Raw genomic sequence first — 59,896 nt, forward strand, 5'->3', positions numbered from 1 at the left:
AGAATGAGACCCATCATTGTTACTGGTATTTGGCATATTTGGTACGCCACGGGGAGTTTGCCAGACTCTGCCCTGTGGGCAGGCTACATTCAACAGCCTGCAAGTTTGTCCAAAGTAGGAATGAGATAATAAGATGTCGCGCGGCCGCAAATGCGGCCGCGCGGTTCCGGGATCTGGATTTTATAGTCTCTGAGTCTTGGCCGCTGATGGGATTACATGGCGCCAGTTGTTAAAAGTTGTTGACTTTTAACAACTGGAAAAACTCCTGCTCTTCCGTTATTCTTAGAGTTCAAAATGTAATTTCAATAATATCAAGTAAAATCTTTTGGATAGGTACAAAGGGATCCTACCCAGAGAATGGAGAGCTTTCAGCCTCACTGATTCTGTTCAGTTTACACCGAGTCTGGTCTACGATGAATCACAGAGATGAGAAGTGGCAACTCTAACACAGAAGCCAAATAGTTAGAGACCCTCAGAAAAAGGAAAAGCAGAGGAAAGAGTTCTAGTCCGAGTTTTGTGAAAACAAATTTTACGATCCCAAGAAAGACAGGTAATTTCACTGCTTCTCCTGACTCTACGCTCAGGGATCACTCCTGGAGGTGCTCAGGGGACCACGCGTGGTGCCAGGGAAAACACCTGGGGTTGTACACATGCAAGGCCTTAACTACTGTCCTCTCAGGCCCACCACTCCAACTTCTCTCTGCTCCTAACAAAATACACTTGTTCGTTTTGAATCAATGATCACCATATCATCTCTAAACTTTCTCTTATGGTCCATGCTGAGACCACTCTCCACACGCATGAAGGTACCGGCAGAGGAACAAAGGCATGCGGGTCTGGGGGCTGAGATCTCCAAGCCTGCTCGGATCGGAGCTGAGCATCCTCCACCCAGATCCTCCAAATTCCAGTAGGCGGGCGTCACACCCACCAACTGGCCCCCTGGCGCCGTGTAATCCCATCAACGGCCAAGACCCAGAGACTATAAAACCCAGCTCCTGGAAGCCCGCGTCCACATTCATGGCCGCGTGACATCTTAATATCTCATTCTTGCTTTGGACAACCTGGCAGGCTACCGAATGTAACCTGTCCACACGGCAGAGTCTGGCAAACTCCCCGTGGCGTACCCAATATGCCAAATACCAGCAACAGTGATGGGTCTCATTCTCCTAACCCTGAAAGAGCCTTGAATATGGCACTTTTAAAAAATCTCAGGGCTAGGACGAAGGAGACGTTACTGGGGCCTGCTCGAGGCAATCGACGAACAACAGGATGGTCGTGATCGTGATACAGAAATTGTGAACGGGGGTACACAAAAGTGGAGTTGCACATTACCATAACAATAAACAGATGGAAAGCCCCTCCTTCAGGGGACGTTCTTCTAGGAGATGAACTCAAGGACAAAATCTCATCTGGGGGGTCAGCACTCGAGATCACTAGGAGATCCGCTCAAGGACGGGATCCCATCTAGAGGCAAGGAATGTGTTGCTTTCTCCTTTCCTCCGCGAGTAATCCATTGAAACAATCTATTGAATTATTTCTAGTCATTTTGTATGGACACAGTAAGAGATAAATTAAGCTTAAAGGCTGGCTCTTCCTGGGGACGTCTCGCCATAGATCCCAGACCACAGTCCTCAGGCCAGGTCAGTCTTTCCTAACCCCAACAGGGTCCTTATTCAGTTACTTCTTTTTGGGTCATGACAAGAGTTTGTTCCATAACTGTGCTCTTAACACTATTCTTAGTTTGTCCCTTTTCGATGCCAGGGTAGCTTACAGCTAGCGTGGGTCCATCCTCGCTGGGACCCTCTTTTGGGGGGTGTTAGGAAATAAGTACAACTGAGGCTTAAGTCAGGTAAATACGATGGACGCCCAGGAATAAATATTATTTGGAGTCAATTAACCCCCATGTTACAAAGCACGGTATCAGCTGTCTTCCTGTGTCTCTACAAAAAGGACACTGCTAAACCATGCGAAGGACATACTGTCACTGTCACTATCCTCCCGTTGTTCATCGATTTGCTCGAGCGGGCACCAGTAACGCCTCCATTGTGAGACTTGTTACTGTTTTTTGGCATATCGAATACGTCACGGGGAGCTTGCCAGGCTTTGCCGTGACCAAGGACAATAATAATAATAATAATAGCACTGTAGCACTGTCCTCCCGTTGTTCATCAATTTGCTCAAGTGGGCACCAGTAAAGGACATACAGGAAAGAGAAAAGCAATATGGGGTTGTTAGTGCCTGATGGAACTGCCCAGAGACCAGCCAGGAGTGACCCTTGAGTGCAGAGCCAGGAGTAATCCCTGAGCACCACAGGTCACGGTCACGGTCCTCCCATTATTCATCGATTTGCTCGAGCAGGCCCAGTAACATCTCCATCGTGAGACTTGTTGTTACTGTGTTTGGCATATCGAATACACCATGGGGAGCTTGCCAGGCTCTCCGAGAGGGGCGGAGGAATCGAACTCGGGTCGGCCATGTTGGCCGCTTGCAAGGCAAACGCCTTACCCACTGTGCTATCGCTCCAGCAGCACCACAGGTATGGCCCCAAACAAAATGAAACAAAAATCCTGGTTCTGGGCACCCACGTGGCCAAGCATATGAGGTGCCCGAACACATGTGTCGCCCGCATCTCCCCTCTTGAGATGTGTACCTTCAGGCTTTTGCATCTAATGCTGGAATGTGTGTAGAGGCTCTCTCTGCCCTTGGAGAAGCCTGTGTTCTCTCTTGAGTGTGTTACTCTCTCTCAATCTCTCCTCCTCCATACCTTAAAAATCCTCCAAACAGAGTAATGTGGAGATCATCTGCCCCACAGGTAGGGGGAGGGTGTGGGATGGGGGTGTACTGGGGTTTTTGGTGGTGGAGAATGGGCACTGGTGAAGGGACGGGTGTTTCATTGTATGACCGAGACTTAGACCCGAAAGCTTCGTAACTGCTCTCATGGTGATTCAATAAATAAAATTATAAAAAATAAAAAGAAGGTGGAGTTCATGCACAATTCAATCAGCTAATCAGTGGCTGAATAAGTAGCAGTACTCCTACATAAAGGTAAAGGTAAAAGGTAAGGCCCTCCCGTTGTTCGTCGATTTGCTCGAGCGGGCCCAGTAACGTCTCCATTGGAGACTTTGTTGTTACTGTGTCTGGCATATCGAATACTCTCGGTAGCTTGCCGGGCTCTCCGAGAGGGGCGGAGGAATCGAACTCGGGTGGGCCATGTTGGCTGCGTGCAAGGCAAACGCCCTACCGCTGTGCTATCGCTCCAGCCCAGTACTCCTACATAAAAAAAAAATCCTCCAAATAAAATCTGTTAAAAAAAAAAATCCTGGTTCTGTCCTCAGGGGTCACTCCTTGTGGGGTGGGTACCCATGAAGGTGGTACCCACCTTCTGATCAAACTCAGATCAACACACGCCAGGCAAGTGCCCTACCCACTGTGCCATCACTCGGGCCCTCTGATTAACTTTTTTTTTCCGGGGTGGGGGGGCCATCGCAGTGCTCAGGGATCAGGATAGAGGATAAAGCTGACCACGTGCCAGGCAAACCTCTAGCAGCTGCAACGTCCTCCAGCCCCTCGAGTGACTCTTTTCTCATTTTGTTTTTGGGCCCCACCTGGCCATGCTCAGGGGTTACGCCTGGCTCTGCACGCAGGACTCTCTTCTGGCAGTGCTCAGGGGACCATGTGGGATGCTGGGGATTGAACCAGGGTCTGATACTTTAGCTCTGGCCACGATTCACTTAAAAATTGTGTGTGTGGGGGCAGGGGAGGGGCTGGAGAGATGAAACAGCACAGCAGGCAGGGTGCCTGCCTTGCATGTGGCCGACCTGGGTTCGATCCCCGGCATCCCATAGGGTCCCCTGAGCACTGCCAGCAGTGATCCCTGAGTGCAGAGCCAGGGTGTTATGCAGTTACTTATTTTTTCACTCGCTTGGGCTACGCCTGGCAATGCTTCAGAGCTACTCCCAATTCTGTGCTCATTCTTCTCCACGTCAGGGACCACATCGTTTCAGGAACCGAACCTCGGCCTTCTGCCTGCAACACACATCCGCAGGGTCAGAGAGAGTTCCAGAAGCTGGGGGTATGTTTTGCATATGGGAGGCCTGGGTTCCACTGGGTTCAACCCCACCCCACCCCCGCTGGGTGTGGCCCCCAAACAAATTAAAACCAAATACAGGAAAGCCTGTGTTCAGCCACTGAGCTCTCTCCTGTGCCCTCATTCATGCTTCCAGGTAGAAGCACAGCATATACGGGACACACACAAACACACACTTTTTTTTCCTTGATTGCAAACAAAGCCGGGATTTTTGTTTTGTTTGGGTTTTCTTTTTTTTCTTCTTTTTTTTTTTTTTTTTTTGCTTTTTGGGTCACACCCGGCAATGCACAGGGGGTTCCTCCTGGCTCTGCGATCAGGAATTACCCCTGGCAGTGCTCAGGGGACCATATGGGATGCTGGGAATCGAACCCGGGTCGGCCGCGTGCAAGGCAAACGCTCTACCCGCTGTGCTATTGCTCCAGCCCCTTGTTTGGGTTTTCGGGGCAGTACCCAGCTATGCTCAGGGGTTACTCCTGACTCTGCATTCAGGAATCACACCTGGTGGTACTTGGGGAACTTGGGATGCTGGGGATGGAACCTATGTGGACCCGGTGCCCTCCCTCCCAGGACTCTAGCTCCAGCCCCTTGTAAACAAAACTGGAGTCAGGAAAACGAGCTGCTCCTCTAGTTTTGTCTGTAGGTTTGTTTTGGGCCTCACCTGGCTCACTCCTGGCTCTGTGCTCTGGGCTGACTCCTGGCTCTGTGCTCAGGGCTGACTCCTAGCTCTGTGCTCAGGGCTCACTCTTGGCAGTGCTCAGGGCTGACTCCTAGCTCTGTGCTCAGGGCTCACTCCTGGCTCTGTGCTCTGGGCTGACTCCTGGCTCTGTGCTCAGGGCTGACTCCTAGCTCTGTGCTCAGGGCTGACTCCTAGCTCTGTGCTCAGGGATCACTCTTGGCAGTGCTCAGGGCTCACTCCTGTCTCCGTACTCAGGGCTCATTCCTGGCTCCGTGCTCAGGACTTACTCTTGCCTCTGTGCTCAGGGCTCACTCTTGCTTCTGTGCTCAGGGCTCACTCACTCCCGGCTCTGTGCTTAGGGCTCACTCTTGGCAGTGCTCAGGGCTCACTCCTGTCTCCGTACTCAGGGCTCACCTCTGGCTCTGTGCTCAGGGCTCACTCCTGGCAGCGCTGTCGGTCCCTGTGTGGTGCTGGAGAGCCCAAGCGCCTTCCCTGCGGTCCTGTCCCTGCTCGCAGCATCTCGGGATCTCCAGGTCAGTGCTCAGAGCGCAGCACACCCGGGCGGTCAAGACCAGGAGCTGCTTTAGGACAGTGAGAAGAGGTCAGGGAGGGGAAGGAAATAATTAAAGAGCAGGCAAGCAAGAGGCAGGCTGGAGGCGCTGGCCGGGCTTGGCCCAGGAGGAGTATTTAAGAACCTGCAAGGACGGGAAAGGCTGGTACTACTGAAGGGCGAAGGGCGGCTGGCCCGGGTGCTTCCCTCCTGGAAACAGATCCAGGCTGTAGGGGGACACATTAGGTTAGCATAGGGAAGCTTGAAAGTGCCCAGCGGTGGGCAGCGAAGGCTCCAGGGGCTAGGGCGCTGGCACTCTGCAGGGGAGCAGGAGCAGGAGGGCGTGAGACCAGGCAGCTCTGCAAAGTGCCGGATGTTGCCTCCAAACCAAACAAGGGCTGGGTACTTGTTACTTCAAGCACTTGCATGTTGCAAATGGGATGATGATTTGCTTCATCCCTCCCCCCCAGGACCCTCCTTGTTGGCCATACCTCCCCCGCGCCCCCCCTACCTTTGTTGACCATAACCCCCCAGGCCTCCCCCCACCCACCCACCTTTGTTGGTCATACCCAGTGGCGCTCAGGGATCACTCCAGGTGGCGTTCAGGGGACCCTCTGCAGTGCCAGGGACTGAACTCAGGCTTGCGGTGTGCAAGGCAAGTGTCCTGGTCAGCCTGTATTCTCTCTCTGCATGCGAGGGAGGACCCCTATACTAACTTTTCACACTCGTTGGATTGTTTTTTCTCACACCTACAGAAGGAAACATTGCAGGCGGGGTGAGTACTTCCTAAAGGAGTCTCCCAATCAAAAGCCCTGGGCAATCAGTTATCAGTACAATGTTGCAGTATTGAACTGCAAGGCTCAGGAGTCTCAACAACACCCCCTCTCGGTGTGGCCCCTGTGTGCGGTGCTGGGACCCGAACACCAGAAGCAGGAAACTACCTCCAGTCATGCTGGGCTGCAAAGCTGTTTTCTCGGCTTGGTTCTCAGCCACACCCAGCAATGCTCAGGACTCCTGCATCATTTCTGGCAGGCTGGGGGGGCCTTTTGGGGTACTGAGGATGCAACTCAGGCTGGCCTCTCCAGTCCCCCCCTTTTTTGGGGGAGGGGAAAGCTCTGATGAGGGGGGGCAGGCTTGCTGGTGATCAGGGCTTTCTTCTGGCTCAGCTCAGGGATCACTCAAGCTGTGCTCCGGGATCCTACCTAGTATTGGTCGGACCACCTCAACCAAGTACAAATTTAAGCTCCTTACCCGAAGTACTATGGTCCCCAGCACCTCACCAATGCTTCTCAGGTGTGCCCCCCTTCCCTGGCACCTCCTCTCCCCCCAAGAAAATCCAAAAACCAGATTCTATTCGGTTCACATTGTTTGTTTTGGGGTTACATCCTGTTATGCTCAAGGGTTACCCCTGGACCACACTCTGGAATTAAGTCTGGCGGTGGTGCTTGGGTGCCCTAAGGATGGAGCCTCCCGCAAGGCAAGGCAAGATCTTCCCTGTGTGGTACAATCGCCCCAGCCCCCCCCACCCTGGTTCACATTCTTATTGAAATCATCAGTGTGTTTTGGAGTTAAAAAACAAAAAAACGAGTGGATAAAAAAAAAGAAAGAAACGAGAGGGGCTGGAGCACAGTGGGTAGGGCGTTTGCCTTGCATGTGTCCGACCCGGGTTCGATTCCCAGCATCCCATAGGGTCCCCTGAGCACTGCCAGGAGTAAGTCCTGAGTGCATGAGCCAGGAGTAACCCTTGAGCATTGCCGGGTGTGACCCAAAAAGAATTTTAAAAAAGGGGGGCTGGAGCAATAGCACAGTGGGGAGGGTGTTTGCCTTGCACACAGCTAACCTGAGTTCAATCCCCAGCATCCCATATGGTCCCCCGAGCACTGCCAGGAGCAATTCCTGAGTGCAGAGCCAGGAGTAACCCCTGAGCATCGCAGGGTGTGACCCCCCCAAAAAAAAGCAAAAAAAAAAACCCCAAGAGAATCCCCCTCTCCCCTTCCCAGGTTCCTCCTGGCCCCGCCCGCACACCATTCACCCTCACTACCGCAGAAGCATCTCTAGGTAGCAGCCAGGGCGATGAAACATCTTGGCCTCCGGGTGGGCCTCGATCACTGAGACCCCCACCACCCTCTCCCCGCATTTCGCAGGCATTTGATGTTAACAGCCGCCAGCGGCGGGCAGGGAAACGGTCCTTTAGCTGCTCAGCCCAGCTCGACAGGCCACCTGCAGCGGCCCCGCGGCTCGGGCATCCGAGACGGGCCAAGCCCGAGCGCGGGGGACAAAGGGGCCGCCAAAAGAGGGAGGCGTTTGCCTTGCACGCGGCCGACCCGGGTTCGACTCCCAGCATCCCATAGGGTCCCCTGAGCACCGCCAAGGGTAATTCCTGTGCGTCGCCGGGTGTGACCCCCCACCCCAAAAAAAAGCAAAAAAAAAAAAACCCCAAAAAACCAAAAATAGTGAGCGCGGGCGCGGCCAAGTCTAGCTCCGCAGGGCCAGTCCACAAACGCGCACCGAGTTCTGCGCGCCCAGCCCCCGGGGATGCAATTCAAGAACAAATCGGGACAAAATCGCCCCAGCCCGACCAATTTAAATTTCAAAGATGAGAAATCCGGCCCCGCGGCTCCCCGGGACAGGAAGGCGGCGCGTCCGGGGCCCGGGGCTGGGGGGCGCGCGGCGCGGCCAGCGCCCAGGGGCCCGGCCAGCTGGGCGCGGTGCGGTGCGGTGCGGTGCGGGCGGCGGGGACCCTCGGGGGGCACCCCCCAGCCCCCCAGGCGCTCCTCGCACCGAGGGCCCGAAAGACCGGGCGGGCCCAGGCCCCCGGGGCCGCGATCGCCGCCTTCCTGGCGACAGTCGCCGCCTCCCGCGCCGGGCGGAGCCGCGCACCTGGGCCGGGCGCACGGGGCGCCCCGCGGGGCGGAGGCTCGGGGGAACCGGCCGGGCCGGGCCGCGCCCACTGCAATGCAACCTGGGTGGTTTTTCCAGCTCCTTCCCGGCCTCCGCGCCCGCCCGCCCGCCCGCCCGCCCGCAGATCCGGGGCGCAGGGCGGGGCCACCCTCCGCGCCGTGGGGTGGGGGTGTCCCCTGCACCCCAGCTGGTGGCCTCCGGGGCGCTGCCGGGGACACAGCTCGGCTCGCCCTCGTGGGGGTGGGGGGCGCCGGCTACGGCCTGCGGTGCGCCCCCAACGCCTCTCCCTCCGTCCCTCTACACTCATGCGCCCCGCTGCTGCGGACGCGCATCCCCAAACGCGGCTTGGTACCCCCTCCCCCGTCGTGGGGGACCCGGGCGCGGCCGGAACCGGTCGCCCTGCCGGCGGGACCCCCGAACACTCGCGGCAATTTCACCGCCAGCGCGGCTCGACGCGGACCCCGCGCGCCGCATCCTCCCCGCCTCGTCCCCTCCGGTCCCCGAAAGGCCGAGCGCGCGCCCCTCGCCCGGTGCCCGCCTGGCACAGCGGCACCCGGAGACAAGTGGGGGGCGCGGGCGCGCACGTCTGCTGGGGCCCCGCCGGGCCGGCAGCGACCGCGCAGGTCCCCACCCGAGGACAAAGGTGGGGGGTGTCCGGCGGGAACCCCGGAATCCAGGCTGCCTTGGGCTCCCCAGAGGCACGCGGGGCGGATGTCTCCGGTTCGGGGTTCGGGGGGGAACATGCGCCTGGCGGTGCCGGGGTCGCGCTAGCAGACCCAGCAACTGCTTGGAGACAAGGGAGGCCCACTGGGTCCCCGCGTCTTCGCGGGATGTTGGGGGACCCCCCTCCCGCCCTGTCGCTTCGCCCGTGGCCCCCCGCGTCTCCGCGTCCGGGGCTGGGGCGGGGGGCGGGCGCCTGGCTCCGCGCTGCAGGTCGGCGGGCCGGGAGCGGGTTTTGGGGCGCTGGGTCCCTCCTGTTTGCTCTGCGGGGTGTGGGGGACCCGGGAGCCACCTTTCCGGGGCCGAGGGGAGGCGTCCCGCCACCTCCCGGCTGCCGTTGGCCGGTCCCTCCCTGCGCCGCGCCCCTGGCCTCCCCTCTGGCCTCTGCACGCCCAGCAGTTATAAAAAACTTTTATTTCGGAGCCCGGAGGACCCCAGAGTTGCCCCCCAAAGTTGCCTTCCCCCAAGCACTAAACGGGGACCCCTCCCCCCGCCGCGCCCTGCCCGGCCCCGCGGCCCGAGCGCCCCCCACCTCCCCCACCCCGCCCACCAGCCGCGCGCCCCCGGGCCGGCCTCGGCTGCCCCCGGGGCGGCGGCCGCCCCTCCCCGCCCCCGTCCATTCATCCAGCCTTTGTCTCCCGCCCCCTCCTCCCGCCTCCCTCCCCCGCCGCTGCCACGTCGCGGTTCGAAGGAGCCAATGGGCCGGCGGCGCCAGGTGCCTCTTACCTGCGCCGCGTGGGGGAGGGGCAGGGGCGGGCGGGTCGGCGCCACCTCCCCAAACAGCGACGCGTTCGGCCATTGCGCGCGCCTCCCGGGGCTGCAGCGCGGCGCCCGGCTCCCGGCCCCGACGCCCCGGCGCCCCCCGACCCCCGGCCCGCGGCCCCCGAGCGCGCCCGGCCGCGTGCGCCCGCGCGAGCGCGCGCGGACCCGGGTCCCCGGCGCCCCCCGCCCACCTGCCGGCGGCATGACGGCGTCCCCGGACTACCTGGTGGTCCTCTTCGGCGTCACGGCGGGGGCCGGCGGCGCCAAGCTGGGCTCGGACGAGAAGGAGCTGGTCCTGCTGCTCTGGAAGGTGGTGGACCTGGCCAGCCAGAAGGTGAGCCCGCGCCCCCCGACGCGCGCGCGCGCGCCTGCGCCCGTCCCCGCCCCGGGGGGCGCGGGGGAGGCCCGGCCCGGCCGCCTGGACGCTCGGCCCGACCCGACCCGACCCGACCCACCCCTGGGGTCCCGAGCCCGGCCCCCAGCGCCCCCACTCCCGCCCCCGCGCCCCCGGAAACCGGGCCCAGGTGCGCCGCGCCCCGGCCGCGCGGGAGGGGGGCGGCCCGGGCGCCCCGTCGGGGTGGGGGTGGCGCGCGCGACCCCCCGGGACCGACCCGCCGCCTTTGCCCCGAGGTGGGGCCGCTGCACGAGGTGCTGGTTCGGCCCGACCAGCTGGAGCTGAGCGACGAGTGCAAGGCGGGCAGCCAGGTGGACGCGGAAGGCCTGGCCACGGCGCCGCAGCTGGACCAGGCGCTCCGACAGGTGAGCGCGGGGGCAAGGGGGGCCCGGGGGGTCGTTCGGTGCCCGAGGACGGCCGGGGCGCGGGCGTTGGTGGCATCCCCTCTTTGCGGGACCCCGAGTGACCTAGAAACCCGGGTGTGCGGAGGCTGGGCGGGGTCAGGGCGGGGGCCCTCCCGCGCCCTCCTCGCACCCGCGCCCGCCGCGGGGCTGGGGTGAAAGTGGCCCCTCCCGGGCGGCCTTCCAGAAAGCGCCTTCCCGAGATCGATAACGCCCATCGCCCACGGTTGTTTATCAGGATCGGGCATCTTTCCTGCAACCCGGGGTTGGCCAAATAGTTAAATAAAAAAAAAAATTACAGGAGGGGGGATGATGTAACACAAAGGCAACGGCTGACGAAACGGGGCCCCGGGCCGAACTGCAGGGTGGATGGATGCATGGATGGATGGATGCATGGATGGGTGGATGCATGCATGGGTGGATGCATGGATGGGTGGGTGGGTGGGCGGGCAGGAGCACAGGGGGCCCTAGGGGTGCGGGTCAGTTGTCCTCTGGGGACGCCCGGGCTAGATAGAGCCCAGCGCGGGCCCTGGCTGCGCCCAGATCTCCCATCAGTTGTTGCCCGTGTGTGTGTGTCTTGGCCTTTTTCAGTTTAACCAGTCCGTGAGCAATGAGCTGAACATTGCGGTGGGCACTTCCTTCTGTCTGTGCACCGACGGGCAGCTCCACATACGCCAAATCTTGCATCCGGAGGCGTCTAAGAAGGTAAGCGAGATGGTCTGGGGGGCGGGGAAGTGGGGAAAAAAAAAAGCCAAAAGGGACTTTTCCACGTGTCTGGGCTTTTATTTATTTTTTTCAAACAAGGTGCGTTTGGAGAGTTACTGGTGGTGATTGGTGCAGGCCAGCATGGATGTCCTGGGTACCAGGATACTGTATACTTAAAATCCTCCGTGTCTTGTTTGCTAGCAGAGTCAAAACTTGTGCTTTTTTTTTTTTTTAAATAAGTGATAGTTGTTGGTTGTTGCAGTTAACTTGTGAATTTTGGGGGGTCTTGGTGGGGAGGGGTTCTTAATACAGTGCTTTGTGTTCTGCCTCTAAGGCATAGCCTCTCAACTTTGGACATTTAAAGGAACTTCAAAGAGCCCCATTCCTGTGGAAATGGCTTTATCCTAGAAAGGAAGGAACAAAGAAAAATGCAACTGAACCTTAAGTGTGATTCTGGTTCATCAAAGAGCTTTGAACTGCAAAGAGTCTAGGCCAACGAGCGAGAGCGCGCGGCTGGGATTTGCTTGACTTAAACGTTCAAAGCTAAAGTTTGCATCAAAACCAGAGCATTGGTACCTGGTTTTTTTTCCTGACCTAACGAGTTTGGGGCAAGCCAATCACGTCTCCATCTGGCTTGCCCCCTGATTTTGTGGCTGAGAGCAAGGCAGGTGGTCCATGGTGAAGGTGTGGCCAATCGGCCCTAATACAGTTGCTCTCATAAACTTAATTAGTCTGAGCTCTCACTTTTTATTGCAGTGGGTAGGGACCAAACTGGAAAAGATGGGCGTAAGCATTTTGTGTGTGGGGGTGGTTGGTGGCACACCCAGAGGTGCCCAGAGCTTATTCCTGACTCTCTGTGCTCAGGGGCACTCCTGGCCAGGCTCCGGGGACCGTGTGTGGCCCCGGGATGGAACCTGGCCTGCATCACAGGCGGCCTCCCTGTACGGGGGAATAAGCTTTTTTTTTTTTAATTTTGCTTTTTGGGTCATACCTGGCGATGCACAGGGGTTACTCCTGGTGATGCACTGAGGAATTACTCCTGGGGGTGCTCGGGGACCATATGGGATGCTGGGAATTGAACCGGGGTCATCCCCGTCCAAGGCGAACACCTACCTTGCTGTGCTACCACTCTAGCTCCCGGAGATAAGCTGTTTTTGGTTTTTTTTTTTCTTTTTGGGTCACACCTGGCGATGCACAGGGGTTACTCCTGGCTCTGCACTCAGGAGTTACTCCTGGCGGTGCTCAGGGGACCATATGAGATGCTGGGAGTCGAACCCGGGTTGGCCGCGTGCAAGGCAAACGCCCTACCCGCTGTGCTGTCGCTCCAGCCCCCGGAATAAGCTATTTTTAAGGAAACTGAGCACATCTTGCAGAGAAGAGTTGGACAGATGATGGATGTGGCCGATCAGTGGGTGATAAGCAGATACTCTGTTTTGGTGCTCGAATGGACAAGCCGTGGACTGGCCTCCTAAGTGTAACAGCAGTTTTTGAAAAGTTCAGAGGTGAAATCTTGTTCCGTGCGGGTTGAGAAAACCACTCCTTTCGCCGTTAACTTGGATCGTCTGCTTCCAAGGGGAGGCAGCAGTGGTTCGCCAAGTGATCAGCTGAAGGCTGTGTCCTTGATTGGGAACTTGATGAGGATTCTGGAATCCTCAGCGGGATGTCTGAGCACCGTCCCTGTTACTTTGGAGGGAAGCGGCTAGTTCCGTTCCTTTCGCAGGTGTGAACACCTCCAGCGAGTTTTTGAGTATGCCTCCCTGAGCCACTTCTCTTCGCATTTTTTTTTTTTTAATCTTTTTGGGTCACATTATTTTAGTCTTGGGTCTGCACTCAGGAATTACTCCTGGCGGTGCTTGGGGGTACCATATGGGATGCCGGGAATCGAGCCCACGTTGCCCGTGGGTAAGGCGAACGCCCTACCCGCTGCACTATCTTCTGACCCTTCTCGGCACCTTGATAAAAATCCCAGAAGTATAAGGGTTTAGTGTCCTAAGGAAAGTAGCCCTATTCAGGAGGGAAAATTCAGGGAAATGGGAGAGCATGGGGAAGAAGCCTTTGACTCAAAAATACACTGGTGATAGTGCCTTGTGTCAAATACAGTGAAGGTCGCTGCGCACGGAACATGGTGTTTTGGAACACGCTTGGATTGACATTTCAGTGTCCTAGTGTGGTGGCCGGGGCCATAGTACAGTTGGGTCTTAACCTGTGTTGCCATCTTAGGTTCAATCCCCGGCATCCTACAGGGTCGGTCAGGAGTAATTCCTGGGTGCTGAGCCAGGAGTAATCCCTAAGTACCAGTGGGTGTCACCCCCACCCCCAAAAAAAATGTTGTGTTTTCTATTAGGACAGGCATAGTCAGCAGTGCTTGGGGGCCACTGGGAAGGACCTCGGGGTCCCTGCATATGCTCCCCAGCCCTTTGACCCAGTTCCCAAGAGTCTTTGTAACATTTTTTTTTTTGCATGACATATTTACATTATGCAAAACTTCTAGCCTACTTTATAATTTCTAATGGCTTCAGTGTGTTTTGTTTGGGGGAGGCGGTGGTCACACCCTCCCGCACTCCGGACTCTGTGTTGAGGGTGACCCTGGCAGTGTTTGGGGTACTTGGTGCCAGGGATTGGCACTCGGCTTGCGATCACAGGTACATGCAAGGCAAGTACCTTCCCTCCTGTACGTCTCTCTGGCCCAGCACTTGTGTTTTTCACTTTTGCTTTGGCTGGGGGAGACGTACCTGGTGGTGCTCCTACGTGTGCTCAGGGCTCAGTCCCTGCTCTTTCAAGGGTCAGACCAGTCTCGGGCGCTGCCTGAGGGTCAGTGTGTTCCTGCTCCAGCCCTCAGGGTCTCGTCTGCTTCTTTGGGGTCTGCACTTGACTGCTCAGGGGTCAGTCCTGGTGATGCTCAGGGAAGCCCATGTGGCACTATGGAGTCGCCGCCCCCTGCCCGTGGTCAGCCACATGCTGGGCAAACCCCTGACTAGCTGTACTGTCTGGCTTTTCTGCTTTTTGGTGTTTTGGTTTGGGGCCACATCCAGGGGGCCACTCCTGGCTCCGTACTCAATCTTGAACCAGGCAGGCTCTGGGGACCATATGGGGATACTGGGGATCGAACAGTTTGATTTTGGCTTTTTGGGTCACACCCACCCAGCGATGCTCAGGGGTTACTCCCGGCTCTGCACTCAGGAATCACTCCTGGCAGTGCTAGGGGACCACACGGGGTGCTGGGGATCGAACCTGGGTCGGCCGCGTGCAAGGCCAACGCTGTAACCTCTGTCCTGTGGCTCCAGCCCACCGTTGTTTAAATGTCTGAAATCGCGGCTCTCAGCTCCTGGGTTGTGAGTGGGCCCGCAGTGACCGCTTCTCTCTCCCTCCCTCCTGCAGAATGTTCTGCTGCCCGAATGCTTCTACTCCTTTTTCGACCTTCGGAAAGAGTTCAAGAAGTGTTGTCCCGGCTCCCCGGATCTGGACAAGCTGGACGTGGCCACCATGACAGGCTGTATCCTTCCCACAGTCCCCCGGGCGCCCCAGCAAAGGGACTGCAGTTCCCGAGACCCGGAACCTCCCAGAGGCTGTTGGAACCAGGCAGGGGTGTCTGCTGTGCTCAGGGAGGGTGTGGGCTGGACTGAGGTGGGGGGGGGGGGGGTCTATTCAGGCGGACTTCGGGGAGTTGAACACACAGCTGGCTTTTGAGGCGAGGGTGTCGCTTGGGAGTTGGACGCGATGGTCACTTGGTGGCCAGGTCCACAATGGTGGCTTCTAGATTTTAGGTTTAGGGCTCATTGTGGATGCTTCCGATGGATAAGAATTCTTTCTTTCCCCATCAGGATGCTTTTGTGTTTGGGGGGCAGCTTCTACCTGCCTGGCAGTGCTCAGGGCTGGCTCCTAGCTCTGTGCTCAGTGGTCCATGACAGTGTGGTGCCGGGGCTCAAACCCAGGTCGGTTGTGTGCGAGGCAAGAGCCTTCGTCCTTTTCCTGTCTCTGGAGTCCCTGGCTAAATGGTTGTGTTTGCAGTGGTGGGGGGAGGGGTTCCCTGCAGATGCCCAGGGGTTATTCCTGGCTCTGCACTGTGCAGTTAACTTTTGCAGGCGCTTGGGAGACCATATGGGATTCCGGGATTGACAGTCGCAGATGCTTTACCCACTGTACCGCCTCTCCAGGCCATCCCCCCACCCCCCACATATATGCTTTTTGCAAATTTCTGTTCCATTGGTACCCCTTTTCATCGTCTCAGAACTACATAGGACGATCGCCTTGACGCGAAGCCGTTTTTGAGGTGATGAAGGGAGATGGCTTTGCCCTGAACTCTTTCATTACCCGGGTAGTACATTTATACGTGATGCATTGTGTATTATAAGATTCATAATCATATCTTGTAGCCATGAGTGAGCCATTATCTGCCATCCGGTAAGTCTTTAAAGTGCTAATGAGTAGTCATGTGTCGACCTGCAGGCTCCGGAGCCCAGTAATTGGGGGTTGGGTGACCAGGGTCACTGGCTCCACCGGAAGTGAGTGAACACTCCAACAGGAGTGATGCTTTCTTCAGGACCTGGTGGTACATCTGGAGACTCCTGGGGGCTCTCAGGCCTGAGGTGTTTTATTTAACAGTTTCTTTCTCAAACTCAGGGAAGGTGTTTGGCTCAGTGTTCCCAGCCACTGAAAGCAGGTCCGACTTAACTTTTTTTTTTTTTTTTTGCTTTTTGGGTTACACCCGGCGATGCACAGGGGTTACTCCTGCTTCAGGCAATCAGGTATTACTCCTGGCGGTGCTCGGGGGACCAAATGGGATGCTGGGAATCGAACCCGGGTCGGCTACGTGCAAGGCAAACACCCTACCCACTGTGCTATCACTCCAGCCCCCCCAACTTAACTGTTTTGTCTTCTTTGTGTCCTGGATTTCTGGGTTTCGTTGCAGCTGCTTTTTTTTGGTTTTGTTTTAAATTTTTGGGCCACACCTGGCGATGCCCAGGGTTTACTCAGGAATCCCACGGGTGAGGCTAGGAGACCAAGGGATGCTGGGAACCAACCCAGTGGGTGTGGTGCAAGGCACAGCCCATACCCCCTGGACTGTCACTCCCGGCCCCTCCCATTGCTCCCTTGCTGGTTAGTTCCAGGTCCCAGTCCGTTCCCCCCACCCAGAAGCAGATGCTGTCAGTCCATTTGGGGGTATGAATGCCCCGATATCATCTGCTGCGCAGCAGTTTTCTCTGGGCTGTGACAGATAAAGTGCCGTCGGTTCGAGCAGATGGTACCGCATAGACTTCATTCTTAGCCTCGGCCTGTTGGGTCAGCAGCTTGCAGGGCCGGCTTATTTGTGTTTCCTTATTTACGTGCATCCTAAATACTCCGATTCCATGGTCACTGGTGGGAGTTAGATTTCTTTTTTTTTCTCTCTCTCTCTCTCTCTTTGGGTCACTTCCGGCGATGCACAGGGGTTACTCCTGGCTTTACACTCAGGAATTACTCCTGGCGGTGCTCGGGGGACCATATGGGATGCTGGGAATCGAACCCGGGTTGGCCGCGTGCAAGGCAAACGCCCTACCCACTGTGCTATCACTCCAGCCCCCAACTGGTGGGAGTTAGAAATGAGAATTTGGGCGGGGCACCAGAGTGCCAGTACAGCGGGATGGGTATGGCCTTGCACGTGGCTGAGCAGGGGACTGGGTGTGACCCAAATGCAAAAAAAAAAAAATGAATTTGGGAGGGTCAGTTGGGTGATTCTCTTTTATGCCTAGGTGCAGAATAAACCAGAAAAATCTGGAAAGTGTAAGGAAAGTAATTTACTTTTTAGAGGAAGATGGCCTTGTTGAGAATGATTTAGTTGATTGAGAATTGTTCATCGGGGATCTGCTCCGTGGACTGCGAGCATGTTTCCTTGTGATGCCTGGGCAGGGTCCGGGTGCCCCCAGCTCTTTGTTGCGGTTGGGGGGTGTGATTTGGCACTAAAGCACTTCCAGTTGCACGTGTGAGGCCCAAGGTCATGGTGGTGCGTCGGAGCAGCGGCCACTGCCTGTGCGTGACCGGGATCCTGGTTGCTGCTTCTGTCTGGGGCCGCACACATGGGTGTTCAGAGCTGATGGACTCCTGGCTTTGTGCTCAGGGTCACTCCTGTCTGTGTTGGGGGGACCATATGCAGTGCCAGGAGTAGAATCGGACTGGGATGCGTGCAAGGCGAGTGCTCTCACCCAGGTGTTCGGCCCATCATTTTTTTCAATAATTGGTAGTTGAGGAAGTTTTTTGAGTTCCCTGAAGTGAAAGCCAGGAGGAGCGGGAGAGCCGGGCCCTGAGCTGGGGTCTTGGCTAAATAGGCTGAAGTCTCTCGGGAGGTCGAGGAGTCCCTCATCTGTCTGTCTTGCTGGACGAGTCATCTGATGATCTCTTCAACTCTCGGGGCTCAGAGGAAGCATCTTAGATTTTTTTTTTTCTTTGTGGGTAACACCTGGCGATGCTCAGGGGTTACTCCTGGCTCTGCTGCACTCAGGAATTACCCCTGGCGGTGCTCAGGAGACCATATGGGATGCTGGGAATCAAACCCAGGACGGCCGCGTGCAAGGCAAATGCCCTACCCGCTGTGCTATCGCTCCAGCCCCAGCATCTTAGATTTTTTTAAAAAGACTATAAGACGAACACCGGAAGTGCTTTTTAATTAGTATCGTTACTTGCATGTTCCTGTCATATTTATCAGGTAAGACAAAGGAACGCTCCTGGTGGGATTTTGTTTTTGTATGCCCCCATTGCTGCTGACACAAGTGATTTCTCTGACCCAGAGATGTTCGGTCTCAAACCCAGTATTGGTACCAAGTGCCACTGACAAGCCCGCCCATCTGCACAGAATCTTTCTCCCGAGTGTGGACTCCCAGCTCTGATCTTTCACACTGCTCAGCGTTTCAGTTTCCTTTGGGTGGTGGGTGCTATGCTCGACAGCATTTGGGGACACACAGATGGAGCCAGAGATCAAACCTAGGGCTCTGGGGCTGGAGCGGTAGCACAGCGGGGAGGGCGTTTGCCTTGCACGCAGCCAACAAGGCCAACCCAGGTTCGATTCCCAGCATCCCATATGTTCCCCCGAGCACCGCCAGGAGCGATTCCTGAGTACATGAGCCAGGAGTAACCCCTGAGCATCTCCGGGTGTGACTCAAAAAAAAAAAAAAAAAAAAACCCTAGGGCTCTTCCCTACACAGTGTCAGGCCCTTTGCCACCTCACCTCCTGCCCCTTCCAAAAGGTTGAGTTCGAAAATGCCCCTTTCAGAGGCTGATCGTGGGGACTGGAGCCATAGTACAGCGGGGAGGACGCTTGTCTTACACACAGCTGACCTGGGTTTGATCCCCGGCATCTCATCGGGTCCCCTGAGCGCCACCAGGAGTGATCCTTAAGTGCAGAGTCCGGAGTAAACCCTGAGCATCACCAAGTATGGCCCAAAAAAAAACAGCAAAAATAAAATGGTCATCATTTTCTCTAGTTCCATCTTGCCAATGATTGAGTCAGTTGCTTTGTTTTCTTGGCCTTTTTTTTTTTGGTTGCTTTGTATTTTTTTTTGTTTGGTGCTCACCCCTGGCAGTGCTCTAAGGCTCCCCCGAGACCCTCTCTGTCTTGACCCCTGAGAAAAGTTCTATCAGGGATTGACCTGGTGCCAAGTGAGCACCACTGGGCCAAAAGAAAGGGAGCAGACCCCTGCCCGTGCTCGGCAACTTCTCTTCTCTGTTGGTGCCCGAAGCCCGTCCCAGCTGGTGTCCTGGGCCTGGACCCCAGGGCCCCCTCCCCCTCCCCTGGCAGAGGGGCACGCTGCCCATAGAGTGCCCTCTGGCACCCGCCCGCCTGGGGGTTTGCCGTTTTGCTTATTCAGGGGCTTTTCTGCTTCTGTTTACATCCACCGAGACCACAATTATTATCGAACACTTCATTAAGCTTTTAGTAGTTGCTTCTTTTCAATACGACCAGACCTCGGGCTGGAGCGACAGTACAGCACGTCAGGCAGGTGGCTGACCCGGGTTCGATCCCCAGCATCCCATATAGTCCCCCGAGCACCTCCAGGAGTGAGCCCTGAGCATCCCCCGCTGTGGCCACCTCAGTGCAGAGCCCCTGGGCCTCAGGAGGGCAGGTGAGGAGAGGTGTGTCCGTCCTTACTGTCCCTCTGGGGCTCTCCAGAAGCCACCCAGCATGGCTGGACCAGCCCGACTCAGCTGGGACGGCTGCAGGCCACCTCGAGTCCTTCCTGTGAATGGCTCAGGCATTTAAGTCTGATGCAAGAGCCCTGGTGAAGCGGAGAGAGGGGGGCGGGTCTGCATTCCATCCGAGGTTGATGAAGAGAACCGTCTGCTGGCTCTTGGTCCCCCCTTGCTCCGTTCCCCACAGGAAAGGCCCTCGGTTGGCCCCTTTCTTGCCACTTAACAGGGTATTGGCCCAGACCTTCTTAGCAAACGCCATTTCCTAAGTGTGCAGGAGTGACCAAGTGCCCCTGCCAGCCTGTCCGTGCGGAGTAAGGCTTCGGGTTCTGTCACTGCTGTCGTCATGTGGCAAGGTTCAGGTTCAGCCTGTTCTTGGCTCTGCCCGGTGGTGCTGGGGGTCACGTATGAGCTCAGAGATCAAATCTAGGTCAGCTAGCTGCACGCAAGGTGACCATCTTAGCTCCCAGACACTCTCTGGCCCCCTCACCCTGTTTTGTTGTGGGGCTGGGAGGAGCCATACCTGGCGGTGCACAGAGCTTACTCCTGACTCTGTGCTCAGGGATCGCGCCTGGTGGGGCTTGGGGGTCCTTACGAGGTGCTGGAGGTAAAGCCTGGGTTGGTCTCATGCCAGGCAGTTGTGCCCCTCCAACCCCCGACTGTCCTATCACTGGGCACCATCCCTCGGGCCTTTCTGAAATGGGTTCTCTCCTCTACGTTTCTCTCGTCATTGCCAAGCTGTGGTGACTTGGCTGCTCACACACACAGTGCTCAGCTGCTCATACACAGTGCTCGGCGCAACTGTAGCTTGAGGCATGCAGGTTCTGGTGTGTTGGCCCGGGTGCCTCCCAGGTCTGTGTCTATGGGGGAGGCCACACCTTTTGTGCAGCTCACTGAGCTGGAGGTTGCTGGGGATCGATCCTACCTATACTGTCACTTGGTGTATACTATCACTTGGCCAAGTCTGCTGCGTGCAGGGCATGCTCACTACCTGTCACACCATCACCCAGGCCTCTGGACCGTACATGGGGGGTCAGAATGCTAGTCCAGCGGGCAGGTGCCTGCCTTGCATGTGGTCCACCGACTTCCACCCCCAGCACCCTGCATGGTCCCCTGAGCATGGCTGGATGTGGCCTAGAAACTTGGGCAGAGTGATGGTACAGCAGGTGGTGTGTTGCTTTGCACACGACTTACCTGGGTTCGATCCCCAGCATCCCATAGGGTCCCCTGAGCACCACCGTATGTGACCCCAAAAGAAGAAAAAGTGTATGTAATGCCAGAGAGAGTACAGTGGGGTAGGGGATCCCCCCGTGGTCTCCCACCCTGCCGGGAATGGGCCTTGAGCACAACCAGTGTGGCCAGGGGCCTGTCCCCATGGGTCTGCTTAGGATGCAGAAGCCTCAGGGTTGGTCCTGGCCAGTGTGTGCTTCTCCCCATGCATTCGAGAGGAGTGGGCGCCAGTCTGCAGCTCCGGCCACGCGCGTCGGCCCGAGTTGGCCCATAGTGATGGTGATGTAGCGGTGAGAACACGCCTGTGTGCGTGTGTGTGTGTGTGGGGGGGAGTTATTGGGCGAGAACTCTCCTCCAGGCCTCAGTTTCCCCGTGTCCCCCAAGCTTGGTGAACATTTGTGCAGCCTTGTGGTGGGTGTTGTGGGCCTGGTAGGCCGAACCCCTTCAGGTTCCCTGGCTCCTCCCCCCGGACCCCACCGCCAGGGACTCCCGCTCCCTCTCCTTCAGCGCCTTGATGAGAATGTTGCCGCTGGCACTGCATTTGCACCGAGGGCCATGCCCACGTGAGTCACTGGCGCACACAGCACCTCGATGATAAGCTGTTGTCCTCCGCTTTTGTATTCTTTTGTAAGAGCGAATTCTCTGTCGTCCCCCCCGCCCCCCACCCACCATGGGGGAACAGCGTGGTGACCCTGTGTCCGGTGCATCTGGCGTGCTCAGGGACTGCTCTTGCTCTGCTCCGTTGAATCAGGCAGCCAGGTGTGGCCCACCTGCTCCAAACCCCCTCCTAATCCCACATGATGCTGGGATTTGGCAGGGAGGGCCAGGGGCACCTGGTGATGCTCAGGGGTCACTCTTGGCGGTGCCCAGGCATTGGCTATATGGGATGCCAGGAATTGAATTCACGTCGCCCACATTCAAGTGCAGCGTTCTGCACTGTCCTGCCAGCCGTGCTGTGGCTCCGTCCCCTCCTCCCAGTAAGTCTCCCCTACCCCCCGGGTGACACTAGGAGTTCCCCTGCTGTTACACACTGGAGATCGGACCCCAGCAAAGCACTGCAGCAGACAGGGAATGACCCGAGTGCCCCTGGGTGTGCAGTGACCTTGCTGGCTGGAAGGAGGAAGGAATTATCTTTGGCATCATGTTGGTGCCCTGTGAGCCGAGTCGGCAGAGACTCGGGTTTGTGGCCTGATGTGTCGGCCTTCTGGCTGGCCTGGGCTGGCCGTTCCCCTCCTGGTCTCCTCCCGGTGGGCTTCGAGCAGGTGACCCCTGCCTTTTAGGAGGTGAGCTTTTGGGAATCGCAGGCTGATTGAGAGCAAGCCTGTGTTGGCGTCCTTCTGAATTGGCTTCTGTCCAAGGCCCCTGGAACTATTGTGGTTCCGTGTGCGGGCTGAGCCGTGCTGGGATCCCAGCGGGGGCCTGTGCCCTCCAGGCCCAGTTGCATCTCTGGCCCGGCATAAACTAGTTTTCAAAAGCGATCCGGCCCCGTCAGGGAAGCTTGTCGTTTTTCTGCTGTTTCCATGCGGCTGCAGCAGTTGACGTGAAACTGAGCTGACTTTCCGTGCCTTAGTTTCCCCTTGTGTCCCCCGTAGATCGGTCTCCACTGAGGTCTGCTGGCACAGAGGGGTGGCAGGCGGCACAGGGCTGATGGCTCGGCGAGAACGTTGACCCGCCCATCAGGAAGGAGAGTCGTGCCTCGGTGCCTGCCGTCTGGGCGGAAGGGTGACTCAGGTGTGAAGGAAGGGTTTGGCGTGCAGGGCGGGTGCCGTATGGCGGGTGAGTGCTTGCCTCACACGCGGACGGGCTGGACTCCACATTGGGCACCACATACGGTCTCTGGAATGCCACCAGGTGTGACTCCAGAGCCCAGTGCCAGGAGAAAGTCCTGAGCACTGTCTGGGAGACGCCCTGGGCCCAAACCCCAGCGAGGCCTCCTGCAAGGTGAGCGCCCAACTCGCTGTCCTCTCTCCAGCCCACAAAGAAAACTTTTTTTTAAAAATTGGAGCTGAAGCTCGCATATGGAAATCGAGTGGGTCCGATGTCACAGAGCTGGGGGCATTTGCACTTACCAAGGGGTCTCTTTTTATTTTTGTGTTCTGGGGCCATAGTTGGCGTGCTTGGGCCCAAGGGATCACTCCCAGTGGGTTTCCCAAGGGATCACTCCCAATGGGCTCCCCTCCGGGGGCCAAACCCCCATCAGCCTGGACAGACCAAGGGCCCCGCCTGCTGCACTATGTCCCTGGTTCCAGATTGCGTCGTTGTGATGAATTTTTGTAAAATGTGGGCCTGAGTCCCCCCCCATCCCCTCGACTCAATGCGTCTCACTGAGATGAGCCTCGGGGAGACGCCCCTGTACCCCGATGTGGCACCGCCAAGTCTGGGGCTCCGGGCCCTGGAGAAAGCAGCCTGAAATGCTGGTTCTGCTCGGCCCGGCCCTTCCTCACTTCCGCCTGGCGCCGTGCTCAGGAGAGCTGGTCGGGCCTGTTTGCGCGCAGGGAGCCGCCTCCGTGGTGGGGTGAGGGAGCCCCGGAGCAGCCGTGAGTCGGGGCACCGGGAAGGTTCCCTCAAGATGAGACAGGCCCGAGCAGCCCGGGCTGGAGGACGGTGGGAGCGTGGCGGGCGCACCTGCACGCACAGGTGGAGCCTGGGTGACATCAGGGCTGGAGAACCAGCCCCAGACATGTGTGTGCATGCGTGCGGTGGCCCTGCACACGTGTCGGGGTGTGTGCGTGCACATGTATCTCTGTGCCCCACTCACGTGTCGGGGGTGCGTGTGTTGGGGGTGGGGACGGGAAGTCTGGGCACGCCAGGCTCGGGGTGACTTGACAAAGTTCTTAGAAGCTTTGGAGCCGCTGGTCTTAGGGTGTGATGGCTGCGGGTGAGGCATGTCGGGGCACGTTGCATGGAGGTTCATCATTGGCCCGGCGTGCGGCAACACACCCCACCAGAAAATTCCAGTTCACTGCAATAACTGCGGAAGTGCCAGGATCCGTGGCTGAAGGGCCGAGGGTCCCCCCACACCTGCACACAGGTCCTTCTCCCGCCGACATTTCCTGTTCTTTCCTAGCTCTTCCCCTCGGCTGTCCAACGTTGAAAGGTTTTTATAAAGGAGTCGAGTCTCATCGAGGGTTGCTTTAAGCCCAACGCAGGGAGCGGGGCGGCAGGTGCTGGAGCCTTTGTGCTTGTTTGGGGCGCGTAGGGCTGCTGGGTGCCTGGCCCTTGCCTGGTCCTGGTTGCCTGTCTGTCTGGTGGGTTTTGGTTCTTTTGGTCCACACTGAGCAGGGTTCAGGGTTGACTCCTGGTGGGGTTTGGGGAGCCATCTGGGGTGCCGGGGATCCAATCCAGTCAGCCACATTCAAGGCCAGTGCCCTGCCCATTATGCTCTCTTGCCAGCGACTCCTTTTCTTCCGTCTGCTTGGTTTTGCCGGATCTGCCTTGCAGGACGTTGCAGCAATGAGAGGAAGAGGCTGGTCATCAGTAAGCACTCAAGTTCAGGTTCTTAAGTGTTGGGAGGGAGGCTGGAGTGATCGGACAGCGGGGAGGGCAGCTGCCTTGCACATGGCCAAGGGATTCCATCCCTGGCATCCCATATGGTCCTCGGGGCACCGCCAGGAGTGATGGATGACCCTTGAGTGCAGAACCAGGAGTAACCTCTGAGCATCGCTGGCCATGGCCCAAGTGTTGAGTGCTTATAGCAGGGATTAAGGCCTTTCGCTTACCCAAGGCTGACCCGGGTTTGATTTCCGTGATTGCACAGGGTCCCCCAAGCGCTGCCGGGGTGATTGCGGAGCACAGAGCCAGGAGTCATCCCCAAGTGTGGCCTAGACCTGCCTGCCCTCTTCACCCTTCCTGGCAAGGGAATACGGGACAGAGATCAGTCGCCGAGAAGGGCAGGTCTGTGTTCCGCTTCCACGTGATGGCAGAACCTTAAACAGACTGTTTGGGTGCCCAGAGTGCGCGTTGGGAAAAAGCACCCTGCTCTGGGGGTTGCTGTGCGGAGGCGCGGCCCCACCCCCCTCCGCTCTGCCCTTTCTGTAGAGAAGTACGGTTCCCGAACGCACTCACTTCCGCCAGCCCTGGGCTCTGCCTCAGGGGGACGTGTGCAGCTGTCCAGCCGCAGCTTTGGTGGGGCGGGCCTGGGCCCAGCCCGAGACATCGCTGAAAAAGACGATTCTGTGGCCAGAGAGACAGCTGGGCCTTTAGGCCTTGCCTGTGTCCAACCCCATCTGGTCCTCGGCTACATCTCAGGTCCCCCGGGGGCCCAGAGACCGCATGGCATGCCGGGGGCCCGAGGCATGGCCACAGCTTGGGATGTGGTGCCTTTGCTGCGTCCTGTTCTCTCTCTGGGCCGTTCCAGGCTCGAACCCTCGTGCCAGGAATTTGCCTCACCCCTGGGCCCGCTCTCCCGGCCTGCTGGAGGGCTGTTGACCCGGCATCAGGCTGACCTGTGGGCAGGTGAGCTCGTTCAGAGTCTGCGATGATGGTTTCTTCCTTCATGGTAATTTCTCGAGGGCTTGGTCATCCACCAGTTGAGACTCCAGGAAACAGTGGGCATTGGGTTGTTCACCAGTTGAGACTGGGGTGCATGGTGGACACTGGGGCGTCCAGTTCAGACTCAGACACAGTGGGCAGCAGGGGGTTGTCCAATTGGCACTCGAGCCCCCTGGGAACTGTGACTTCGTCCTACCTTGGCTCCGCACACCTGCAGCCGGGCACAGCCCAGAAACCAGCTGAACTGTGGGCAGTGCCTGTGGGCCTCCACACGCAGAACAGCTCCTCCCCACGATGCCCCTGACCACGGTGCCAAGGAGGCCGAAGTGGGTGGACTGGCCCGGGCCGTGGGATGGGCCCCCGTCTCTTGGGTCCTTTCTGTTGATGCTATCCTAGATCTCCTTTTTCTTCTTTTTTTAGTCTTTGACCACACTTGGCAATGCTTCAGGGCATACTCCTGGCTCTGTGCTCGAGTCCGGAGATCCTGCGAGGTGCCAGGAATGGAACCTGGGTCAGTCTTGTGCCTGGCCAGCGCCCAGCCTCTTGAAGGCTCTGAACTTGGGGCCGGCCCTCATCCTAAACTGACTTCACCCGACGATGCTTCAGGGTGTGCAGCTGGCTCTGTGCTCGAGCCCAGAGACCCTGTGAGGTGCCGGGGATGGAACCTGGGTCAGCCGTGTGCCTGGCCCACGCCCTGCCTCTTGAAGGCTCTGAACTTGAGGCCAGCCCTCATCCTAAACTGACTTCACCCTTTGCCCTTCTCTTTCTGTCTTATCAAGGGCTTTGAACGTGCCACCGACTCCGTCACTGCCCTGGGCAGTGGGTGGATGGTCATTTGCAGCGCCGAGGAGCCCTGGGCCCCTGTGCTAATCTTGCCGGGCAGTTCCCAAGCTCGAGCTCGTGGGAAGCAGGTGGCGTCCCAGAGGAAGTGCCGAGAGCTCCTGCCCGGTGCCTGATGGCTATCTCAGGCGCCCTCGGAGGGCCACCTGGGCGTGGCGTGTTGAGTCTCGGGGTGTCTCTTCGGGTCTGATTAAGGGTTATGAAAGTTGCCTCCCCGCCCCCCAAGTGTTTCAGAAGCGGGGGAGGACATCCTGGGCTAAATGCCTGCTTTGTGCTCCAGGCTCATTTAATCTTCACCAAAAACCCAGGGAGGTCAAGATTAGCGCAGCTTTGGCCGTGCAGATAAGGCAGAGTTCAGTGGGGTTAAGTGGCTGCTTGTACGCATGGAGGGGTGCTGGCGAGCTGGCGAGCCTGGTCAGACCATGCGAGGGCTGGAGGGCAGCGCGGGGCTTATCATAAGGCGCTTCTGACCCACCTGGGCTTACCAGCACCAGGTACCCGCTGGGTTTTGCAGGCAATACGCCCCCCCACCACACACACACACAAGCACAGAGTCCCAAATTATCCTCCCTACTGTGCAAAGGCCCCTGCACCCCATGGGGGGAAAATCACAAAAGGCCAGTCCTGGTGAGGAAGCGGGAAGGAGGATGCTGGGAATGGAGACGGGAAAGGACTTGACTGAGTATTCCCGGGGGCAGGGCCACTAGGGAGTCGACTTGGCTTCGACCCTTTCTTTGTTGGCAGTGATGGAATATACAGAGACTTCTTTTATTTATTTATTTATTTTTTAAGAATCACTGTGGGGCTGGAGCAATAGCACAGCGGGTAGGGCGTTTGCCTTGCACACAGCCAACATGGCCAACACAGGTTCGATTCCCAGCATCCCATATGGTCCCCCGAGCACTGCCAGGAGTGATTCCTGAGTGCATGAGCCAGGAGTAACCCCTGAGCATTGCCAGGTGTGAACCAAAAAGAAAAAAAAATCACTGTGAGATACAGCTACAGACTTACAAACTTTCGTGATTCCATTTCCGTCAACGTTTCGTTACCCATCCCTCCACCAGTGCCCGTTCTCCACCGCCAATGATGTCCCCAGTATCCTCCCCACCTCCCCCATCCCCCCCCTCCCCCACGTCCATGGCAGGCACCTTCTCTCTTCCTGTCCTTTTGGGTGTTATGGTTTGCAGTACAGGCACTAGATGACCGTCGTGTTTGGTCATAGTTACTTTCAGTGTGCATCTCCCACCCTGAGACGTTGGTCTTTTCTCTGGATGCGTCTTTGCGGTTGACCCTTTGAATAAGGGTGCATCTTGTAATTAGGAAATCGGGTAAAGACAGTCTGATGTGGCCTTGGGGCGCTGGGGGCCGCCAGGCAGGATCAGACTCAGGCCTCATGCACACGTGGTTGCTCCAGCCTCCGTGGTGTCTCCCGAGCCTGTGTGTAGTGTGGGTGTGCCACACGCTGGGGGGGTGGGGGTCTCAGAGCAGAGTTGGCAGGACAGTGCTTGGGCCATGTGGTCCCAGGAAACTAAAGTCCTTGCCTGGCTTTCAGGTGACCCCGGGGGATTGCCCAGAGGAGCCAGTGTCAGTCTCCACTGTGTGTGGGACCAGAGTGGACGGACGGACAGACGGGCGGGAGGGAGATTGCTCCACGGGGCTTTGACACGCCTCGTTGAGCCTGACTGTCGTGTCCGTGTCGTTCCCTTGGGGGTTCTGCATCGTGCACTGCAAGGTCTGTGCAGACTGGCACGGAATGATGCAGAGTGTAATTCTATCACTGGGGGCCTTAGCGATAGCACAGCGGGGTGGGCATTTGCCTTGCATGCAGCCGACCCGGGTTGGATCCTTTGCATCCCATACGGTCCCCCAAGCACCACCCGGAGTAATTCCTGAGTACAGAGCCAGGAGTAACCCCTGTGCATCGCCAGGTATGACCCAAAAAGCTAAATGAAAAATAAAGCAGATGCATTAAAAAAAAAAAAATTCTCCTTTAAAAAAAAAAAAGAAAAGTTCTAACATTGGAATTGAAAAAGAAGCGAAGGGCTCTATATTAAAGAAATGAAGAGGGGGCTGGAGAGACAGCACAGCGGGGAGGGCGTTTGCCTTGCACGCGGCCGACCCGGGTTCGATTCCCAGCATCCCATATGGTCCCCTGACCACCGCCAGGAGTAATCCCTGTGCATCGCCAGGTGTGACCCAAAAAGCAAAAAAAAAATGAAGGGATCTTTCTGTTTTTTGTTTTCTTCTTGGGGGCACTTCTGGCTCGGTTCTCAAGGGTCAATCCTGGCAGTGCTTAGGGGCCAATACGGGATGCCAGGGGTTGAACCCGGGTCCACTGCATGCAGGGCATGTGCCCTCCCCACTGTGCTATCGCCGGCTCTCAAGCTTCATGACTTGATAGCCTTGTTCCGTCCTGCCCCGCCTGGCAGAGGTTTTCTTCAGGCTGGTTCAGTGTGCGTCGGTTAGGGCCCCCCGATGCTCTGACACGTGCTTGGACGCGCTTCTTCGAGGACTGGCATTGGCTGCCGTCAAAGATGGTGCCGTTGGCGGGAAGGACAGCGGGGAGGGCGCTAGCCTGGTATGTGGCTGGTGCGGTTCAATCCCCAGAACCCAATAGGAAACTGAGCCCCCTAGGAGTGATTCCCGAGTGCAGAGCCAGGAGCTAGCCCTGAGTAGTAACCAAAAAAGGGAAAAAATGCTTCCAGACTTCATTTTGGGGTCACACAGAGTGGACGGGGCATTTGCTTTGCACGTAGCAGGTTTGATTCCCGGCATCTTTATTTATTTTTTGATTTTTGGGTCACACCCGGCAATGCACAGGGGTTCCTCCTGGCTCTGCGCTCAGGAATTGCCCCTGGCGGTGCTCAGGGGACCATATGGGATGCTGGGAATCGAACCTGGGTCGGCCTAGTGCAAGGCAAACGCCCTACCCGCTGTGCTATTGCTCCAGCCCCCTCGGCATCCTTATATGGTTCCCTGAACACTGCCAGGAGTGATTCCTGAGTGCAGAGCCAGGAGTAAGCCCTGAGCATCACTGGGTGTGACCAATCCCCACCCCCCAGGAGAAAAAAGATGGGGCTGCTGGAATTCTTCGGGTGTCCCGAGTCCCGCATGAAAATGGTACCCTGAACCTATGTTCTCAGTGGTAGAGTGAAACAGTCTCTGGGGGTCGGAGATCACATGCCTGTGTGCCAGGGGCCTGGACTTGGCAACCAGCCCCTCCCCCACCCGTCCTCCGCTTCCTTGTTCGGTGGGAGAGTGTCATCACTCAGTTGTTCATTGTTTGCTTGTGGTCCGGAGGTGGCGGGTCTGAATGCCTTGTCCTGCGTGATGGGAAGCTGGACACATACTCAGCCTTCACGCAGAACCGCGGGCAGGAGAGGTTTGGCCTTCCCGTCCACTGGCACTGGGTGAACTGGGCAGCACGGGGCTCCATGTACTGGCCACTTCTCTGGCTTCCCGCCCTGCAGCCTCCTCTCTCCTCGAGACCCTCGCCCTTAACCGGCCCACCCAGGTCTGAACTTGGAGAAGAACCCTTCCGTCTCCCGCTATGGCGCGGCCCAGGTAGAAGACATGGGCAGCATCATCCTGGCCATGATCTCGGAGCCTTACAGTGAGTGTCATGGGGTCGGGCCCTCCCTCCGCACGTGTGCACATGCGTGCCTGTGATTCCGCATCTTCTCTGCGCTCAGCTTCCCGGCGGCTGACACGGTGACATGTGTGTTCTTGTTTGCAGATCACAGGTTCTCAGATCCCGAGAGAGTAAATTACAAATTTGAAAGTGGCACTTGGTAAGCCTTCGGAAATCTCTGCCTCTCATTGTTTTGGGGACTTCCCTGGCAGGGGCGTGTGGGGGAGGGTTTGTGTTGGGGTCTGAGTTTAACAAGTAGGGGTACTCAGGTCTCACTCCTGGCTCTGTGCTTGGGTCCACGCCTGCTGGGGGCAGGGGACTTGGGGGGAGGGATACCAGCATTCGGACTGGGCTTGGCTGCGTGCAAGGCCAGTGCTTTTAACCCTGTATTATTCCCCTGGCCCCTCTCCACTGCATTTCATTCATATTTAATTTCTCACTTAATGAGTGCGTTAAACCTTTTGGACCCACATGTCCCAATATCGGTTGCTTGTAAGAGACAGTGGTTGTCGTAAAGGTTTCCTGCTGGTTAAAATCTAAGGTGCCTGCACTCACACCCCTCCCCCACCCTGTGAACCATGGGGACTTTATCTGTCTGTGGTCCATTCACCTCTAAATCGGGTATGCTTTCCCTGGAAAACTTCCAAACGAAAAATCCCAGGCTTGGACAGATGATCGCGGAGATAATCTGAAGGATATCCTATCAGCTTCACTTGAAAGCAGAGGAAATGACCGGGGTGGAGTGTTTCATCACTATCTCTGTTGACGATCGCATAAACCTGTGTTTAGTTTGTAAATCTCAATAGTAAGTTACAGAGATTTACCAGATGCCTGAAGTAAGCAGCCCCCTCCCATCTGTGCCCACGCGGAGACTCTCGGCCCAGTCAGTTGGGGAAGGGCTGTGAGTCAGGGACAGTCCTAAGGGACAAGTTCCACAAAGAGAAAACTAGACGTGGGGGTGGAAGGGCTCACTGGGGGCTGCCCAATCCTAACAGTTGGGGGCTGCAGATGACTCCCCGGGTGTGAGTCTGGGTTGTGCCCTGAACGTGGGGGCTGTCCCCTCCTGCCCAGCCCACGTTGGGCACATGCCCACTTCCCTGTAGATCTTGGCTTAAGCTGCCAAACTGGATTGAGCCCCCCACCGCAGACACTTGTGAGACCTCACACAGGTCCCCTGGGAATCTTGGTCCCTGTGAACTGATGCCGTGTCCTTTGGGTTCTGGCATGCCAGGCCAGGGGGGAGGGTTGCGGGGTTGCCTGTCTAGCTGGCCTGCAGAGAACCTCTCTTCCTCCTTCCTGGCTTTGCATTCATCAGTGCTGTGGGCTGTCCTGGCCCTACGCTTCAGGTCCCTGCCCACAGTCCCATAAACCTGTGTTTAGTTTGTAAATCTCAATAATAAGTAAGATGAGATTTATCAGATGATTAACAACAGGGTGCTGGGGGGCAGCTGGGCCTCCTAGGGCCCCGGAGAAAGGACAGCAGATAGTCCAGCTGGCCCGGGTTTGATCCCCGGCACGCCATATGGTATCCCTGGCCCTACCAGGAGTGATTTCTGAACAGAGTCAAGAATTACCCCTGAGGGGCTGGAGCAATAGCACAGCGGGGAGGGCGTGTGCCTTGCATGCAGCCAACCCCTGTGCATCACCAGGTGTGACCCAAAAAAAAAAAAACAGCTTCGGGAGCTAGAGTGGTAGCACAGCAAGGTAGGGTGTTCGCCTTGGACGCGGATGACCCCGGTTCAATTCCCAGCATCCCATATGGTCCCCTGAGCACCGCCAGGGGTAATTCCTGAGCGCAGAGCCAGGAGTAACCCCTGTGCATCACCAGGTGTGACCCAAAAAAAACAAGAAAAAAAAAGGAATTACCCCTGAGGGACTGGAACTATAGCACAGCGGGGAGGGTGTTTGCCTTGCATTCAGCCAACCCGGGTTCAATTCCCAGCATCCCATATGGTCCCCCAAGCACTGCTGGAGTAATTCCTGAGTACAGAGCCAGGAGTAACCCCTATGCATTGCCACATGTGACCCAAAAAGAAAAAAAAGAAAAAGAAAAAAAAAAGAATTACCCCCTGAGTACAGCGAATTTGCCCAAAAAGCAAAACAACAACAGAAAAAAAATTTTATATTTAAAAACTAGTCCTCGGGGCCGGAGCGATAGCACAGCGGGTAGGGCGTTTGCTTTGCACGCGGCCGACCCGGGGTTCAATCCCCGGCATCCCATTTGGTCCCCCAAGCACCGCCAGGAGTGATTCCTGAGTGCAGAGCCGGGAATGACCCCTGAGCATCGCTGGGTGTGACCCAAAAAGCAATAAATAAATAAAGCCAGTCCTCCTGCATGCAAAGCCTGCACTGCCTGGCCCACAGAGCTGCTTCTCTGCCATTCCCCTGAGGTTCACTGCATTATTTACTTCCTTTGGGTTTGGGGTCAGCACTCAGGAATTCTTCCTGGCAGTGCTCAGGGGACCATAGGGGATGCCGGGGGTCAAACCCAGATCGGCGGTACCCAAGGAGCTGATTGGTCCCGCCCACTGTACTCTCTTCAGCTCCACATATAAAGATCTACTTTCAGCTGCCCGGCTTGGGTTCTTTGTTTCTTATTTGATTGTTGTTGTTTTGAGGTGGGCCCCTTCCAGCCTTGCCCAGAGGGCTTACTCCTGACCATGTGGGGTGCCGGGGATCAAACCCAGGTCAGCCGTGCACAGGCCTGGGCCCTACCCACGGGATTGTCACTCTGACCCCAGGGTTTTGGAGGGTTTCGTAATGGTTATTTTTGGTGGTTTGGAGTTCACATTTGGCAGTGCTCAGGGGGAATGTTGAGTGGCCAGCGTCGGCCAGGTCACTGCAGACAGCAGCAGGCGCTTTTCCTGTACCAGCTAACACCCACTGCCACCCCTACAGTCACCTGGGTGGGGGCGGGGGCTGCCTCCAGGTGCACGTCCACCTCCAGCCAACCCCAGTTTCCCTCACAGCAGCAAGATGGAGCTCATCGATGACAACACGGTGGTCAGGGCCCGCGGGCTGCCCTGGCAGTCTTCCGACCAGGACATCGCACGGTTCTTCAAAGGACTCAACATTGCCAAGTGGGTTCCCCTTTCTGCCCTTCCCAAATCATCCCCCCAACGTTGGGGGGCAGGGCCGGAGCCATAGACCAGCAGGGAGGGCATTTGCCTTGCACACGGCTGACCTGGGTTTGATTCCCAGCATCCCATCTGGTCCCTCGAGCACCGCCAGGAGTAACTTCTGAGTGCAGAGCCAGGAGTAACCCCTGAGCATCTCCGGGTGTGACCCAAAAGAAAAAACACCAAATCTGTGGGGTTCTGGCTGGGATCCCCTGTCCTCCAGCTCACACTCTGTCCTGGGCCTCCCAGGGGCGGGGCCGCGCTGTGTCTGAACGCCCAGGGCCGCAGGAACGGGGAGGCGTTGGTCCGCTTCGTGAGTGAGGAGCACCGGGACCTGGCACTTCAGAGGCACAAGCACCACATGGGGACGCGGTACATTGAGGTAGGTGCCCCCTCCCTCCCCTTCCCCCAGCGGGAAGCGGTACATCTTGGCATGCACCCCCGCCCTCCGCGGGCACTGCTGGGCTCAGATGGCAGGAAAGTGTCATTCCACTTCCTTTCTCTCCCTAGGTTTACAAGGCCACAGGGGAAGATTTCCTGAAGATTGCTGGCGGTGAGTGCCCGTGACGTCCTGCGGCCTCTCGTGGACCATCCTGCGTTTTGATGAGCCCCCCTGGGGTCTCGAACCGTGTTTGATTTCCCCCATGGGGAATTGATGCAGGGTCCGAGTGTCTGGTAGTTTGCAAGTGAGGAATGTAAAACGTTTTCATTGTTGTTCAGGGGCCAGTGGGCCTCAGTACTGGGGGTCAGGGGGAGGCTCGGAGGACTGGACCGGACCGCATCCTGCATGCAGACCTCAGCCTCTCACCCTCTCTTGAGGACCACCAGGTGTAGCCCCAGGGCACTGCTGGATGTGGCCCAAAGGCAAAGAAATGCTACTTTGAGAGTAGCAGCAGGGTGCTGGCCTTTCCTGTGGCAATCCGGTCCCATCCCCAGCATGGCCGGGAGCAATCCCCGAGCACTGCGGGTGTGGCACCTGAGCAGAATGGCTACTAAAGGTTCCTGTCCTTGGTCCCCTGAGCACCACCAGGAGTAACTCCTGAGTGCAGAGCCAGGAGGAACCCCTGTGCGTCACCAGGTGTGACCCAAAAAGCAAAAAAAAAAAAAAAAATTCCTGTCCTGCTGGTGCAGAGAACAATCAGCTCTGTGGGGAAGCCCCTTCTTCGCGGGGTGCTTTGGGCCCCTCCCTTGCTGCTGGACTTCCTCCCAGTTCACACCCCAACACCTGGATTCTGGTTTCTAGTTTTTCTGAATTTTTTTAGTTTTTCTAGTTTTTTTTTATTTTTCTAGTTTTTCTAGCATGTTTGGTTTCCAATTTTTCTTTTGAGTGCTTTAATAGGCATTTTCCTGGCTTTTTTGGTGGGGGGTCCAGGGGTTGTTTGTTTTGAGATTTAATGTTTGCAGTAACAGTGAAGGAGAAACAGCTTATTTTGTGTGCTGCTAGACTAACCCAGAGGTGCTCAGGGTTTACTTACTCTTCACCCCACCCGCCTAATCCAAGAAAACTTCCCCTCCAGCCCCAGTTCCTACCCAAGTTCTCTCTTGGGTGGATCTTTGGACACGCCTTAGTGCTTGGGGCTGTTCCTGGCTCTGTGCTCACGAGTGACCCCTGGTGGTGCCTGAGCCCCGGCATCCCATAGGGTCCCCCGAGCACCACCATACATGAGGGCAGAGCCAGAGAGAACCCCTGAGCACGGTCAGTTTTGCCCCCCCGCTCCCCCCAAATCCATAAAAACAGGGTCAGCTGCATGCCAGGCAAAGAGCCTTACCTTCGTGTTCTCTCTGACCTCGTTCACCTCATCCATTAGCGATTCATAACTATGATACTTTAACGTAGCAGCATATGAAGTATTAATTGTGATTTATCACACACACATAGGGGTTTTGGGGGCAGAGGGGATTGGTCTTGGAGTCATACCCGGCAATGCTCAGCGGTTACTCCTGGCTCTGCACTCAGCAGTCACCCCTGGCGGTGCTCAGGGGAACCTATGGGAAGCCGGGGATCCAACCAGATAGGTTGTGTGCAAGGCAAACGCCCTACCTGCTGTACTATGCTCTGCACCCGCCCCGGTCATTTTAGAAATAATTAGCTTGTGAATTTCTGTTAATCTTTTTGGTTTTTTTTTTCTTTTTGGGTCACACCCGGCAATGCACAGGGGTTACTCCTGGCTCTGCACTCAGGAGTTACTCCTGGCGGTGCTCAGGGGACCCTATGGGATGCTGGGAATCGAACCCGGGTCGGCCGCATGCAAGGCAAACGCTGTGCTATCTCTCTTTTGATTTTTTTTTGGAGGGGCAGCCATTGTGAAGCTCAGGGGTAGGTCCTGGCTCAGGCTTAGGAATTATTCCCAGCGGTACAAAGGGGGACTGTCTGGGACGCCTGGGGTCAAACCCGGTCGGCCATGGACAAGGCCAGCACCCTCCCCACAGTCCTACGGTGCGACCCCTGCTCTGTTCACCTTTATAAGTTCCCTTCTCGTGCTGCTTTAGCGCTCGTCCTGTAACTCAGATTTTCTGGAATGTTCCTTGAATCCCCGTGTGGTGCTCTTCTGCATTCTTACAATTTTACAGACCCGTGAGAGGCATTTGCAGCTGATTTCTGATGCTTGGCTGTGCATTCTGCAGCGAAGGTTTGTCTCTGCGTGTGCCACAGAGCAGGATAAATAAACCTCTCAGAAAGTAGAGAAGCTGAAGGGAAGAGTGTGGGAGGACCTTTATAAGAAGCTTTTGACACCGATTACCAAAATACACCAATTGCCAAAATACACTGGCCTGCAGGAAGCATTGTGCCCTGTGGCTGGCCCGCCCCACAGGGCAGCTCCTAGTTTGACACTGGTGTGTTTGTGGCACAGAACTTGAACTCATCTTTAGATAAGCTGCCACTTCCATATTGAGGGATTTCTAAAGGGCCGACGGGGGCTGGAGAGAGAGCACAGCGGGTAGGATGTTTGCCTTGCATGCGGCCGACCCGGGTTCGATTCCCAGCATCCCATATGGTCTCCTGAGCACCGCCAGGAGTGACTCCTGAGTGCAGAGCCAGGAGTAACCCCTGTGCATGGCCAGGTGTGACCCAAAAAGGAAAAAAAAAGGGCCGAGGGTCAGATTTGCTGGTTCCTGGTTTCCCAGGGTGCAGAGCACTAGGAGAAGTAAGGATTTGCTCTCAGCTGGAGACAGTCCAGTGGGGAGGGTGCTTGCCTTATACGCAGCCCACCTGGGTTCTATCCCCAGCACCCCATGTGGTCTCCCAAGCCCTGCCAGGAGTGATTCCTTAGTACAGAGTCAGGGGTAAGTCCTGAGCACTGTGGGTGTGGCCCCAAAATAACTCTCCCCCACTCCCCCCCAAAAATGGTCTTCAGGAAATGCTGGGCTGACCTCCTATGGGCCAGGTGCTTATACGCCGCTGATCTGGATTTGATTCCTGTACCACATAGCGCCCCTGCCCCTGCCCCGTCCTTGAAGGTGTGGCCACAGAACAAGATTGGAGGCCAGTGGTTGAGTGCTGCAGCGGCTCCAGACTTAACTGGCCCTCCCTAAGTCCAGGAGACCTGCGTTTGTGTCCTACTTTCTTCCTTATTTTCGGGGGTATGGGGTAGCGGTTGAGTTTTTGGGCCACACCTGGCCGTGCTCAGGGCTTACTCCGGGCTCTGCCCTCAGGGATCACTCCTGGCAGCGCTGGGGCGGGGGGTGGGGGGGGGAACCCTATGGGATGCGGGGATTGAACCTGGGTCGGCCACGTGTAAGTCGAGCGCCCTCCCCAACCCAGGAGGGATGTTTCTGTGGGGGTGTGGGGTGTGTCCCAGGCACGGGAGAGAGACCCCTGCTTCCCGGGAAGGCCTTCAGCATTCCGAGTGAGCTGTCAGGAGCGTCCCGGTCAGTTGAAGCGGGGTGAGGTGGACGTCCTGACCGTTTCTCGGGGGCCCACCCAGGCACGTCAAACGAGGTGGCGCAGTTCCTGTCCAAGGAGAACCAGGTCATCGTGCGGATGCGCGGGCTGCCCTTCACGGCCACGGCGGAGGAGGTGGTGACCTTCTTCGGACAGCACTGCCCTATCACGGGCGGCAAGGAGGGCATCCTCTTCGTCACCTACCCGGACGGGAGGCCCACGGGGGACGCCTTTGTCCTCTTCGCCTGCGAGGAGCACGCGCAGAACGCGCTGAGGAAGCACAAGGACTTGCTGGGGAAGAGGTACATCGAGCTCTTTCGGAGCACGGCGGCCGAGGTACAGCAGGTGGGTCCGAGGACGTGGAGGGCGGGCGAGACCCGCCACGGGGAGGACTCCAGGCTGAGAAAACAGAGTGCACTCACTCTGCATTTTCCGTGCAATTTTTTTAACATTTAATTTTATGTATTGTTTATTTGGGTGGTCACACCTGGCAATGCACAGGGGCTATTCCTGCACTCAGGAATTACCCCTGGCAGTGCTCATGGGACCATAAAGGGATGCTGGGAATCGAATCCGGGTCGGCCGCCGTGCAAGGCAAACGCCTCCCCGCTGTGCCTTTATCACTCCAGCCCCTTGATAATGCGGTTTTAAGGGATTCACGGAATCTAAAATTTATTCATGGATCCTGAGATTATCTCGAAGGAAAATTGTTAATAACCTTTTAATCTCAGGTGCCAAATCCCAGGTGTTTATTTTCGAGATCAAATCACCTGCAACCAGTGAGGACGAGCACGTGTTAACTCGTGGTTGAGACAAAAGGTGCCAGACTAGAACTCCAAGCAGGGCATGTTGAAACCAATGGAACGTGGCTGGAAAAAAAAAAGTTCTATTTATTTATTTTTTTTTTCCTTTTTGGCTCACACCCAGCAATGCTCAGGAGGTTACTCCTGGCTTTGCACTGAGGAATTACTCTTGGCAGTGCTCAGGGGACCATATGGGATGCCGGGGATTGAACCCGGGTCGACTGCGTGCAAGGCAAACGCTCTACCCGCTGTGCTATCGCTCCAGCCCCAAAAAAGTTCTTTTTAATGGGCTGAATTTCTCCCCGGCTGCTGGGCTGCTCCGTTGGGGCTGTGACTTCCTCCCTTTGCCTCTGAGCACAGGTGCTGAACCGTTTCTCCTCGGCGCCCCTCATTCCGCTCCCGACGCCTCCCATCATCCCGGTACTACCTCAGCAGTTCGTGCCCCCAACCAACGTGCGGGACTGCGTCCGCCTGCGCGGACTCCCCTACGCGGCCACCATCGAGGACATCCTGGACTTCCTCGGAGAGTTCTCCACGGACATCCGAACCCACGGGGTCCACATGGTGCTGAACCACCAGGTAGGGCGTGGCCAGGAGCCAGGCTCTAAGGCTGGGCCAAGAGGGGCTTGGAGAGGTTCCGGAAACAAACGCAGTGCCCACCTGGGCCCTGGGCAAGTCCGGCCGTCTCGGCACCCAGTGGATTCCTGAGATGTCCAGCCAAGTTCTTGCCATGAGCATGTATCTATTGCAAGCACATTAACTGCATGGCTGCATGTTCCTTGACTATTGGTTGGGCAGTTTGCCAGAATGTGATTGTGGCACTGTCCTCCCGTAGCAGGCCCAGTAATGTCTCCATTGTGAGACTTGTTGTTACTGTCTTTGGCATATTGAATATATCACGGGGAGCTTACCAGGCTTTGCCGTGAGGGCGAGATCCTCTCTGTAGCTTGCCGGGCTCTCAGAGGGGCGGAGGAATCGAACCCAGGTCAGCCGGGTTGGCTGCGTGCAAGGCAAACGCCCTACCCGCTGGGCTACTTGACAGAGCAGAAATTTAAAAATCCATACAGGGGGCTGGAGCGATAGCACAGCGGGTAGGGCGTTTGCCTTGCACGCAGCCAACATGGCCGACCCAGGTTCGATTCCCAGCATCCCATATGGTCCCCCGAGCACCGCCAGGAGCAATTCCTGAGTGCATGAGCCAGGAGGAACCCCTGTGCATCGCCGGGGTGTGACCCAAAAAGCATAAATAAATAAATAAAAATCCATACATGGGTTCATTCTGATTTGAGTTTTTAGAAACACTGGGGGGTTTTGATTGGTTGGTTTTTGGTTGGTTGGTTTGGGCGTCTTGTGTGTATACATTTGGTTATTTTGGGAGTTTTTTTGTGCCACTTCCGGTGGTGCGGAGGGCTTAATTCTGGTGGGGCTCGGGACCCTGTGGATGTATGCCAGGGATCAAATTCAAGTCAGCAGGTGCCAGACCAGCGCCCTCTCCAATGTCTGTCACTCTGCCCCGGAACTGTTTTTGTTTTTTGGGGGCTGGTGGCCAAGCTTAAGTCAGTCTCAGAACACAGAGATCAGCTCTGTGTCCTTAGCACAGCCTTGTCTGCTGAAAGCCTGTGTGTGTGTGTGTGTGTGTGTGTGTGTGTGTGTGTGTGTGTGTGTGTCAGGGACCTGGCACGACCAGCAGCACCCTCAAGTGCTGGGAAGCCCCACACCCAACCCTCAGCATCACTGGGTATAGTCCCCGCAAAAAAAACCCACCAACTAGAGTTGTATGTATGTTTGTGGGATGTTCTGGGTTTTTTGGATTTTTTTTTCCCTAAGAAAGGAAAATGGAGGTTTGGGTTGGAAATGCCAACTTGAAAATAAAGCCGCTCTCTTGGTTATTTCTTTGCTCTGCAATCTGAGTGTGCTCATGCCCGTGGTCCCCTCACCCTGAAAAGGGTCTGTCCCTTGGAGACCAGCTCAGACGTGGTCTTGAGCAGCTGCTGCTGGATATGCCGCATGGCCCAGGCCTGGGTCAACAGCCCTCGGCCGAGCTCGTAGCCCCAGACTAGGCCACCAGCCTAGTTTGGTGTCAAACTCTGCGGGGCTGGTGGGCTCTTTCTCCAAGCCACAAGGTCTGAATGGCTTGGGGGGTGTTGTGGGCTGTTCCTTGTGGCCTGTGTCCTGGGTGATGACCCTGGGAGGTGCTGTGAGGGTGGACACAGGTTTCCCTCCTGAACTGGGCTTGTTGCTAACTTCCCGGGGGTTGGTAACTTCTGGTAACTTGCATGGTAATAATTGGCATGGGATGGCTAAGGGTTTTTCAAGAAAGCTGTCCAAGAGGAAAGAGGCCTCCTAAATTTGGTTGTGTGTTTTCTCCCTCACAAATGCCCCTGCTGAAAGCAAACAGGGTTCTCTGGTTCTGTGGAGCGGGAATTCACTGGCTTGGTTTGAAGCGGGGTGTGAGGGGGTTTTGGGCAAGCTCCTCTCTGAATCTTTAGTTCCACCAAGCTTGAGACCTGGAGAAAGGGCATCTCGGCCCTCAGTACCCTCCGCTGCTTTAACCCCTAGTTCATCATCCCCCGTTTCTAAGTCAAGGTCTCCTAACGGTACAGGAAGGGCTGGAGCCATGGTGCAGCGGGCAGGGCGCTGGCATTAACATGCCACAAACCCAGGTTCGATTCCCGGCTCCCCGTGTGGTCTACTGAGCCCTGCCAGGAGAGAGCTTGGCACCACCAGGTGTGACCACGAAGCAAAACAGAACGAAACAGCCAAGGCAGGAGGGACACTCACGCACCAGAGGCCCCACACAACACTTCTTGGTTCAGTTTTCTGACAGAGACATCACACTGTGGTCCTGGTTCTGTTTCGAGCTTCTCTCAGCCGGGGGAGGAGATTTAATTGCATTTTTCAGGAGGGGTAAGGCCCGGTAGTCTTCAATCCGGTGATTTGAAACCGTGGGCACAAGGATCCTTTCCAAACTGCATTCCCTCGGTGTGCGTCGGGCTCCGTGGGCCCTGCTGGTGCAGAGTTGTGGCGTGTGCAGAGTTGTGGCGTGTGCCAGCCGTACCCGGGCACCCGGGATACTCACCTTGCATCCTTAGCTGCAGCCACTTCCTTGTGGAAGGAGAAAGCCTCCTTTGTTGTTATTTTATTGTTATCATTATGTTTTTTCTCCTCCCCACCCCCCAGGGCCGCCCATCAGGAGATGCTTTTATCCAGATGAAGTCTGCGGACCGCGCGTTCCTCGCCGCCCAGAAGTGTCATAAAAAGACCATGAGGGACAGATACGTGGAAGTCTTTCAGTGTTCAGCTGAGGAGATGAACTTTGTGTTAATGGGGGGCACTTTAAATCGAAATGGCTTATCCCCGCCACCATGTAAGTTACCATGTAAGTCTTCCCGGGGTCTCGCTGCTCTTCCACGCTGTGTGCTGGTAGGTGCTTCCGCCGCTTCCCCAAAGCTGCTGGGCCCTGGGTCCTGCCGAGGCAGGGGCGGTGGTCACGGAGGCTGCCCCTGGCCCCGAATCGGTTGTTTCTGATGATCACTTCAGACCCTGGTTGCGGACACCCGTCGTCAGAGACGCGGCGGCAGGTTCCCTCCTTTCAAATCGCGGTCCTGCTTTCCCAGTGCTGGGCTGCTGGTCCCTGAGGCTTGGTGTGCCCCAGATAAGCACTGACTCTGGGAGGCAGCCCACCCTGCACTGCCCGACGCATTGAAGTGTTTCCCTAGCTGGCCAGACCTCTTCTTTCTTTCTTTCTTTCTTTCTTTTTTTTTTTTTACTAACATGTAAAAGCATGTTACTTCTTTTTCCCTTCCCCCTCTCCCCAAAGAAAGCTGACTGGACACCATGTGTCCCGGCTCAATGATTTGAGCTCGATGTTGCCCTTTTGGAAAGGCCGATGCTAACGCTCTTGCTCTCCGGGATGTCTGGACCGAGCTAAGAAGCTAAAGACGAAAGCGTCGCAGCCAACATTGTTATTGTATCACAGGATCAGTGCTTAATTGCCAGCCATGCTCTTGCTCGATGCCAGCTGGGGGCGAGGGCTAAGCCCTGGGGGGGTCTCCAGAAAAGCCCTGGGTAAGGCCTGAGCACCCGGGGGCTTCTGATGCCCGCCTTGGCGGCACCCGCTGCTCTGGGCCCGGGAAGAGGCTGCTGGATGCCCTGGGTCTCTTCCAGAGGGGACTGTGAACGCCACCCAGGTTACGGGCTTTATGGGTGCCATCCCGCCCCCTCGGGGACAGCTTTCGTGGGGCGTGGGAGTGTGCTTACTCCTCTCCCCTCGGAGCCCCTCATCGCTCACCCTCCACTTACCTGCCGCTTGCTCTGGTGAATGTCTCAGACCCATGGGTCACGTACCCAGGTTTCTGTAACTGGACTAAGTGGGTCTCGTCGAGGGACCGGTCCTTAGGCCCTTGAGGCAAAGGCTCGTAGATGACCAGTCTAGGTGCTTTCCCCACCTCCTACTTACTTCCCAAAAATGTGAAGGGAAGTCCTGGTATTTGTTGTGTTAGTGGAAGACCCGGTTTCTTTATAAAAGCAGCATTGCAAGTTACCCTTATTATCTATTCTGTTGGATGTTTTCCCTGCCAACTCAACTGGGGCAATCACCTATTTATGTAGCATCTTAACGAGATCCCTCTATTTTTTTTTTTTTTTTTGAGGGATGCTCAGGAATCACTCCTGACCTTGTGATTTGAAATTACTCCTGGTGGTGCTCGGGAGACCATCCGAGATGCCGAATCAGCGGCATGCAAGGCAAATGCCATACCCACTGCTGTACTGTCTCTCCAGCCCCCAAATCCATCTACTTTTAAAATCGGATTTCCAGGAAGAAAGCACAAAGACTGTAGTGGGGGCTGTGCCCCACCTGGGAGTTTGTTCTTGAGAACTGGGACAGAGGCAAGCCGCTGACCGTTGTGTCGGCAGCTCAGCGCGGGCACTGTAAGGCATGGCGCATTTGTAGTGAACACAGGTGTTGGTGTCTTGTCCTCCTGCCTGTTCGAGATTCTTCGAGGCCAGGAGTCTCAGTTGAGTGTGAAGGGGACGCAGCAGTAGTACAGCTGGAAGGGCATTTGCCTTGCGTGCGGCCAGCCCAGGCTCCGTCCTGGCACCTCCTATGGTCCCCTGAGCACAGAGCCAGGAGCAAACCCTGAGCACCACTGGGTGTGGTGCAGGAAGCAAAAAAAAAAAAAGAGCGAGAAAGACAGCATTTAGTTTGAAGTTACACGGACCAATAGCCACATCTTTCTCTCTTCAAAGACTTAGAGCCCGTCTTCCAGGAGTGGGTTTAAAAAAAAAAATAAATAAAAATTTCCTGTTGGCAGATGGGCTGTGAGGCCTCGGGGGTCCCACTTGATAACTGGGGTGTGGGTGTGGGGGGGGGCTCTGGTAAGCCTAGGGGGGGCCCCCAGGTAGGGGAAGGTCCCGGTCTGCGGGATGAGCCTGTGCAGGAAGGGTGGGCTGGCCCCTCCAGGACGCGTGCCAGGGCCGCCACGCCAGCCGGCCCCAAGCCTGTCTGTCTGTCCCTGCAGGCCTGTCTCCTTCGTCCTACACGTTCCCGGCCCCTGCGGCTGTCATCCCCACGGAGGCCACTCTCTACCAGCCGTCTGTCCTGCTGAGCCCGCGGGCACTGCAGCCCGCCTACTACCCAGCAGGTGCCCAGCTCTTCATGAATTACACCGCCGCCTACTACCCCAGGTGAGCGCCGTGGCGTCCGCGCCCCCTCCCGTCCCGGGAAACGCCTCTTCAGTCCTTTGCTTCCCTCCCAGCCGTCTGGTCTGGTCTGCCACGGCCTGGTCTCCCACGGTGCCGGGAGCAGACGCTTCCTTCTTAACCTCCTCTGGTCTGGGGCCGCCGCCAGAGAGGGAGGGCAGGGCTGGGAGGGCCTCCATCCCCGCTGTCCCTGCAGGGAAGAGCACTTTGCCAGGCACGGGCCTGAAGGGGAGCACGCCCAGCTGTGCTGCGGGGTGAACTCGGGCCCCTGGGATGCCAAGCCTGCACTGAAAACGCTTTGCCCCCCTCTGGCTCTTTCGAGTTGTTTGGTGGCCACTCCTGGCAGTGCTCGGGGCTGACTCCTGGCGCTGTGCTCAGGGGCCGTTCTTGGCAGGGTTTGTGGCTCCGACCGGGTGCTGGGGATGGAGCCAGGTCGGCAGGGGCAAAGGCGCAAGTGCCCTTCCTGCCGTGTTGTCTCTCTGGCTCTTCCTGTTGGTGTGTTGACTCCTTCCTGGCTCTGCACGCGGGGCTCATTCCTGGCAGTGCTGTCGCTCCCGCCCCTCGGGCCCAATTTTTTTAGCCCTAATTTTTTTTTCTCGGGTGGGGTAAAATTGTTCCTTTTTGGAAGTATGAGGGTGCAGAGGGATTAGCGGTTCGAGAAGGGAGTCGGGCTGAGCGGCCACTGTGCCCTCCTGTCCATCCACTGACCGTAGGCGCTGCTTCTCTCCATGCTGTGCTGCCCGTGGTGGGCAGTGGGATGCGAGGAAGCTGGGCGTTTGGAAGTGGGGAGACGGGGTGGGGTGGGTGGGGTTGTGTTTTGTTTAGGGGTCACACCTGAACACCCACGGAGTATTCGGGGTTGCTCCTGGCTCGGTGCCGGTGGTCTTTGTTTTTTGGGGATGGGAAAAATCAGAGGGGGGTAAGGTGGCCCTCTCTGGGTCTCCTGCGTCACGCGTGGCCCGTGAGCACTGCTGGGTGTGCTTTAATCTGGCTTGTTGAGGATTTTGGTTTTTTTTTTTTTGGGAGGGGGGATTGGGGGTTGTTTTTTTCTTGTTGTTGTTGTTGTTGTTGGGTTTTGTGTTTTTTGTTTGGTGTTATTTTGAGCCACACCTGGTGGTGCTCAGGGCTCATTCCTGGCTCTGAGCTCATGGATCACTGGTGGGCTCGGGGGATCCTGTGGGGTGCTGGGGATGGCACCCAGGTGGGCTGCATGTAAGGCAAGTGGCCTCCCTGCTGTACTCTCTCTCCAGACCCAGCTAATCTTTGTTTGTTTGGGTTGTCTGTATAACTGCTCATCTTCTCTCTGTCCTATTCATTTTTTAAATCTATGAATTTTTTTTTTTGGTGTTTTTGTACTACGTAAAATCCTTGGAATTAAGATGGATAAGGAAATTTATTTGTTTATTTATGGTTTTTGGTGGTGGTTGTTTTGGGGCCATGCTTGGCAGTGTTTTGGGATTACTCCCGGCTCTGTGCTCAGCAATTATTCCTGGTGGTGTTGAGGGGGGCACCATATGGGATGCTGGGGATTGAACCTGGGTTGGCTGTGTGCAAGGCAAGGGCTCTTCCTGCTGTCTAGGAACAGTTTTATTTTTATTTATTGAACTTTTTGGGTCACACCCGGCAATGTTCAGGGGTACTCCTGTCTCTGCACTCAGAAATGACTCTTGGCAGTGCTCAGAGTGTCTGATGAGATGCTGGGTATCGAACCTGGACCAGCCATGTGCAAGACAAGCTTCTTAACCTGCTCGGCCCTTGGCTCCAGCCCTGGGGAAATTTTTTTCCGAATAGTATGGTTACTTAATTTCACCCACGATACCTATGAGGGGAGGGAAGGGGAGATATTCAGAGAGAGTCCAGGCTTCTCGGGGGAAAGCCAAGTTGGATATTCTGGTTCTCTTTCCCTGTGAGGTGGATACACAGAATATTTGATGTTTCTGGTGCCTCTGAGGTGAGCAGGCCTTCTGATGGCAGAAAAGGAAGGTGGGCGTGTAGGTCCCGCAGGGTCTTCACGTGATGTCCCTGAGCGATGCGTGACTGTGCGTTCAGCTGAAATCCCGGGCTGCTTTCACTGGGCACTTTGCCTTTGATTGGACTTCGGAGGTGACCAGACAGATTCATTTCCTGAAGGTGTTTTGGCAGAGGGCAACAAAGCCAGCTTTCACCCCATGTGCAAAGCCTGGGAAAGCAGAAGAAATGCGCGGCCGTCTGGCTGGGCTCGGCCTTTACTCAGCACCTGGCCAGAGTTTGCCGGGAGCGAGCGTGGTCTCGGCGTGGACGGTGGCTGGTTTCATGGAAAGCCCCGAGCCAGACAGACGGACGGGTCGGGGCAGTTCTGCAGGTTTGGAGACGCACCGGCACTGGCTGGCAGTGCGTGAGCCTGGGGGAGTCGTTGGCTGGGTTTCTGTGATCAGGAGGGCGTGTGCCCGCCGTTCAGTCTCCAGACAAGCTCATCTCCATGCTGACGTGCGTCTCTAGGGGGGCTCACATGCCAGCGGCACTGGAGGGCACAGCTTTAAAAATCGCTCGAGGGGGCCGGAGTGATAGCACAGCGGGGAGGGCGTTTGCCTTGCACGCGGCTGACCTGGGTTCGATCCCCAGCATCCCTTATGGTCCCCCAAGCACCGCCAGGAGTAACTCTGAGTGCAGAGCCAGGAGGAACCCCTGAGCATCGCTGGGTGTGACCCAAAAAAGAAAATAAATAAATAAGTAAATGAAAATAATAAAAATCGCTTGAGGATGACTTCCCAGCTGCCGGGAGCATGTGTGTCTGTGTGTCTGTGCATGTATCTTTCTGTCTGTGTGTGTGTCTGTGTGTCCTGGTGGTGCTCAGAGCTTACTCCCGAGCTCTCCACTCAGGGCTCGGGTGACTGAACCTGGGCTGCCTGTGTGTGAGGCCAGCGCCCTCCCCACGTGCTTGCAGAGCCCCTGTTGGTAACTGACGGGCTTGGGCAGGCAGGTGTGAGTGTGGCTTCTCTCCGGGGTGTGATGCTGCTGTGTGATGTGTGGAACCATGGCGCAGGAATGCTCTGTCCTCCCCACTTAGCTCAGCAGGTCCCGTGAGCCCCCAGCGAGGTTTTCCTCGGGGTCCCCGAGCGCCCACGGATCTCAGGAGAACGCCCCTGCCCATTGTGGGTCTCCTTGTTCTTCTGGTGTCAGAGATAGAGTCCATTGGCCTTGCACACAGCCTCCTGGGTTGTCTTCTGTGCTCCCTGTGGTCCTCCGAGCCCCAGCCCGGGCGATCACAGAGCACAGAGCCAGGAGTAAGTCCTGAGCACAGCAAGGAGCACCAGAGGGTGTGGTCCAAGAAACAAAAGCTAAAAGAGAGGGGAGTGGCTTGGGGGGGGTGGGGAGAAGAAGGGAGGCGGGGGGGGGGGGGGGGAAGAGGGAGAGAGAGGGCCGGCCGAAACCGGGTGCGGGCTGTGTTAATTCAGCCACCTCCGGTGTGAGTCACTGTGGTCCAGGCCAGCTCGGCGTGCTGGGGTGACGGGTGCTTCCCCGCTGTCCCGACACCACTCTGTTCTCTGCAGGACTGGGGAAAACTAAGTCTCTAGGCAGGTGGAGGCGTGTGCTCTGCTCACACCCCGATCCGGGCACCTCTTCCCCCCCTCCCTGCGTCGGTGACGGTTTGTAGCCTGTCCCCTTGCGTTCCTGCCCTTCCTGCTCTGGTGTGCCATGACTCTGACCCGTCCATTCCTCGGCATGGCTCCGGCTCCCTTGGGGGTCGGGGCTCCGGGTTGGTGCTCCTGCTGCCTGGCATCCCTCATCCTCCTCCCTGCTGGCCTTGGCGAGCAGTGCTTGGTGGCCGGGGCGCGTCCAGGCCGGCTTCTCTCTCCTCCGTCCCCCTGCACGCGTCTCACAGACGGTCGGTCTGCTTGGGGGGCGGCGGGGTAGGTGGGGAGTGGCCGGGTTTGCCATGTCAGCACCCTGCGCTTTGAGCCTCTCGCCCCGCAGGGCCACGGGGCCTTTCCTCTCCAGGGCCGCCGGCCACGCGAGGGGCCTCACCGTTTTTCACTGTTCTTCCCGTTTTTCACTGTGCTTTCTCTCCCTGCAGCCCCCCCGGCTCGCCCACTAGTCTTGGCTACTTCCCTGCAGCCGCTCTTGGCGGTGCCCCTCCACCGCCTGGCGCCGTGCTCAGGATGCAGGGCCTGGCCTGCAGTCCTGGAGTTAAGGAAATTCTTAACTTCTTCCAAGGCTACCAGGTCAGTAGCTCCCGGGAGAAAGCGCCCGGCGCTCTGGGGTGGCTCGAACGGACTGTCCTGATGCTTGCGGCAGGGGCGCCTTCCCTTCCCGCCGTGGGCCTGGACGCTGGAGGCAGGCCCCGTGGACCGCATCCCTGGACCAGACTCGCGCTTCTTTCTGCATTGCCGTGGTGCAGTGTCGGCTGTTGGTGCTTTTGGCAGGAGGGGGATGGTTCTTGCCGGTTGGGTCACCTGGGTCGAGCTTCTTGGTCGCACACGCACGCCTGGGGCTTCCGAGCTAGAGTGGTGCAGGGTACGAAGCCTTTTCTCCGAGCCAGACGCCCCTCTGTCGTTTGAGATTGTATCTGTGTCATTACTTCGGCAACACGGCTGGACACTGTCCGTTGACTCTTCTGGTTGGTTTGGGCGTTCAGAGTTCTTGTACCTCCTCCCCCGGTCTGGTGCCCGCTGGGTCCTGCTGCTCTGCCTACCCCCACACTTCACAGTTGGCGGGACCACTGTGGGTGTGCCCAGATGAGGGTCTCGTCCCATTTGTTGCTGTTCATCTTCGCCAATTTCATTCGTCCAGAATTATTTTCTCTACCTGAGTCTGCTCGGGGGTTGCGCCTGGCAGTGCTTGGGGGTCTGTATATGGTGCCAGGATTGAACCATTAGCTGCTGCCCGGGTCAGATTTTTTTGGGGGGGAGGGGGGAGGGTCATACCCAGCATTGCACAGGGGTTACTCCTTCCTGGCAGTGCTCAGGGGACCATATGGGATGCTGGGAATCGAACCCGGGTCGGCCGTGTGCAAGGCAAACGCCCTACCCGCTGTGCTATCTCTCCAGCCCCCATTTTCTATCACTTTTACATAAAACACTTGTACTGTCCTGGAGAATTCGTGCATGCCTTGTATTTTTGTTGCAGTTCTTGTTGGGCTTGGGTCGTTTCTCCCCCAGTTTTGGGGCCACCACCGGTGGTGCTCAGAGCCTACTTCTCACGGTGCTCTCGAGACCATGTGGGATGCCAGGGATTGAACCCAGGTTGGCAATGCAAGGAGAGTCCCCTACCCACCATGCTATCTCACTTGCCCCTAATGTGTGTACTCTGAGGCCGGGAGACAGTTCCCAGGGCTAGTGTGCACGTCGAGTTCAGATGGGGTTCACGGCACCACATGCTCCCCTGAGTACCTGGGGCACAACCCTAAGTAATCTCTGAACACCATCAGGAGTGGCCCGAACACACACTCACACACACACACACACACACACAGACCTCCTCTGACCTCCTCTGGGTGTGATCTACACACACACACACACACACACACACACAGACACACACACAGACCTCCTCTGGGTGTGATCTCTGATTTTCTGAGAGTCTTTCGTTGACACACACCTCCTCTGGGTGTGATCTACACACACACACACACACACACACCCCCCACAGACCTCCTCTGGGTGTGATCTCTGATTTCCTGAGAGTCTTTCATTGACACACACCGCCTCTAGGTGTGATCTACACACACACACACACACACACACACACACCACAGACCTCCTCTGACCTCCTCTGGGTTTGATCTACACACACACACACACACACACACACACACACACACACACACACCCACCCAGACCTCCTCTGGGTGTGATCTCTGATTTCCTGAGAGTCTTTCATTGACACACACCTCCTCTGGGTGTGATCTACACACACACACACACACACCCCCACAGACCTCCTCTGACCTCCTCTGGGTTTGATCTACACACATACACACACACACACACACACACACACACCTCCTCTGGGTGTGATCTCTGATTTCCTGAGAGTCTTTCGTTGATTTCTGGCTGTGTCTGATTGCTTTATGATTAACTTGACATGATGATAGAATCCCCAGCCTTTGGTAGTCGCTGAAGAGATGCCGCTCTCCCTGGAGCTTCACAGTACTTTGAAAGTTTATCTGGGGGGCACTGGGAAGGCCGGATGGCTGGTGAGGTGGCAGCTGCCTTGCCCGCAGCCAGCCTGGGTTCGAGCCCCAGCTCTCCATTAGGTCTCAAGCGCAGAGCCGGAATGTGCCCTGAGCATGGCCAGGTGTGCTTATTTGTTCCGTAAATAGACACATCTAGGGCTGAAGCGATAGCACAGCGGGTAGGGCTTTGCCTTGCATGCGGCCAACCCGGGTTCTATTCCCAGCATCCCATATAGGTCCCCCAAGCACCGCCAGGGGCGATTCCTGAGTGCAGAGCCAGGACTGACCCCTGTGCATCATTGGGTGTGGCCCAAAAAGCAAAAAATAAATAAAAAATAGACACATCTAGGTACCATCCGTTGCCCATTGTGTAGTCCGGTCCTTCTCTGAGGCAGCTCTGTTACTTATTTATTTATTTATCTTGCCTTTTGCATCACACCTGGCGGTGCTCAGGGGACCATATGGGATGCTGGGAATCGAACCCGGGTTGGCCGCGTGCAAGGCAAACGCCCTCCCCGCTGTGCCATCGCTCCAGCCCCTCCGCAGTAGCTCTGGCTTCATTTCCCCGGACTTTGATTTCGGGGCAACGTGTAGAAAGCCGGGACCAGCAGTGGGCCGGCTCAAGAACTTGGCGTCTTCCAGAGTACCCCCATGTGGCCATTTTGCCCTTTGAGAGAAGTGCAGGAGAGTGCGGATTCAGGAATCCGAGTGTTCAGGCGCCCTCCGGAGATGCTCTGGCGGGTGGGCTGCGTGAGCCATGGGCCTGGTCGCCTGGCTGGGTCGCCTCTGGACCCCTGTGAAGCTGTTATCCTTGCCCTTCCAAATGAGAACCCCTCTCGCATTAGGAACGCTCAAGGCTGTTTTGTTTTAGTTCCAAGGCATGTGAGCGCTGTGGCTTGCAGCAGTGGCCAGTGCTCAGGTGGCTGCTGGCCCGTGGCACTGGGCTTCTCAGGGGAACTGCAGGCAGCAAAACCTGATGGGCTTGGTGGTGGCCACTGTGGTCTGGGACATCTTCGCGCTTCCCCCCGGGGCAGAATCTCTGTGAAACGCCGAGCCCCAGGCTCCATCCCCTTGTCGTCCTGACCATCCGTGGGGGGCCTTGTCCGTCTTTTGACCCTGTTTGTTTCAACTTGCATTTTAGTATGCAACCGAGGATGGACTTGTTCACGCAAATGACCAGGCCAGGACTGTCCCCAAAGAATGGGTTTGTATTTAAGGGCCCCAGCAGTTAGAGCAGCTCCGCAGCAGAAGGTAAGGCTCTCGCGGGCTAGGGCCGTCTCCAGGGCTTCTGAGAAAATCAGGATCCGGAATCTGAATGTGTGTTGAAAGGGCCACGCGGGAGGTTCCTCCACCGCTTCCGGGTGACTTCCGCAGGCCTGGAAGGAACGGAACGGGCCCCAGGGTGTCACCCAGGGATTCTGTCCGGGCAGCGATTCAGAGCCCTGGGACACCCTGGGGGAGGAAAGGCCTTATAGCACAGGCACAAACCCAGCAGCCCTTCCTTTAAAGCGTCAGTTCTCAGCGTCGTCACAGCTCTGTGTGACGACCCTTGGCATTCCCCACAGGAAGACCCCGTCCCACTACGTATCGTACCCTGAGGCCCTGCCCAGCTGCATCTGTCCTGGCCCTTAAACTCTCCTGGAGTCTGGGGTGTGGATCTGGCTTCATGCACTGAACTGATACGGCTTTTGTTTTTTTTTTTAATTTGCTTGGGGGCCACACCCAGCAATGCTCCTATATAACCCTGGCTCTGTGCTCAAGAATCACTCCTAATGGTGCTGAGGGGACCACCATGGGATGCTGGGGATGGAACCCAGGTCAGCTGTGTGCAAGGCCAATGCCCTACCCGCTGTCCTGTCGCTCTGGCCCATGGCGGTGATTGTGACGCTTCCCGTATCGCCGCTGCCTCCTTCTTCCTGGCTGACGTGTCTTCCACTGGGTCCATCAGCTGTGTTGGCTCTTCCCTTTGTCCCTGGACGTCGGGTGGTTTCCGCTGCCTTCTTGCGCCCACAAACAGGGCTGATGCAAATACTCTCTGATGTAGGTGCCTGAGAGTCTTTGTCATTCTTGAGCTAGGTGTAGCCTTGCTGATTCTTGGGAGGCGTTTCTAGTTGGGGATTTTTTTGTTTTTGTTTCGTGGCAGTGTGAGTTGGTGCTGGGTTCGAACCCTAAACCTCCTTCGTGCAGGACACTGGGCCGCGTTCCTGGGCCCCCATCAGCTCCGCCCCGTGGGCTCTGCCCGCATGACGCGTAGTTGGGAGAGCTCGGGGCTGACCAGCACCGCCTGCCCTTCTGGACGTGGCTCTGCCGCCGTGGCCGACCTGGGACCTGGGCCAGGACCCTGGGCAGCAATGGGCATCTTCCCACCCGTTGCATGCTGTCGGCCTGATCCACTGCTTGGTCTTCTGCCAACCGAGGCCCACCCTGATGGTGGCCTGTCCCCCCCAGAAGTGGCCTCTGTTACGGAGCAAGTGCCATGAGCCGGAGGTGGCACCGAGGGTCCCAGTGATGCTCTGTGGACTGCACGCCCAGGTCTGGTCCCAAGCACCCTCAGGAGTCATCCCTGAGCACAGCTGTGTGGCCTGAGAACACGAAAATACCAGCAGAGAGTGACATAGGCATGGTTCAGAGTGACAACCCAGCGGGGAGGGCGCTTGCCTGGCCTGCGGCAGACCCAGGTTCGATTCCCGGCATCCCATAGGGTCCCCCGAGCACCGCCAGGAGTGATTTTTGAGCGCACAGCCAGGAGTAACCCCAGAGCATTGCTGGGTGTGACCCAAAAAGTTAAAAAAGAAAAAGTGACATAGGCTGAGGACAGGCAGAGCCTGTGGAGACTCGGGTTCAGTGCCCACCCCGTGTGGTCCCCAAGCCCTGAGGAGTGACCGTGCGCTGCATCTTCAGACCCCATGCTGGACCACCTGGTCCTGACGGACATTCCCAGGAGTGGCCTCTGAGCTGCTAAGAAGTCGTCTTTGAACAAGTTTGACCTCCTTGAAGGGCTCATCCAGGGCTTCTAGGGCACTTCCTTGCCTGGCACTTGGCTGATCCACTTTCCACCCCTGTGATTACACGCTGTCCCTGATCCCCCCCCAAGAGTGACCCCTGAGCACCGCCTGCTGTGGCCGAGACGCACAGCATCCTGTTACCGGAGATGAGAGAGAGCCTCGCGGGGGCGCACGGGGCCTCCGCTCTCCTGAGAGAGGATGCTTGGGGACACTGCTCCCATGCAGTCAGGCCCAGTTTGTGGTTCTTGTGTATTTTGCGGGTGTTGGGGGCTGCCCCCGTGGTGCTCGTGGCTCTCTGCTCAGGTGTGAGCCCTGGCAGTGCTCCGGGCCTGTGTGGGGTGCTGGCCGTTGGTCGGCACGACGCTCAGCAGTGACTGGCCCTCTGGGCGCTGCTCCGGGCCCTGGACCCTTTTTATTTCGCATCCAGAGGAAGCAGGATTGAGACCTTGGGTCCTGACAGAGCAACAGAATAGAGAACTTGCTTAAGCGGCATGGCTCGAGCTTGGCTAGAGTTGTTCGCTTCCGTTTCTCTTTGGGGGCTGTGCCCAGTGGTGGTCAGCCAGGGGCCAGCTCCCGTTGTGAACTCTTCCAGGCTTTCTTAGCTGTTGGCTTCTCTTGTGGTTTTGTTTGGAGGCCACACCCGGTGGTGCTCAGGGATCACTCCTGGCAGGCCGGGCAGACCACGTGGGATTCCACGGATCAAATCCAGGTCTTCCACATGTCAGGGAAACGCTCGGCTCGCTGTATGGTCACTTCAGCCCCTCTTGTCCACATTTGGTTTCTGCACAACCTTTGACACCGCGCACTAAGTAACGGCCAAGACATCACAAGTTCACATTTTAAAAATGAAATTCTGGGCTGGAGCTGTAGGTAGTGTGGAGGGTAATGCTTACCTTGCCACCTGGTTGGCCCAGGTTCGATCCTCAGGTGAACAGAGCTAGGAGTGAGCCCCAAGCACAGCTGACCCAAACCCAGAAGAAGAAAGAAATTGGGGGGCTAGAGAGAGAGAGAGCGCCGGAAGTAAGGTGTGTGCCTGGCCTGTGTCCGGGGTTTGAACCCCCAGCTGGCCGATGACTCTCCCACACCCTACTGTGGGGTGACCCAGCCTTCGTGCCTTCCCTCTAGCAAAGGAATCTGCAGAAATCCTTGCGCTGATTCCAGTTCCCTCCTTTTTTTTTTTTTTTTTTTTTTTTTTTTTTGCTTTTTGGGTCACACCCGGCAATGCCCAGGGGTTGCTCCTGGCTGTGCGCTCAGGAATTACCCCAGGTGGTGCTCAGGGGACCATCTGGGATGCTGGGAATCGAACCCGGGTCGGCCATGTGCAAGGCAAACGCCCTACCCGCTGGGCTATCGCTCCAGCCCCATCCAGTTTCCCTCCTCATTGAAGCACTGTCCCCTCCCTGGGCCTCTCTCCTGCAGACCCCCACGTGTTCTGCCAGGGTAGCACCACCCCCGACCCCACAACACCTGCTCTTTCTTGCCGATGCTCTGCACACCACACACCTGGGTTCCAGTGCGGGCACTGCCTGTTCTGCTGAGCACAGAGCCAGGAGTAGCTCCTGAGCGTTGTGGCGCGTGGCCTGGAAGCCAGAGAGACGGTCATTTCACGTAGGTCTCGGGAACGGAATTCTGAAGCGTTTCAACTCCCCGGGTCTCACTGGCACGGAGCGTGCGTGAGGCCCGGCCACTCGCCTGCGTTGAGTGTTAGTTCTGTTGCTCCGTGGGGTGACATAGTGGGGCGTGTCTGCCTTCGAGGCCACTGGCTTCTCTGGGGCAGGGACACGGTGGAGGCACCTTCCGTCCAGAGGGATGCTGGTGCTTAGCTGGCCCTGCCTCCAGCTGGAGCTGCTGTCTGTCAGCCCCGGGGCTCCTGCGCAGGGCTGATGCCTGGCATGCTCGGAATGCGGCCAACATCCGAATCTCCGGACTCTCACTTCTGCCCACCTCAGAGCTTGATGCAAAGGCCTTTTTTGTCGGAAGTGATTATGACTTGTTTTTAATTCTAGAGATCAATTCGAGATCAGGATAGTGAAACGAATCAGAATGAGTCTGGGTTCATTGTAGGGGGTGGATCTTTACTAAGAAGTGACTAGAATAGCAGAGTCCAGTAGGAGGTAAGGCCTCTTAATCCTGTGAAGTTCTGATTTGGACATCCTGAAAGCTGTTTATTTATTTATTTATTTGATTTTGGGGCCACACCGATTGCTCCTGGCTCTACTAAGGCCTTACACCTGGTGGACTCAGAAGACCTGGGGTGCTGGGGACCAAACCCGGGTCAGCTTACGTGCAAAGCCAGCACCCTCCCTGCTGCCGTCCCCTCTCTCTTGCCATTCACCGGTGTGTGCTGTGTGTCCGTGCATGAGGCGGATGTCAGCTCTGATTGTCCCTTTTCTTGGTTTTGTTTCCAGTGTTTGAAAGAAACTTGGTGGTCCTGAAGCCCAGCAGACGAAATACCCCTTCCGGCAAGTTAGAGGGGGGTGCGTTATACACTCAGGCTGCAGTATTTTCCGCAATCATGATTGGACACCGGGCCCATGCCCTCTCCTAGGGTGGAGTGAAAATTTTTTTGAGCCAGCGAAGCCAAATCTTGAGCGCCAGCTGCGTGCCCAGCCCCTTGGATTGCAAGACGGGCCTCTAGAATGTGAATTTGATGGGCATGCCTCCGTGACTTCCGGGGGGGACAATCCTGCCTCCCCGGTGTCCCCTCTAAGTTGTAAGTCTCAGAAAAAAAAAGAAAAAAAAAACCAGCCCTCCATTCACCCCTGCCGCTCCCACCGGGAGCTCTGCTCGCCACAGTTTCCTCTTAGTGCCTTCCGTGCCTTCCCGCCCTTCTCTCGCCATCACCCCGCCTTGATTTTGCACAATCGTGCCTGCTTGCTGCCAGCCCAGGAATTCGAGGAAGAGGTCTCGTTTAGAAGCTCACGGCAGCTGAACCTCCGCAGAGAAAAGAAGCAAACGTGACCCACGACCCCAACCTCATCCTCTTCATCATCATCATTATCATCATCATCATCATCATCCTGGTCGTCGTCATGGTGATTTAGGATTTAGAAGCACTGCCTTAAGGAACGCGGGGTGCAGTGGGGGTGCGGTTATCAGGTGGGACGCGCTCTCAGCAAATCCCCGTTCTACAAAAGCAAAAAGAAAGAAACCAGGGGCCAAAACCAGAGGGATTTCCCATTGGAGTCGTGACAGTAGATTGGGACTTCGGAGGTATTATTTCACGTTGTATTTCCCCCTTGAGCGACGGTTTTGATTTCGGTGCGAGGAATCCCACCGACGTGGACCTTCACCAAAATGAGACTCTTCCGTGTATTCAGCGAGCAATATGCTAACGGAAATGAACACTTGTATATATTCAGGTAGCCTTAATCCTCTCTCTGATGCCTTACCCGTCACACAGGGACGCTGGGAGGCGTAGGTGGCTGTCGGGCAGGAAGCGCCGACGACGTGGCCCTTTGCCCGCGTTCACGCTCAGAAGTGCAATATTAGACACCAGCTCTTCCTGCTGCCCCGTGTCACAGAGGGAAGGGTGTCAGTACGTGCCCACGTTTCTTTACGTTCCAAATCGCCTGGGGCCTGGCTGCGGTGCCGTGCCGGTCGCTGTGGCTCGTTCTACTCCTCCCTTTGCCTTGCTTTGCTTAACAGCCTGGATGGAGAGGCAACCCCCCTGTACCACCGCACCCAGGGCCCTTCATCTGCAGCGGGAAAAGAACCATTCTGTGTAAAAAAAAAAAAATTAGTGAAGATTGGCACTTAAGATCTGAGACCAAGTTGTCGATACTTGATGCCTTAAGGTACTGCCTGCCAGACTCTCAAGACTTGAAGCTAGGCAGCGATGCTACAATACTACTGAGTTTTTGTAGAATTGTTACATTTGATAATAAAACTCGCTGTTGAATCTCAGAGGTTGGATGCTTCTGTGTTATTAGAATCATGGGAACGGTCAGGGGGTGGATACGCCCTCTGAACAGTTTTTTTTTTTTTGTTTTGGTTTTTATTTTGTTTCCTGGACATTCCCCAGTGGTGCTCGGGGATCACTCCTGATACGCTCAGGGGACCATATGGGATGCCGGAGAGCAAACACAGGTGGGCCGTGTGCCAGGCGAACATCCTGCCTGTTGTACCATCACACTAACTCCAGTTTTGCTTTTTTTGGGGGGGGTGGGATCACAACCCAGTGATGCTCAGGGGTTATTCCTGGCTCATGCACTCAGGAATCACTCCTGGCGGTGCTCGGGGGACCATATGGGATGCTGGGAATCGAACCCGTGTCGGCCATGTTGGCTGTGTGCAAGGCAAACGCCCTACCCGTTGTGCTATCACTCCAGCCCCTTTTTTTTTTTTTGCTTTTTGGGTCACACCTGGCAATGCACAGGGGTTATTCCTGGCTCATGCACTCAGGAATCACTCCTGGCGGTGGTCGGGGGACCATATGGGATGCTGGGAATCGAACCCGGGTCGGCCGCGTGCAAGGCAAACACCCTACCCGCTGTGCTATCGCTCCAGCCCCCAGTTTCGTTTTTTAAGTGTTTACAAAAGCAACACCTGATGAATGCACTTATGATTCGCTCCCTGATTACAAATCATTGACAGTGTTTTGGGGCAAGCAAGGGACTCGGGGGTACAATCTCAGCCCCTTTCTGGGTGATCTGAAACCCACTTTGGGTTTCAGACACAAAACGACGTTGTCAAATTTTGGTAGTTCTCAATCCTGCATACTTGCTTCCGGTTATTTTCGTCTGGGCTGGCACTGGGTTCTCCAACATCGGTTCTCTTCCAAGGTGGAACAATTTCTGAGGAGCCAGACCCACGCAGGCTGAATTCTGAACTCAAACTTGGAGAGAGCCAAGACCCTCACTGCCTTCTAGGCTGCTGTGAGTGCCAGTGTTGAATCTGGTACCAGCCCTTCACCTGTCTTGCTGGTATCCAGCCTGTTTCTGTTGGAGCAGGTTCTCAGCTGCGGCCGGCCACTAGGATGGGCCTTGGGAAGGCTCGATGCCTGCCCGAGTGGACACTGGGCCCACCGGGTATTATGATCAGCATCCCAAAGAGTGGATCAGAGCCAGACAGTTAGGAAGCAAGGCTGGGTTTGACCCCAACTTTGAGCTGGTTTTCTGTTGCTGCTTTGTGCCTTATCTGGCAGTACTCAAGGCTTTTTTTTTTTAATTTTTTTTTTTTTATGTTTAAGTTTGGGGCTGGAGCAATGGTGCAGCAGATAGGGCATTTGCCTTACATGCAGCCAACCTGGGTTCCATCCCTGGCACCCCATGTGTTCCGCTGAGCCTGCCAGGAGTATGATTCCTGAGCACAAACAGAATTAAAGTCTTGAGCACTACCAAATGTGACCCAAAAACAAAGTGGTGTGTTTTTTTTTGTTTTTTTTGAGTCACAGCTGGCAGTACCCTGGGGTTACTCCTGACTCTGCACGCAGGAATTACCCCTGGGGGTGCTTGGGGGACCATATGGGATGCCGGGGATCAAACCTGGGTCGGCCACGTGTAAGGCGAATGCCCATTGCGTTAGATCTTCGGCACACAAATTTTTAAAAAATATAGTAGACACCATGGCTTACCAGATTCGGGCATTCAATGTACCAGCACCAATTCCGCCCCTGGAGTGACCTTCCCCTGACCAATGTCCCCAAACCCACGCACCCCCTAACCTGCCCCCGTAGGCTCCCTTGTGGCTCTGCACTGCGGGATCAGTCCTGACCAGAGGTGGAAACAGGTCAAACCCAGGGTTGGCTGAGTCCCCCGTGCCCCCTTGAATCCCTGTTTTTATTTTACTTCTGATTCTGGAGCCACATCCAGCAATGCTCAGGGCTTCCTCTGGCAGGGCCTGGGGATCCCTGTGTGGTGCCAGGGCTGGAGCCCCAGGCAGGCTGTGTACAAGGCAAGCGTGTGCCCTACGTTTTACAGGGCAGCTCCTGTGCCAGCAGCGTGGACACTAAGGATGAGAGCCAGTTCCGTCCCTGCCACTCGAACAAATTCAGGCCAGTTTTAAAAATATTATTTCAGGGACCGGAATGATTGTACTGCGGGGAGGGCGTTTGCCTTGCATGCGGCCAACCTGGGTTCAATCTCCAGTATCCCATACGGTCCCCCAAGCAGCCAGGAGTAAGCCCTGAGCATCGCTGGCTGTGACAAAAATGTATATATAGATACACATATAATTTAAGGAAAAAAATGTCATTTCAATGGATTGGAGCGACAGCACAGTGGGTAGGCCATTTTGCCTTGCACGCGGCCAATTCCTCTGTCCCTCTCGGAGAGCCCAGCAAGCTACCGAGAGTATCCCACCCTCACAGCAAGGCCTGGCAAGCTACCCAGGACGTATTCGATATGCCAAAAAACAGTAACAAACGACGTGGAGACGTCGTTACTGGTGCCTGTTCAAGCAAATCGAGGAACAACGGGACAGTACTATAGTGCTACAGTCATTTCTGTGCAGTTCCTGCTGGACCCTTTGTGGGGCAGGTGGGTGGTCCTGTGGGCAGATGCAGCCAAGGCACACAGCCTGTGGCCCGCGCTGGCGCGTGTTGCCCTGAGGAAGTGGGTCTTAACTGACCGCCTGTCAGCCCTCACTGCTCTCTCCTGTGTAGCCTGGGAAACAGAAGCCTGGGCAGGGAAATGGTGCTGGGACTGCCGGGAAGGTGGGGATGAGGCACTTGCCCTGCTAGGGACAGTCCCCAGTTCCATCCCTGGCAGCCCTGCGCCACGAGGGGTCACTCCCGAGTCAGCCAGGTCTGGCCCCTGAACACCGCATTAGGCCAGATTCTGCTTTGTGTCACTCCAGAATGGATGTTGTTGTTTGTTTGTTTGTTTTTAGTATGCGATTTCTGTGTGTGTGTGTGTGTGTGTGTGTGTGTGTGTGTGTGTGTGTGTTAAAAAGCTCTACCACCAGGTCCCAAGAATTTTAATAAATTTTCTAAATAGCAAGACATGGTTTATACTGTTTGGGGAGGGGAACTGGGTCTACCTGGCTATGCTCAGGGCTTATTACTGGCTCAGTGCTCAGAAATCACTCTTGGAAGGGTCGGGGAGTCCTATGTTGGAGGGGATGGAGGAGGGGTCCCAGGTAGGGTACAAGTCAGGTGTCAGTCAGGTGTACTCTCTCTGACCCCCAGATTTTGTGTTTTTCCCCCTTATTTGTGACATTTAAAAAATTGATAGGTTTTTTGGGGGGGGGGGGTCATACCCGGCGATCAGGGGTTCCTCCTGGCTCTGCACTCAGGAATTACTCCTGGCAATGCTCGGGGGACCATGTGGGGTGCTGGGAATTGAACCTGGTTCGGCCGTGTGCAAGGCAGACACCCTCCCCACTGTCCTATTGCTCCAGCCCCCCAAAATGGACAGTATTAGTCTCATTGTTGATGGGGTAGGTTTCACATTCAAGCACAGATTTGGAGTCTGAATTCTTGTTCCTTTGGGGTTCCATACCCAGTGGGGCCCAGCACCTACTCCCACATCCCGCCTTCAGGGACCACAGGACCCCCAAATACAAAGCACACCTTCCAGCCCTGAAAAGTCTGTTGCGAGCCACTCTCAGTGGAACTCAGAGCTCAGGGATCACCACATCCAAGCGCCACCAGAGGTCAGCCCTGAGCACAGAGCCAGGAACAGTCCCTGGGCACAGCGGACTGAGTCCCCTACCCTCCCCCCCACAAAGAAACCCAAAACAA

General features: G+C 56.6%; 1 protein-coding gene across 1 annotated transcript; it reads left to right on the forward strand.

Annotated features, from left to right (window-relative positions):
- The first annotated feature begins 9,898 nt into the window (after positions 1-9,898).
- Positions 9,899-54,735, forward strand: ESRP1 (epithelial splicing regulatory protein 1). Its single transcript, XM_056110929.1, has 16 exons — positions 9,899-10,030; positions 10,327-10,455; positions 11,083-11,196; positions 14,575-14,689; positions 29,429-29,527; positions 29,651-29,705; positions 32,515-32,625; positions 32,914-33,046; positions 33,175-33,217; positions 36,591-36,892; positions 37,711-37,929; positions 40,531-40,717; positions 42,873-43,038; positions 47,108-47,255; positions 50,349-50,458; positions 54,621-54,735. Exons 1-15 carry the CDS (start codon positions 9,899-9,901, stop codon positions 50,421-50,423), a joined length of 2,028 nt encoding a protein of 675 aa, XP_055966904.1. The 3' UTR covers positions 50,424-50,458; positions 54,621-54,735.
- The last annotated feature ends 5,161 nt before the right edge of the window (positions 54,736-59,896 follow it).

Source organism: Sorex fumeus, unplaced genomic scaffold, assembly GCF_029834395.1.
Source record: "Sorex fumeus unplaced genomic scaffold, SorFum_2.1 ptg000011l, whole genome shotgun sequence".
Taxonomy (NCBI): domain Eukaryota; kingdom Metazoa; phylum Chordata; class Mammalia; order Eulipotyphla; family Soricidae; genus Sorex; species Sorex fumeus.

Bases quoted from the DNA above. Each gene is read 5' to 3' on its own strand.
- ESRP1 (XM_056110929.1), top strand. From the start codon at position 9,899: ATGACGGCGTCCCCGGACTACCTGGTGGTCCTCTTCGGCGTCACGGCG. The intron at 32,626-32,913 runs GTGGGTTCCCCT...TGGGCCTCCCAG, and splicing joins AAAGGACTCAACATTGCCAA to GGGCGGGGCCGCGCTGTGTC. The intron at 33,047-33,174 runs GTAGGTGCCCCC...TTCTCTCCCTAG, and splicing joins TGGGGACGCGGTACATTGAG to GTTTACAAGGCCACAGGGGA.